The sequence below is a fragment of the Lolium perenne genome, chromosome 7 (genome assembly GCF_019359855.2).
Source record: "Lolium perenne isolate Kyuss_39 chromosome 7, Kyuss_2.0, whole genome shotgun sequence".
NCBI classification, from domain to species: Eukaryota; Viridiplantae; Streptophyta; class Magnoliopsida; order Poales; family Poaceae; genus Lolium; species Lolium perenne.
The window spans coordinates 145,845,310-145,917,398 of record NC_067250.2 but is presented as its reverse complement, the minus strand read 5'-3'; the positions used below and the strand labels follow the sequence as shown (position 1 = coordinate 145,917,398).

The 72,089-nt window shown below is 43.8% G+C and overlaps 2 protein-coding genes and 1 non-coding gene across 3 annotated transcripts; 2 read left to right on the top strand and 1 right to left on the bottom strand.

Moving 5' to 3' along the window:
* The first annotated feature begins 34,916 nt into the window (after positions 1–34,916).
* On the top strand, positions 34,917–39,330 carry LOC127318742 (uncharacterized). Its single transcript, XM_071823147.1, has 9 exons — positions 34,917–35,369; positions 35,453–35,591; positions 35,738–35,859; positions 36,592–36,795; positions 36,883–36,942; positions 37,894–38,032; positions 38,362–38,480; positions 38,614–38,838; positions 38,956–39,330. The coding sequence occupies exons 1-9, from the start codon at positions 34,944–34,946 to the stop codon at positions 39,148–39,150; spliced, it is 1,629 nt and encodes a 542-aa protein (XP_071679248.1). The 5' UTR covers positions 34,917–34,943; the 3' UTR covers positions 39,151–39,330.
* A 523-nt stretch (positions 39,331–39,853) lies between these two features.
* Positions 39,854–39,939, top strand: TRNAY-GUA (transfer RNA tyrosine (anticodon GUA)). Its single transcript is given in 2 exon segments — positions 39,854–39,890; positions 39,904–39,939. It is a non-coding gene; the product is annotated as a tRNA-Tyr (tRNA).
* Positions 39,940–44,264: 4,325 nt separating this feature from the next.
* On the bottom strand, positions 44,265–45,411 carry LOC127318603 (uncharacterized). The gene is made up of 2 exons (XM_051349088.2): positions 44,815–45,411; positions 44,265–44,701 (listed from the first exon to the last, which is right to left on the bottom strand). The coding sequence occupies exons 1-2, from the start codon at positions 45,174–45,176 to the stop codon at positions 44,524–44,526; spliced, it is 540 nt and encodes a 179-aa protein (XP_051205048.1). The 5' UTR covers positions 45,177–45,411; the 3' UTR covers positions 44,265–44,523.
* Between the last annotated feature and the right edge of the window lie 26,678 nt (positions 45,412–72,089).

Sequence of the window (72,089 nt, the reverse complement as noted above, 5' to 3'; positions counted from 1 at the left end):
TGCATGCTCAAACCATTCAACTCATGGTAAATCTCCCTTACTTCAGACAAGACGGACATGCATAGCAACTCACATGATATTCAACAAAGAGTAGTTGATGGCGTCCCCAGGAACATGGTTATCGCACAACAAGCAACTTAATAAGAGATAAAGTGCATAAGTACATATTCAATACCACAATAGTTTTTAGGCTATTTGTCCCATGAGCTATATATTGTGAAGATGAAGAATGGAAATTTTAAAGGTAGCACTCAAGCAATTTACTTTGGAATGGCGGAGAAATACCATGTAGTGGGTAGGTATGGTGGACACAAATGGCATAGTGGTTGGCTCAAGGATTTTGGATGCATGAGAAGTATTCCCTCTCGATACAAGGTTTTAGGCTAGCAAAGTTATTTGAAACAAACACAAGTATGAAGCGGTACAACAATACTCACATAAAAGACATATTGTAAACATTATAAGACTCTACACCGTCTTCCTTGTTGTTCAAACTCTTACTAGAAATTATCTAGACCTTAGAGAGACCAATTATGCAAACCAAATTTTAGCAAGCTCTATGTATTTCTTCATTAATAGGTGCAAAGTATATGATGCAAGAGCTTAAACATGAGCACAACAATTGCCAAGTATCAAATTATCCAAGACATTTTACCAATTACTACATGTAGCATTTCCTGTTTCCAACCATATAACAAATTAACGAAGAAGATTCAACCTTCGCCATGAATACTATGAGTAAAGCCTAAGGACATATTTGTCCATATGCAACAGCGGAGCGTGTCTCTCTACCACACAAAGAATGCTAGGATCCAACTTTATTCAAACAAAACAAAAACAAAAACAAACAGACGCTCCAAGCAAAGTACATAAGATGTGATGGAATAAAAATATAGTTTCACTAGAGGAACCTGATAATGTTGTCGATGAAGAAGGGGATTCCTTGGGAATCCCCAAGCTTAGAAGCTTGAGTCTTCTTGAAATATGCAGGGGTGAACCACCGGGGCATCCCCAAGCTTAGAGCTTTCACTCTCCTTGATCATATTGTATCATCCTCCTCTCTTGATCCTTGAAAACTTCCTCCACACCAAACTCAAAACAACTCATTAGAGGGTTAGTGCACAATTAAAATTCACATGTTCAGAGGTGACATAATCATTCTTAACACTTATGGACATTGCACAAAGCTACTGAAAATTAATGGAATCGAAAAATCCATCAAGCATAGGAAAACAGGCAATGCGAAATAAAAGGCAGAATCTGTCAAAACAGAATAGTTCATAAAGATGAATTTTATTGAGGCACCAGACTTGCTCAAATGAAAATGCTAAAATTGAATGAAAGTTGCGTACATATCTGAGGATCACTCACGTAAATTGGCATAATTTTCTGAGTTACCTACAGAGAATTAGGCCCAAATTCGTGACAGCAAAGAAATCTGTTTCTGCGCAGTAATCCAAATCTAGTATGAACCTTACTATCAAAGACTTTACTTGGCACAACAATGCAACAAAACTAAGATAAGGAGAGGTTGCTACAGTAGTAACAACTTCCAAGACTCAAATATAAAATAAAAGTGCAGTAGTAAAATCATGGGTTGTCTCCCATAAGCGCTTTTCTTTAACGCCTTTCAGCTAGGCGCAGAAAGTGTGTATCAAGTATTATCAAGAGACGAAGCATCAATATCATAATTTGTTCTAATGATAGAATCAAAAGGTAACTTCATTCTCTTTCTAGGGAAGTGTTCCATACCTTTCTTGAGAGGAAATTGATATCTAATATTACCTTCCTTCATATCAATGATAGCACCAACAGTTCGAAGAAAAGGTCTTCCCAATATAATGAGACAAGATGCATTGCATTCAACATCCAAGACAACAAAATCAATGGGGACAAGGTTATTGTTAACGGTAATGCGAACATTATCAACTCTCCCCAAAGGTTTCTTTGTAGAATTATCAGCAAGATTAACATCCAAATAACAATTTTTCAATGGTGGCAAGTCAAGCATATTATAGATTTTCTTAGGCATAACGGAAATACTTGCACCAAGATCACATAAAGCATTACAATCAAAGTCATTGAACTTCATCTTAATAATGAGATCCCAACCATCCTCTAGCTTCCTAGGAATAGAAGCTTCACGTTCTAGTTTCTCTTCTCTAGCTTTTATGAGAGCATTTGTAATATGTTTCGTGAAAGCCAAATTTATAGCACTAGCATTAGGACTCTTAGAAAGTTTTTGTAAGAACTTTATAACTTCAGAGATATGGCAATCATCAAAATCCAAACCATTATAATCTAAAGCAATGGGATCATTGTCCCCAAAGTTGGAAAAAAATTTAGCAGTTTTATCAGAGGCAGTTTCAGCAGTTTTAGCAGTTTCAGGCAGTTTTTCACGCTTTGCATTAGAAGTGGAAACATTGCCAACACCAATTATTTTACCATTGATAGTAGGAGGTGCAGCAACATGTGGAGCATTAGCATTACTAGTGGTGGTAATAGTCCAAACTTTAGCTATTTTATCTTCTTTAGCATTTTCTTCTTTTTCCCACCTAGCACGCAATTTGGCCATCAATCTTATATTCTCATTAATTCTAACTTGGATGTCGTTTGCTGTAGTAACAATATTATTATTATTATTTTCATTAGGCATAACTTTCGGTTTCAAAAGATCAACATCAGCAACAAGACTATCGACTTTAGAAGCAAGTATATCAATTTTCCCAAGCTTTTCTTCAACAGATTTGTTAAAAGCAGTTTGTGTACTAATAAATTCTTTAAGCATAGCTTCAAGTCCAGGGGGTGTGTTCCTATTATTGCTATAAGAATTCCCATAAGAATTACCATAACCGTTACCATTATTATAAGGATATGGCCTATAGTTGTTACTAGAATTGTTCCGGTAAGCATTGTTGTTGAAATTATTATTTTTAATGAAGTTCACATCAACATGTTCTTCTTGAGCAACCAATGAAGCTAACGGAACATTATTAGGATCAACATTAGTCCTACCATTCACAAGCATAGACATAATAGCATCAATCTTATCACTCAAGGAAGAGGTTTCTTCGACAGAATTTACCTTCTTACCTTGTGGAACTCTTTCCGTGTGCCATTCAGAGTAATTAATCATCATATTATCAAGAAGCTTTGTTGCGTCGCCTAGAGTGATGGACATAAAGGTACCTCCAGCAGCTGAATCCAATAGGTTCCGCGAAGAAAAATTCAGTCCTGCATAAAAGGTTTGGATGATCATCCAAGTAGTCAGTCCATGGGTTGGGCAATTTTTAACCAAAGATTTCATTCTTTCCCATGCTTGTGCAACATGCTCATTATCCAATTGTTTAAAATTCATTATGCTACTTCTCAAAGATATAATTTTAGCAGGGGGATAATATCTACCAATAAAAGCATCCTTGCATTTAGTCCATGAATCAATACTATTCTTAGGCAGAGATAGCAACCAATCTTTAGCTCTTCCTCTTAATGAGAAGGGGAACAATTTTAATTTTATAATGTCACCATCTACATCCTTATACTTTTGCATTTCACAAAGTTCAACAAAATTATTGAGATGGGCAGCAACATCATCAGAACTAACACCAGAAAATTGCTCTCGCATAACAAGATTTAGTAAAGCAGGTTTAATTACAAAGAATTCTGCTGTAGTAGCAGGTGGAGCAATAGGTGTGCATAAGAAATTATTATTATGTGTGGTTGTGAAGTCACACAACTTAGTATTTTCAGGAGTACCCATTTTGGCAATAGTAAATAAAGCAAACTAGATAAAGTAAATGCAAGTAACTAATTTTTGTGTGTTTTTGATATAGCAAACAAGATAGTAAATAAAGTAAAACTAGCAACTAATTTTTTTGTATTTTTTTGTGTGCAGCAAACAAGAAAGTAAATAAAATAAAGCAAGACAAAAACAAAGTAAAGAGATTGGAAGTGGAGACTCCCCTTGCAGTGTGTCTTGATCTCCCCGGCAACGGCGCCAGAAAAAGAGCTTGATACGCGTACAGCACGCGTCCGTTGGAAACCCCAAGAGGAAGGTGTGATGCGTACAGCGGCAAGTTTTCCCTCAGTAAGAAACCAAGGTTTATCGAACCAGTAGGAGCCAAGAAGCACGTTGAAGGTTGATGGTGGCGGAGTGTAGTGCGGCGCAACACCAGGGATTCCGGCACCAACGTGGAACCTGCACAACACAACCAAATTACTTTGCCCCAACGTGACAGTGAGGTTGTCAATCTCACCGGCTTGCTGTAACAAAGGATTAGATGTATAGTGTGGATGATGATTGTTTGCAGAAAACAGTAGAACAAGTATTGCAGTAGATTGTATTCGATGTAAAAGAATGGACCGGGGTCCACAGTTCAGTAGAGGCGTCTCTCCGATAAGAATAAGCATGTTGGGTGAACAAATTACAGTTGGGCAATTGACAAATAAAGAGGACATGACCATGCACATACATGATATGATGAGTATAGTGAGATTTAATTGGGCATTACGACAAAGTACATAGACCGCTATCCAGCATGCATCTGTGCCTAAAAAGTCCACCTTCAGGTTATCATCCGAACCCCTTCCAGTATTAAGTTGCAAACAACAGACAATTGCATTAAGTATGGTGCGTAATGTAATCAACAACTACATCCTTAGACATAGCATCGATGTTATATCCCTAGTGGCAACAGCACATCCACAACCTTAGAACTTTCTGTCATTGTCCCAGATTTAATGGAGGCATGAACCCACTATCGAGCATAAATACTCCCTCTTGGAGTTAATAGCAAAAACTTGGCCAGAGCCTCTACTAATAACGGAGAGCATGCAAGATCATAAACAACACATAGGTAATAAATTGATAATCAACATAACATAGCATTCTCTATTCATCGGATCCCAACAAACACAACATGTAGCATTACAGATAGATGATCTTGATCATGTTAGGCAGCTCACAAGATCCAACAATGAAGCACAATTAGGAGAAGACGACCATCTAGCTACTGCTATGGACCCATAGTCCAGGGCCGAACTACTCACTCATCACTCCGGAGGCGACCATGGCGGTGAAGAGTCCTCCGGGAGATGATTCCCCTCTCCGGCAGGGTGCCGGAGGCGATCTCCTGAATCCCCCGAGATGGGATTGGCGGCGGCGTCTCTGGAAGGTTTTCCGTATCGTGGCTCTCGGTACTGGGGGTTTCGCGACGAAGACCTTAAGTAGGCGGAAGGGCAGGCCAGGAGGCGTCACGGGGGCCCCACACAACAAGGCCGCGCGGGCCCCCTGTAGGCCGCGCCGCCCTAGTGTGGCGGTGCCCCGTGGCCCCACTTCGTCTCTCCCTCGGACTTCTGGAAGCTTCGTGGCGAAATAGGCCCCTGGGCGTTGATTTCGTCCAATTCCGAGAATATTTCCTTACTAGGATTTCTGAAACCAAAAACAACAGAGAACAGCAACTGGCTCTTCGGCATCTTGTTAATAGGTTAGTGCCGGAAAATGCATAAATATGACATAAAGTATGCATAAAACATGTAGATATCATCAATAATGTGGCATGGAACATAAGAAATTATCGATACGTCGGAGACGTATCAGCACGCTTCCTGAATTTGACCTTTTTCAACTGTTATCCTTTTTGTTATCTACTTTCTGCTGATGCTTCCGCTGGATAGGGTCTTTTCTGGATACTGCAGCCGAAGATCAGCGTGTTGAAAGTAGGTCCAATGTGCTTCTCAAACTTGCACTGGAACATGGTTCTAACTTTTGGGCTACGCCTGAACGTACCCGAGAAATCGTCAGATTTCAAGACCGCGCAAGTCAAGTCCGCGATTTTCTTGATTTCTGCACAAGGACATTAGCTTTGGTTTATAACACCATGTTTCCTTGCAATTCCCCGCCAGAAACTCTTTCTGCTCTGATGGAAAAATTCCGGGATGCTCCTCGAATCCATGAATTTGTGCGGGCCCAACTGACTGCTGGAACAAGATTTGCCATGATTATGTTGCAGGTCTGTTATCCGACGTTAGACATCACCAAAATTGCCGCCAAATGTCAAGCCAAACTAGCTAGGAGGAGGAGGAACATTGACAAAATCAACGATGTTGTGACCCCTGTAGCCGAAGAGATGATGGATGAATTACTTCGGCTAGATACCGAATTCTTCGTAAGAGGTAGCTATGCTGAACATAGGACTGGTGCTGCAAGCAATGAGGGAGTAAACATAGATGATACAATAGGTGATAACTGAGAGTTTCTTTTTTCTTGTTGAATTTTTCCTGATAGTGAGGATGTATATATTGTAAGCACAATCTATATTGTAAAACAGCTAATACATTTTTTCTTTCATCAAGCCCCCGAGCTTTTTATTGACCAGTGTTTATATCTTTATTGGTTTGAGAGCTATTTTTGCGCCGTGGCAAATAACTATATTTTGCGGAAGTTTATATATATATTGTTATCGCGGGTCATGGGCCCCCGAGCCTATCGATGAAAAAGATGTATATCACCAATATCTTTACTATATTGTAGCACCACGAGTCCGCCTCATTAAAAACCTTTCCGCCCCACTTGGTGCCCTGAAAGGAAAAGAGTGCGTCTGAAAACTCGCGGGCGTTTCAGTACATTGTATGTTTACATAGAGGACTATATTTCGATTTAGGCGTAAAAACGCCTAAGCTGCGCCACGTTCCAAGGATTTGACTCTTCGATCCCTGTCTTCTTGTCCTTTATCCTGTATGCTCCTCCTTCAATTACTTCTGTGATGATGTATGGGCCTATCCATGGCGACTCGAGTTTTTCATGGCTGTTTTGCGTAAGCCGAAGAACTAGGTCGCCTACCTGGAAAGATCGTGGTCGCAAACATCGACTGTGGTAGTTTTTCAGATGATGCTGGTATTTGGTGACCCTTGACAGTACCTCGTCTCAAGCTTCGTCGAGTGCATCAACATCATCTTCCAGTGCTTTTCTCGAGGTTTCTTCGTTAAATTTTGCCACTCTCGGGGAATTGTGTTCTATCTCTATCGGCAAAACTGCCTCAGCTCCATGGACTAGAAAGAACGGAGTTTCTTGTGTCGCTGTATTTGGTGTTGTTCGTATGCTCCACAACACACTCGGCAACACTTATGGCCAAGTATGTCGAGCTTTTTCCAATGGTGTTAACAGGCGCTTCTTGACGCCATTGCAGATGATGTCGTTTGCCTTTTCAACCTGACCATTAGTTTGCGGGTGCGCCACTGAGGCAAATTGTAGTTTGATGCCTACCTCTGCGCAATATGCCTTGAATTCCTTGGATGTGAAGTTACTGCCGTTATCTGTAACGATGCTATGAGGAACTCCAAATCGAAAAATGATACTCTTGATGAATTTGATTGCCGACGCTGTATCTGGCGAATTTATTGGCTTCGCTTCGATCCACTTTGTGAACTTATCGGCAGCTACGAGCATGTACTCGTATCCTCCTGGCCATGCTTTGTGTAATTTTCCCACCATATCAAGACCCCATTGAGCAAAGGGCCATGAAAATGGTATTGGCATCAACTCCGCTGCCGGAGAATGAGGTTTCGCGGCAAACCTTTGACAGGCATCACAAGTACGTACTATGTCCTTTGCATCTTCGATTGCTGTTAGCCAGTAAAATCCTGCTCTGAAGACTTTGGCTGCTATAGCTCGACTACTTGTGTGGTGTCCATATACTCCTTCGTGCACATCTTTTAACAACGATCGACCTTCCTCGGGTGTGACGCACCGCTGCAGGACTCCCGATATAATCCGCTTATAGAGTTCGCCCTTAACCACGGTGAAAGCCTTGGATCGCCGAATAACTCGCCTTGCTTCTACTGGGTCCTCGGGTATTTCTTTCCTTAGGATATATGTGATGTACACCTGCATCCAAGGAACTTCCACTACCATTACTTCATGCGATTCTTCATCATCGCCCGATGTGCTTGCCTCTGATACCGCCAAAGCCCCTGAGTCTTTCTCAACCTTCTCTTTCTTCTTTGTTTGTTTCTTCACTTTAGTTGACCATTCACTTATCTCCTCCCAAAATACGCCAGGTGGTATTGCCAAGCATTGTGATCCGATGTTTGCGAGAACATCGGCTTCATCATTGCTAAGTCTACTGATATGATTCACCTCACACCCGTCGATAAGCTTCTCGAGTTCGTTGTACACCTCCTTGTATGCTATCATACTATCATTGACTGCATCACACTGATTCATCACCTGTTGAGCCACTAGTTGGGAGTCGCCAAAATTTTTTAATCGGGTTGCACCACAGGCTTTCGCCATCTTCATCCCGCGTATCAGTGCCTCGTACTCCGCTTCATTGTTGGACGCATTGGGGAACGTCATCCGCAACACGTACTTCATTTTATCTCCTTGCGGTGAAATCAATATCATGCCTTCTCCAGCTCCTTCTAGCCTTTTGGACCCGCCAAAGTTCATAGTTCAAGTTCTCGATAAGTCTGGGGGTCCCGTATTTTGCAACTCCATCCACTCTGCGATGAAGTCTGGTAAGATTTGCGACTTTATTGCTTTTATTTTTTCATATGTGATGTCCCGATGGGAAAGCTCTATTCCCCAAAGGGAGACACGACCCGTAGCTTCGGGGTTGTTCAATATATTGGACATAGGCGCCTCATTGACCACTATAATCGGATGTGCCGAAAAATAGTGCCGCAATTTTCTTGCGGTTGTGAATACTCCATATGCTAACTTTTGGTATCGCGGGTACCTCTGTTTTGAAGGCGATAAAACTTCACTGATGAAGTATACCGCTCGCTGGACTCCATGGAGTTTTCCTTCTTCCTCTCGTTCCACTACTAGTACTGTGCTGACCACCTGAGGTGTGGCCGCGATATACAACAGGAGAGGCTCCTTTTCCTTGGGCGCCACCAAAATTGGTGGTGTCGAGATTGTGCGTTTGAGATTTTCAAAAGCTCTATCTGCTTCTTCGTTCCACTCGAACTTTTCTCCCTGTTTGTTCAAAGCATAGAACGGTAACGCCTTTTCCCCCAACCTGGCGACGAATCTGCTCAAAGCTGCAACTCGCCCCGTTAGCTGTTGTATTTCTTTGAGTTTTGTTGGCTTCCTCATTGTTACGATGGCCTGAATTTTCTCCGGGTTGGCCTCGATCCCTCTTGCTGACACTAGAAACCCGAGAAGTTCTCCCGCAGGAACACCAAAAGAGCACTTCATCGGGTTCAGCTTGAGGCAGAATTTGTCGAGGTTATCGAAAGTTTCCTTGAGATCGTCGATCAGGGTTGACCCTTTCTTTGTTGTTATCATGAAGTCGTCGATGTATACCTGAACATTTTTGCCAATCTGGGTGGCAAGGCACTTCTGCATCATCCACTGATATGTTGCTCCCGCATTTTTCAGCCCAAAAGGCATTGTTCTATAGAAGAGCACTCCATAGGGTGTTATAAAAGCTATTTTGACCTCATCTTCCTCTTTTAAGCGGATCTGGTTGTAACCAGAATATGCGTCCAAGAAGGAAAGACGTTCACAACCTGCCGTGGAGTCGATAATTTGATCGATCCTTGGGAGGGGAAAGTGATCCTTTGGACAATGTTTATTGAGACACGTGAAGTCGACGCACATGCGAAGGACTTCTGTGTTTTTCTTCGGGACCAACACTGGGTTAGCTACCCACGTGGCCTCTGTGTGCAATTCTTTGATGAACCCAGCTTCTCTGAGTTGATTTATTTCCGATAGCATAGCCTTGCGGTTTGGCTCTGAAAAACGCCGCAAAGGTTGTCTGATTGGCCTGGCCAATGGATCCAAGTTTAGCGGGTGCTCGGCGAGTTCCCTAGGTACTCCTGGCATGTCTGCTAGACACCATGCGAAGATTTCTCAGCGCTCACGGAGAACTCGACGAGCGCGCTTTCCTATGCGAGGTCCATATTTGTGGCGATAGCTGTCGTCTTCTTGGGTTCCGTCAGGTGGATTTGCACTTCTTTCGAATTTTCCATAGTGTCAAAAGTTTGCTCCTTCAATGGCCTCCCTCCGTCACGTAGCACATCGTAATCAGTTGTTAGCTTGGACGCCATGTACTCCGCTTGCATCCCAAAGGTTTCTGACAGTCGATGAAAATTCTTGTCGCACTTATCCGCTAGCGCGAAACTGCCTTTCCAAGGAACCCTAGAGAGCAAGCTTCTTGATGAATACAAGGGGTAATGAGATTTGGCTTGGTAGAACAGTAGAACGGGTCCTCCTCTATCGTTTCCCTAGAGGGATTTGAGTTTGGGTGGAGGAGGAGGGAGATCTGAGGCTTTTGGTGTTTCTAACAATGGAGTATGTGAGAGAGAGCTCAAGAACAGCTTGTAGTGTAGTGCATACTGCTGGCGTGCAGTTGACGTGGGAGTTAGAAATCTCTGTGGTGTACTTTTCCTTCACGTCCCCGGCAACGGCGCCAGAAAATCTGCTTGATACGCGTACATCATGCGTCCGTTGGGAACCCCAAGAGGAAGGTGTGATGCGTACAGCGGTAAGTTTTCCCTCAGTAAGAAACCAAGGTTTATCGAACCAGTAGGAGCCAAGAAGCACGTTGAAGGTTGATGGCGGCGAGATGTAGTGCGGCGCAACACCAGGGATTCCGGCGCCAACGTGGAACCTGCACAACACAACCAAAGTACTTTGCCCCAACGAAACAGTGAGGTTGTCAATCTCACCGGCTTGCTGTAACAAAGGATTAGATGTATAGTGTGGATGATGATTGTTTGCAGAAAACAGTAGAACAAGTATTGCAGTAGATTGTATTCAATGTAAAAGAATGGACCGGGGTCCACAGTTCACTAGTGGTGTCTCTCCGATAAGAATAAGAATGTTGGGTGAACAAATTACAGTTGGGCAATTGACAAATAGAGAGGGCATGACAATGCACATACATGATATGATGAGTATAGTGAGATTTAATTGGGCATTACGACAAAGTACATAGACCGCTATCCAGCATGCATCTATGCCTAAAAAGTCCACCTTCAGGTTATCATCCGAACCCCTTCCAGTATTAAGTTGCAAACAACAGACAATTGCATTAAGTATGGTGCGTAATGTAATCAATAACTACATCCTCGGACATAGCATCGATGTTTTATCCCTAATGGCAACAGCACATCCACAACCTTAGAACTTTCTGTCACTGTCCCAGATTTAATGGAGGCATGAACCCACTATCGAGCATAAATACTCCCTCTTGGAGTTACTAGCAAAAACTTGGCCAGAGCCTCTACTAATAACGGAGAGCATGCAAGATCATAAACAACACATAGATATAAATTGATAATCAACATAACATAGTATTCTCTATCCATCGGATCCCAACAAACACAACACATAGCATTATAGATAGATGATCTTGATCATGTTGGGCAGCTCACAAGACCCGACAATGAAGCACAATTAGGAGAAGACGACCATCTAGCTACTGCTATGGACCCATAGTCCACGGGTGAACTACTCACTCATCACTCCGGAGGCGACCATGGCGGTGAAGAGTCCTCCGGGAGATGATTCCCCTCTCCGGCAGGGTGCCGGAGGCGATCTCCTGAATCCCCCGAGATGGGATTGGCGGCGGCGGCGTCTCTGGAAGGTTTTCCGTATCGTGGCTCTCGGTACTGGGGGTTTCGCGATGAAGGCTATAAGTAGGCGGAGGAGATAGGTCAAGGGGCCACACGAGGGCCCCACACAATAGGCCGGCGAGGCCAGGGCTTGGGCCGCGCCGCCTTAGTGTGTCGGCGCCCCGTGGCCCCACTTCGTGACTCCTTCGGTCTTCTGGAAGCTTCGTGTGAAAATAGGCCCCTGGGCGTTGATTTCGTCCAATTCCGAGAATATTTCCTTACTAGGATTTCTGAAACCAAAAACAGCAAAAAACAGCAACTGGCTCTTCGGCATCTCGTTAATAGGTTAGTGCCGGAAAATGCATAAATATGACATAAAGTATGCATAAAACATGTAGATATCATCAATAATGTGGCATAGAACATAAGAAATTATCGATACGTCGGAGACGTATCAGCATCCCCAAGCTTAGTTCCTGCTCGTCCCGAGCAGGTAAACGATAACAAAGATAATTTCTGGAGTGACATGCCATCATAACCTTGATCATACTATTGTAAGCACATGTAATGAATGCAGCGATCAAAGCAATGGTAAATGACATGAGTAAACAAATGAATCATATAGCAAAGACTTTTCATGAATAGTACTTTCAAGACAAGCATCAATAAGTCTTGCATAAGAGTTAACTCATAAAGCAATAATTCAAAGTAAAGGTATTGAAGCAACACAAAGGAAGATTAAGTTTCAGCGGTTGCTTTCAACTTATAACATGTATATCTCAGGGATATTGTCAATGTAAAGTAATATAACAAGTGCAATATGCAAGTATGTAGGAATCAATGCACAGTTCACACAAGTGTTTGCTTCTTGAGGTGGAGAGAGATAGGTGAACTGACTCAACATAAAAGTAAAAGAATGGCCCTTCGCAGAGGGAAGCATTGATTGCTATATTTGTGCTAGAGCTTTGATTTTGAAAACAAGAAACAATTTTGTCAACGGTAGTAATAAATCATATGTGTTATGTAAATTATATCCTACAAGTTGCAAGCCTCATGCATAGTATACTAATAGTGCCCGCACCTTGTCCTAATTAGCTCGGATTACCTGGATTATCATCGCAATACATATGTTTTAACCAAGTGTCACAAAGGGGTACCTCTATGCCGCCTGTACAAAGGTCTAAGGAGAAAGCTCGCATTGGATTTCTCGCTATTGATTATTCTCAACTTAGATATCCATACCGGGACAACATAGACAACAGATAATGGACTCCTCTTTAATGCTTAAGCATTTAACAACAATTAATTTTCTCATATGAGATTGAGGATATTTGTCCAAAACTGAAACTTCCACCATGGATCATGGCTTTAGTTAGCGGCCCAATGTTCTTCTCTAACATTATGCATGCTCTAACCATTCTAGTGGTAAATCTCCCTTACTTCAGACAAGACGGACATGCATAGCAACTCACATGATATTCAACAAAGTGTAGTTGATGGCGTCCCTAGGAACATGGTTATCGCACAACAAGCAACTTAATAAGAGATAAAGTGCATAAGTACATATTCAATACCACAATAGTTTTTAGGCTATTTGTCCCATGAGCTATATATTGCAAAGGTAAAGAATGGAAATTTTAAAGGTAGCACTCAAGCAATTTACTTTGGAATGGCGGAGAAATACCATGTAGTAGGTAGGTATGGTGGACACAAATGGCATAGCGGTTGGCTCAAGGATTTTGGATGCATGAGAAGTATTCCCTCTTGATACAAGGTTTAGGCTAGCAAGGTTATTTGAAACAAACACAAGGATGAAGCGGTGCAGCAAAACACACATAAAAGATATATTGTAAACATTATAAGACTCTATGATACATCTCCGACGTATCGATAATTTCTTATGTTCCATGCCACATTATTGATGTTATCTACATGTTTTATGCACACTTTATGTCATATTCGTGCATTTTCTGGAACTAACCTATTAACAAGATGCCGAAGTGCCGATTCTTGTTTTTCTCGCTGTTTTTGGTTTCAGAAATCCTAGTAAAGAAATATTCTCGGAATTGGACGAAATCAACGCCCAGGGTCCTATTTTGCCACGAAGCTTCCCGGAAGACCGAAGAGGAGACGAAGTGGGGCCACGAGGTGGCCAAACTATAGGCGGCGCGGCCCAAGCCCCGGCCGCGCCGACCTATAGTGTGGGCCTCGTGTGGCCCTGACCTGCCCTTCCGCCTACAAATAGCCTTCGTCGCGAAACCCCCAGTACCGAGAGCCACGATACGGAAAACCTTCCAGAGACGCCGCCGCCGCCAATCCCATCTCGGGGGATTCAGGAGATCACCTCCGGCACCCTGCTGGAGAGGGGAATCATCTCCCGGAGGACTCTACGCCGCCATGGTCGCCTCCGGAGTGATGTGTGAGTAGTCTACCCCTGGACTATGGGTCCATAGCAGTAGCTAGATGGTTGTCTTCTCCCCATTGTGCTTAATTGTCGGGTCTTGTGAGCTGCCGAACATGATCAAGATCATCTATCTGTAATTCTATATGTTGCGTTTGCTAGGATCCGATGAATAGAGAATACTATGTTATGTTGATTATCAATTCATGTCTATGTGTTGTTTATGATCTTGCATGCTCTCCGTTATTAGTAGATGCTCTGGCCAAGTTGATGCTAGTAACTCCAAGAGGGAGTATTTATGCTCGATAGTGGGTTCATGTCTCCGTGAATCTGGAGGAGTGACAAGAACCTCTAAGATTATGGATGTGATGTTGCCACTAGGGATAAAACATTGGTGCTATGTTCGAGGATGTAGTTACTGATTACATTACGCGCAATACTTAATGCAATTGTTTGTTGTTACCAACTTAATACTGGAGGGGGTTCGGATGATAACCTGAAGGTGGACTTTTTAGGCATAGATGCATGCTGGATAGCGGTCTATGTACTTTGTCGTAATGCCCAATTAAATCTCACTATACTCATCATAATATGTATGTGCATGGTCATGCCCTCTTTATTTGTCAATTGCCCAACTGTAATTTGTTCACCCAACATGCTGTTTATCTTATGGGAGAGACACCTCTAGTGAACTGTGGACCCCGGTCCAATTCTCTATACTGAAATACAATCTACTGCAATACTGTTCTACTGTTTTCTGCAAACAATCATCATCCACACTATACATCTAATCCTTTGTTACAGCAAGCCAGTGAGATTGACAACCTCGCTGTTACGTTGGGGCAAAGTACTTGGTTTGTGTTGTGCAGGTTCCACGTTGGCGCCGGAATCCCTGGTGTTGCGCCGCACTACATCTCGCCGCCATCAACCTTCAACGTGCTTCTTGGCTCCTACTGGTTCGATAAACCTTAGTTTCATACTGAGGGAAAACTTGCCGCTGTACGCATCACACCTTCCTCTTGGGGTTCCCAACGGACGTGTGCTGTACACGCCATCAAGCAATTTTTCTGGCGCCGTTGCCGGGGAGATCAAGACACGCTGCAAGGGGAGTCTCCACATCCCAATCTCTTTACTTTGTTTTTGTCTTGCTTAGTTTTATTTACTACTTTGTTTGCTGCACTAAATCAAAATACAAAAAAATTAGTTGCTAGTTTTACTTTATTTGCTATCTTGTTTGCTATATCAAAAACACAAAAAAATTAGTTACTTGCATTTACTTTATCTAGTTTGCTTAATTTACTACTGCTAAAATGAGTAATCCTGAAGTTGAAGTTCGTACGTTTAAGCAACGAGGGGGAGAATGTTTAAGAGATGCTTGGTATAGAATTAGTGATGCCCATAATAGGTGCATTAAGAAACACTCCACCACTATCCTACTCAGGAATTTTTATGTTGGTATCTCTAGCTGGAATAGGTATGTTCTTGATAGTCTCGCGAAAGGTAACTTCCTAAGTACTCCTGCATTAGAAGCTAGCTGCATTATTGAGATCCTATTTAGAATACCCCCTGTTGATGAAGTTAAAACTGAAATCTCTCTTGAAGATGTTATGAAAAAATTGGAAACCATAGAGAAAAATTTTCCAAGTATTGAAACTAAACTGGAAATGTTACTTGATAAAACTGATGAACTCGATAAATCCTTAGGAGGAATTGATGAAAGAATTAGTGTCCTAGGAACTTGTGCTGTCCATGATGATCAAATCAATAGGATTGACGAACTTGAAAAAGCTATGGGGACCTTGGGTTCAACATTTTCTTCTCTTAAATATAAGGAGAAAGCTTATGTGGGTAAGGAGCAAAAGTTTATGTATGTCTCTAAAGTGCCTAAACCAAAGAAGTATTATTATAGGCCTAAAATTGACAAAGCCCTTAGTACCACTACGGATGGGGGAGCTCATGATAATGCACCACCCTTTGATAATACTTGATACACATTTTCTGCGCCTAGCTGAAAGGCGTTAAAGAAAAGCGCTTATGGGAGACAACCCATGTTTTACTACAGTACTTGGTTTTTATTTTGTGTCTTGGAAGTTGTTTACTACTGTAGCAACCTCTCCTTATCTTAGTTTAGTGTTTTGTTGTGCCAAGTAAAGTCGTTGATAGAAAAGTTCATACTAGATTTGGATTACTGCGCAGAAACAGATTTCTTTGCTGTCACGAATCTGGGCAAAATTCTCTGTAGGTAACTCAGAAAATTATGCCAATTTACGTGAGTGATCCTCAGATATGTACGCAACTTTCATTAAATTTGAGAATTTTGATTTGAGCAAGTCTGGTGCCTCGATAAAATTCGTCAATACGAACTGTTCTGTTTTGACAGATTCTGCCTTTTATTTCGCATTGACTGTTTTGTTATGTTCGATGGATTTTTCGATTCCATTGACTTTCAGTAGCTTTGTGCAATGTCCAGAAGTGTTAAGAATGATTATGTCACCTCTGAACATGTATATTTTGATTGTGCACTAACCCTCTAATGAGTTGTTCTAAGTTTGGTGTGGAGGAAGTTTTCAAGGATCAAGAGAGGGAGATGATACAACATGATCAAGGAGAGTGAAAGCTCTAAGCTTGGGGATGCCCCGGTGGTTCACCCCTGCATATATCAAGAAGACTCAAGCGTCTAAGCTTGGGGATGCCCAAGGCATCCCCTTCTTCATCGACAACATTATCAGGTTCCTCCCCTGAAACTATATTTTTATTCCATCACATCTTATGTGCTTTTCTTGGAGCGTCGGTTTGTTTTTGTTTTTGTTTTGTTTGAATAAAATGGATCCTAGCATTCACTTTGTGGTAGAGAGACACGCTCTGCTGTAGCATATGGACAAGTATGTCCTTAGGCTTTACTCATAGTACTCATGGCAAAGTTTCTTCTTCGTTAAATTGTTATATGGTTGGAATTGGAAAATGATACATGTAGTAATTTGCTATAATGTCTTGGATAATGTGATATTTGGCAATTGTTGTGCTCATGTTTAAGCTGTTGCATCATATACTTTGCACCTATTAATGAAGAAATACATAGAGCATGCTAAAATTTGGTTTGCATATTTGGTCTCTCTAAGGTCTAGATAATTTCTAGTATTGAGTTTGAACAACAAGGAAGACGGTGTAGAGTCTTATAATGTTTTCAATATGTCTTTTATGTGAGTTTTGCTGCACCGCTTCATCCTTGTGTTTGTTTCAAATAACCTTGCTAGCCTAAACCTTGTATCGAGAGGGAATACTTCTCATGCATCCAAAATACTTGAGCCAACCACTATGCCATTTGTGTCCACCATACCTACCTACTATATGGTATTTCTCCGCCATTCCAAAGTAAATTGCTTGAGTGCTACCTTTAAATTTCCATTCTCCACCTTTACAATATATAGCTCATGGGACAAATAGCTTAAAACTATTGTGGTATTGAATATGTACTTATGCACTTTATCTCTTATTAAGTTGCTTGTTGTGCGATAACCATGTTCACTGGGGACGCCATCAACTACTCTTTGTTGAATATCATGTGAGTTGCTATGCATGTTCGTCTTGTCTGAAGTAAGGGCGATCTACCACCTTATGGTTAGAGCATGCATATTGTTAGAGAAGAACATTGGGCCGCTAACTAAAGCCATGATCCATGGTGGAAGTTTCAGTTTTGGACAATATCCTCAATTTCAAATGAGAAAATTAATTGTTGTTACATGCTTATGCATAAAAGAGGAGTCCATTATCTGTTGTCTATGTTGTCCCGGTATGGATGTCTAAGTTGAGAATAATCAATAGCGAGAAATCCGATGCGAGCTTTCTCCTTAGACCTTTGTACAGGCGGCATAGAGGTACCCCTTTGTGACACTTGGTTAAAACATGTGCATTGCGATGATCCCGGTAGTCCAAGCTAATTAGGACAAGGTGCGGGCACTATTAGTATACTATGCATGAGGCTTGCAACTTGTAAGATATAATTTACATAACACATATGCTTTATTACTACCGTTGACAAAATTGTTTCTTATTTTCAAAATCAAAGCTCTAGCACAAATATAGCAATCGATGCTTTTCCTCTTCGAAGGACCACTCTTTTACTTTTATTGTTGAGTCAGTTCACCTATTTCTCTCCATCTCAAGAAGCAAACACTTGTGTGAACTGTGCATTGATTCCTACATACTTGCATATTGCACTTATTATATTACTCTATGTTGACAATATCCATGATATATACATGTTACAAGTTGAAAGCAACCGCTGAAACTTAATCTTCCTTTGTGTTGCTTCAATGCTTTTACTATGAATTATTGCTTTATGAGTTAACTCTTATGCAAGACTTATTGATGCTTGTCTTGAAGTACTATTCATGAAAAGTCTTTGCTATATGATTCACTTGTTTACTCATGTCATATACATTGTTTTGATCGCTGCATTCACTACATATGCTTTACAAATAGTATGATCAAGATTATGATGGCATGTCACTCCAGAAATTATCTTTGTTTATCGTTTACCTGCTCGGGACGAGCAGGAACTAAGCTTGGGGATGCTGATACGTCTCCGACGTATCGATAATTTCTTATGTTCCATGCCACATTATTGATGTTATCTACATGTTTTATGCACACTTTATGTCATATTCGTGCATTTTCTGGAACTAACCTATTAACAAGATGCCGAAGTGCCGATTCTTTGTTTCTGCTGTTTTTGGTTTCAGAAATCCTAGTAAAGAAATATTCTCGGAATTGGACGAAATCAATGCCCAGGGTCCTATTTTGCCACGAAGCTTCCAGAAGACCGAAGAGGAGACGAAGTGGGGCCACGAGGTGGCCAAACTATAGGGCGGCGCGGCCCAAGCCCTGGTCGCGCCGACCTATAGTGTGGGCCCCTCGTGTGGCCCCCTGACCTGCCCTTCCGCCTACAAATAGCCTTCGTCGCGAAACCCCCAGTACCGAGAGCCACGATACGGAAAACCTTCCAGAGACGCCGCCGCCGCCAATCCCATCTCGGGGATTCAGAGATCGCCTCCGGCACCCTGCCGGAGAGGGGAATCATCTCCCGGAGGACTCTACGCCGCCATGGTCGCCTCCGGAGTGATGTGTGAGTAGTCTACCCCTGGACTATGGGTCCATAGCAGTAGCTAGATGGTTGTCTTCTCCCCATTGTGCTTAATTGTCGGGTCTTGTGAGCTGCCGAACATGATCAAGATCATCTATCTGTAATTCTATATGTTGCGTTTGTTGGGATCCGATGAATAGAGAATACTATGTTATGTTGATTATCAATTCATGTCTATGTGTTGTTTATGATCTTGCATGCTCTCCGTTATTAGTAGATGCTCTGGCCAAGTTGATGCTAGTAACTCCAAGAGGGAGTATTTATGCTCGATAGTGGGTTCATGTCTCCGTGAATCTGGAGGAGTGACAAGAACCTCTAAGATTATGGATGTGCTGTTGCCACTAGGGATAAAACATTGGTGCTATGTTCGAGGATGTAGTTACTGATTACATTACGCGCAATACTTAATGCAATTGTCTGTTGTTAGCAACTTAATACTGGAGGGGGTTCGGATGATAACCTGAAGGTGGACGTTTTAGGCATAGATGCATGCTGGATAGCGGTCTATGTACTTTGTCGTAATGCCCAATTAAATCTCACTATACTCATCATAATATGTATGTGCATGGTAATGCCCTCTTTATTTGTCAATTGCCCAACTATAATTTGTTCACCCAACATGCTGTCTATCTTATGGGAGAGACACCTCTAGTGAACTGTGGACCCCGGTCCAATTCTCTATACTGAAATACAATCTACTGCAATACTGTTCTACTGTTTTCTGCAAACAATCATCATCCACACTATACATCTAATCCTTTGTTACAGCAAGCCGGTGAGATTGACAACCTCGCTGTTACGTTGGGGCAAAGTACTTGGTTTGTGTTGTGCAGGTTCCACGTTGGCGCCGGAATCCCTGGTGTTGCGCCGCACTACATCTCGCCGCCATCAACCTTCAACGTGCTTCTTGGCTCCTACTGGTTCGATAAACCTTGGTTTCATACTGAGGGAAAACTTGCCGCTGTACGCATCACACCTTCCTCTTGGGGTTCCCAACGGACGTGTGCTGTACACGCCATCACTCTACACCGTCTTCCTTGTTGTTCAACCCAATACTAGAAATTATCTAGACCTTAGAGAGACCAATTATGCAAACCAAATTTTAGCAAGCTCTATGTATTTCTTCATTAATGGGTGCAAAGTATATGATGCAAGAGCTTAAACATGAGCACAACAATTGCCAAGTATCAAATTATTCAAGACATTTTACCAATTACTATATGTAGCATTTCCCGTTTCCAACCATATAACAATTTAACGAAGAAGATTCAACCTTCGCCATGAACATTATGAGTAAAGCCTAAGGACATATTTGTCCATATGCAACAGCGGAGCGTGTCTCTCTCCCACACAATGAATGCTAGGATCCATTTTATTCAAACAAAACAAAAAACAAACCGACGCTCCAAGAAAAGTACATAAGATGTGATGGACTAAAAATATAGTTTCACTAGAGGAACCTGATAATGTTGTCGATGAAGAAGGGGATGCCTTGGGCATCCCCAAGCTTAGACGCTTGAGTCTTCTTGAAATATGCAGGGGTGAACCACCGGGGCATCCCCAAGCTTAGAGCTTTCACTCTCCTTGATCATATTGTATCATCCTCCTCTCTTGATCCTTGAAAACTTCCTCCACACCAAACTCAAAACAACTCATTAGAGGGTTAGTGGACAATTAAAATTTACATGTTCAGAGGTGACATAATCATTCTTAACACTTCTGGACATTGCACAAAGTTATTGAAAGTTAATGGAATAGAAAAATCCATCAAGCATAGCAAAACAGGCAACGCGAAATAAAAGGCAGAATCTGTCAAAACAGAACAGTTCGTAAAGACGAATTTCTAAGAGGCACCAGACTTGCTCAAATGAAAATGCTCAAATTGAATGAAAGTTGCGTACATATCTGAGGATAACGCACGTAAATTGACATAATTTTCTGAGTTACCTACAGAGAATTAGGCCCAAATTCGTGACAGCAAAGAAATCTGTTTCTGCGCAGTAATCCAAATCTAGTATGAACCTTACTATCAACAACTTTACTTGGCACAACAATGCACAAAACTAAGATAAGGAGAGGTTGCTACAGTAGTAACAACTTCCAAGACTCAAATATAAAATAAAAGTACTGTAGTAAAATCATGGGTTGTCTCCCATAAGCGCTTTTCTTTTACGCCTTTCAGCTAGGCGCAGAAAGTGTGTATCAAGTATTATCAAGAGACGAAGTATCAACATCATAATTTGTTATAATAATAGAATCAAAAGGTAACTTCATTCTCTTTCTAGGGAAGTGTTCCATACCTTTCTTGAGAGGAAATTGATATTTAATATTACCTTCCTTCATATCAATGATAGCACCAACAGTTCGAAGAAAAGGTCTTCCCAATATAATGGGGCAAGATGCATTGCATTCAATATCCAAGACAACAAAATCAACGGGGACAAGGTTATTGTTAAAGGTTATGCGAACATTATCAACTCTCCCCAAAGGTTTCTTTGTAGAGTTATCAGCAAGATTAACATCCAAATAACAATTTTTCAATGGTGGCAAGTCAAGCATATTATAGATTTTCTTAGGCATAACGGAAATACTTACACCAAGATCACATAAAGCATTACAATCAAAGTCATTGACCTTCATCTTAATTATGGGCTCCCAACCATCCTCTAGCTTCCTAGGAATAGAAGTTTCGCGTTCTAGTTTCTCTTCTCTAGCTTTTATGAGAGCATTTGTAATATGTTTCGTGAAAGCCAAGTTTATAGCACTAGCATTAGGACTCTTAGCAAGTTTTTGTAAGAACTTTATAACTTCAGAGATGTGGCAATCATCAAAATCTAAACCATTATAATCTAAAGCAATGGGATCATTGTCCCCAATGTTGGAAAAAATTTCAGCAGTTTTATCACAAGCAGTTTCAGCAGTTTTAGCAGTTTCAGGCAGTTTTTCGTGCTATGCATTAGAAGTGGAAATATTGCCAACACCAATTCTTTTACCATTATTAGTAGGAGGTGCAGCAACATGTGAAGCATTAGCATTGCTAGTGGTGGTAATAGTCCAAACTTTAGCTATATTATCTTCTTTAGCATTTTCTTCTTTTTCCCACCTAGCACGCAATTCGGCCATCAATCTTATATTCTCATTAATTCTAACTTGGATGGCATTTGCTGTAGTAGCAATTTTATTATTATGATTTTCATTAGGCATAACTTTCGATTTCAAAAGATCAACATCAGCAGCAAGACTATCGACTTTAGAAGCAAGTATATCAATTTTCCCAAGCTTTTCTTCAACAGATTTGTTAAAAGCAGTTTGTGTACTAATAAATTCTTTAAGCATAGCTTCAAGTCCAGGGGGTGTGTTCCTATTATTGTTGTAAGAATTCCCATAAGAATTACCATAGCTGTTACCATTATTATAAGGATATGGCCTATAGTTATTACTAGAATTGTTCCGGTAAGCATTGTTGTTGAAATTATTATTTTTAATGAAGTTTACATCAACATGTTCTTCTTGAGCAACCAATGAAGATAATGGAACATTATTAGGATCAACATTAGTCCTACCATTCACAAGCATAGACATAATAGCATCAATCTTATCACTCAAGGAAGAGGTTTCTTCGACAGAATTTACCTTCTTACCTTGTGGAGCTCTTTCCGTGTGCCATTCAGAGTAATTAATCATCATATTATCAAGAAGCTTCGTTGCTTCGCCTAGAGTGATGGACATAAAGGTACCTCCAGCAGCTGAATCCAATAGGTTCCGCGAAGAAAAATTCAGTCCTGCATAAAAGGTTTGGATGATCATCCAAGTAGTCAGTCCATGGGTTGGGCAATTTTTAACCAAAGATTTCATTCTTTCCCAAGCTTGTGCAACATGCTCATTATCCAATTGTTTAAAATTCATTATGCTACTCCTCAAAGATATAATTTTAGCAGGGGGATAATATCTACCAATAAAAGCATCCTTGCATTTAGTCCATGAATCAATACTATTCTTAGGCAGAGATAGCAACCAATCTTTAGCTCTTCCTCTTAATGAGAAAGGAAACAATTTTAATTTTATAATGTCACCATCTACATCTTTATACTTTTGCATTTCACATAATTCAACAAAATTATTGAGATGGGCAGCAGCATCATCAGAACTAACACCAGAAAATTGCTCTCGCATAACAAGATTCAGTAAAGCAGGTTTAATTTCAAAGAATTCTGCTGTAGTAGCAGGTGGAGCAATAGGTGTGCATAAGAAATCATTATTATTTGTGGTTGTTAAGTCACACAACTTAGTATTTTCAGGAGTACCCATTTTAGCAATAGTAAATAAAACAAACTAGATAAAGTAAATGCAAGTAACTAATTTTTTTGTGTTTTTGATATAGGGTGCAAAACAGTAAATAAAGTAAAGCTAGCAACTAATTTTTTTGTATTTTGATATAATGCAGCAAACAAAGTAGTAAATAAAATAAAGCAAGACAAAATCAAAGTAAAGAGATTGGATGTGGAGACTCCCCTTGCAGCGTGTCTTGATCTCCCCGGCAACGGCGCCAGAAAATCTTTTGGTGGCGTGCAGTTGACGTGGGAGTTAGAAATCTCTGTGGTGTAATTTTCCTTCACGTCCCCGGCAACCGCGCCAGAAAATCTGCTTGATACGCGTACATCACGCGTCCGTTGGGAACCCCAAGAGGAAGATGTGATGCGTACAGCGGCAAGTTCTCCCTCAGTAAGAAACCAAGGTTTATCGAACCAGTAGGAGCCAAGAAGCACGTTGAAGGTTGATGGCGGCGAGATGTAGTGCGGCGCAACACCAGGGATTCCGGCGCCAACGTGGAACCTGCACAACACAACCAAAGTACTTTGCCCCAACGAAACAATGAGGTTGTCAATCTCACCGGCTTGCTGTAACAAAGGATTAGATGTATAGTGTGGATGATGATTATTTGCAGAAAACAGTAGAACAAGTATTGCAGTAGATTGTATTCGATGTAAAAGAATGGATCGGGGTCCACAGTTCACTAGTGGTGTCTCTCCGATAAGAATAAGCATGTTGGGTGAACAAATTACAGTTGGGCAATTGACAAATAGAGAAGGCATGACAATGCACATACATGATATGATGAGTATAGTGAGATTTAATTGGGCATTACGACAAAGTACATAGACCGCTATCCAGCATGCATCTATGCCTAAAAAGTCCACCTTCAGGTTATCATCCGAACCCCTTCCAGTATTAAGTTGCAAACAACAGACAATTGCATTAAATATGGTGCGTAATGTAATCAATAACTACATCCTCGGACATAGCATCGATGTTTTATCCCTAGTGGCAACAGCACATCCACAACCTTGGAACTTTCTGTCACTGTCCCAGATTTAATGAAGGCATGAACCCACTATCGAGCATAAATACTCCCTCTTGGAGTTACTAGCAAAAACTTGGCCAGAGCCTCTACTAATAACGGAGAGCATGCAAGATCATAAACAACACATAGATATAAATTGATAATCAACATAACATAGTATTCTCTATCCATCGGATCCCAACAAACACAACATATAGCATTACAGATAGATGATCTTGATCATGTTAGGCAGCTCACAAGACCCGACAATGAAGCAAAATTTGGAGAAGATGACCATCTAGCTACTGCTATGGACCCATAGTCCAGGGGTGAACTACTCACTCATCACTCCGGAGGCGACCATGGCGGTGAAGAGTCCTCCGGGAGATGATTCCCCTCTCCGGCAGGGTGCCGGAGGCGATCTCCTGAATCCCCCGAGATGGGATTGGCGGCGGCGTCTCTGGAAGGTTTTCCGTATCGTGGCTCTCGGTACTGGGGGTTTCGCGACGAAGGCTATAAGTAGGCGGAGGAGATAGGTCAGGGGGACACACGAGGGCCCCACACAACAGGCCGGCGCGGCCAGGGCTTGGGCCGCGCCGCCTTAGTGTGTCGGCGCCCCGTGGCCCCACTTCATGACTCCTTCGGTCTTCTGGAAGCTTCGTGTGAAAATAGGCCCCTGGGCGTTGATTTCGTCCAATTCCGAGAATATTTCCTTACTAGGATTTCTGAAACCAAAAACAGCAGAAAACAAAGAATGGCTCTTCGGCATCTCGTTAATAGGTTAGTGCCGGAAAATGCATAAATATGACATAAAGTATGCATAAAACATGTAGATATCATCAATAATGTGGCATGGAACATAAGAAATTATCGATACGTCGGGGACGTATCACATACCCCTTCAGAAGTAGAAGAAGGGTTATATATAGTGTCACTTGAAATATGGCCGTTGTTGACTTGCCACATCAGCATTTTGTTCAAGGCACCCGGTCAACCGGACCTGGGGCCGGGCCGTCCGGCGCAGGGCCCGGTCGGACCGGGCCAGGGACCGGGCCAGCCGGTCCAGACCGGAGTGTGGGCTGGATCCTGATCGGGCGACTTCCTTGGCATACTGGACATCGTCCGGCTGGCACAGGCGAGGGGGCCGGTTGGCGCTGGGGCGCCAAGTCCTGCACCCAATCCGACCGGGCCTGGGACCTGACCGACCGGTCCAAACCGGGTCTGGGACTGGATCTTGACCGGACCACCTCTCCGGGCTCACTGGACATCGTCCGGTTGGCACCGGTCCTGGGGCCGGTCTGCGCCGGGCTGGCCGGTGCCAGGGCCGGTCTGACCGGCCCCTCACCGGCCGAGGCTGAAACACCCTTGTTGCTTTTTCATTGAAGTGGTGGGTCTCCCATTGCCTTCTTGTTCCATTGATACACCATTATACCTCTTTGGTTAATACCTGGGAATCATCTTGTAGACATGTATTAGTCCAAATACTCTAGCACGGTGTCATAGTTACCAAAAAAATGGATAAGGGTAAAATACCCTTACATATTGTTAGTTCCATTTTTGTGAATTACCATGCTAGAGTAATGTTTGTCTTTCCACAACAAATGGCTAGAGTACCTTGGTGGTTAATGCACATGCAGGACTAGGATAGTTGGCATGGTTCTAACGAAGGACCAGGTAAGGAATGGTCATTTTATTTCAAAGGAACGTCTAAATATTGGTATTCGGTATACATCTTTTCCATTTCAAAGATTTTTGCATGATTCCTATCAAAAAAAATTGTAATTTTCTTTGTTTAGTTTGATTGGCTCCATATTGTGTCCATTTATATATTGTCTTGTTGTCTAACTTATGCCTATGAGAAGATTAGCAGATAGTAACATCATGTTGGTCTAACTTGTGATATTTTTTACTTTTTGCTAAATCAGTTCTTTTAGCTTTGTGTAGACTACTAAGTGATCAAATACTAAATCAGAATAACCAGAGCTCTATAACCAAGGAAATGTTTTGCTTTGCGCATACATGATTTTCTCTATCCCAGACCAGTTTAAAAGACTTGGTCATGTTTGCACACATCTTTGTGACTGCCATTATGTCCTAATATGTAGGGATTTATGTATTTGGTCCTCACGGTGATGGGAAGTTTTGTATTTTATTGTTAAATGAGTATTTGTATCATAAAACAAATTCACTTGGCGGTGTGAATTCCATCAACATGGCGCATTTAATATACCAATATGTAATTTTGTGCATTTTTTGTTCTCCTTGGATGGATGTGAAATGTGGCTATTGTAGATAGATTTGTTACCCCGCTTGGTTGCTTTTCAGGTTGGATTTGTTGATCGTTGCCTATCCAGGTACTTTGAATCATCTAGATCTTTTTGTTAGGTTTCCACTTTGGTGTGCAGTTTGATTTGTATAACACAAGGAGACCAAGGAAAGAGCGAGAAAGAGATCCTTGTGAGCCAAGGATATGGGAAGTGAGTAGAACTGGAGCAAAAATGAAATGAAGACTATGTGGCCTCATCCTATATATGTTTGTCATGTACATGGAGTAACATTGTGTATGCTAGAAGAATAAATGGCTTTTCCCAATTTATGTGCCAAAATTTGTAGGCTTTCATTATGAATTTGGTTGATTAGTAACATACGCCAACTTGAACACATGTTTTGTTATTGATTTGTCTCATGATGTGTAAGCTAGCTATATTTTGGTGTTATCAACTATCAGTAGTTTCTTCTTTTCTTCTTGCTAGTTGGATAGGCAGTTATTGACATATACGCTGCCTTTTTAACCTTTGGGCAGGACGATTTCTCACACTATTTTTTCTGGGAAACTGTGTTAGTACTATTCATTGAACAAAATAAGTTCAATCACGTCATTGATTATCTCTCATTCGGATGATCTACACACATGCTGGGCTAGCACCATATGGTTGCACGAGTGGTGAAGGTGTTATTTGCAATGGTGGCTCAACCAAAAGGGAATTTTTTCCGCCACTGCACTTCTGATATCACGAGTTCTATCAAGTGACGCCATTGATGGACAACAAAGCGCCCACGAGTGTAAGAATTGGTCACGTTGAGTTAGAACACAATACAGGCGGCGAGGCGAAGCTCGCTATTTATCTAGTTTCAAAGGATTTGGTTCCATAGGAAATATTCCTACGTTGGTTGATTGATTCAAAGGATGTCGTGATTGAAATCTTATAGGAATTTTTCCTAATGATTCACCTCACTTTTGAAGGAAAATTTCCATCCACTCCAGCCTCACTTTAGAATTTATTCGTTTCTCATATTAATCAAACATGTACTTGATCCAAATTCATTTAGTTCTCTAATCATGTAGGATTCAAGAGAACATGCCGCTATTTTTGATAACACTGCAAATCAAAGAGGCTCTAAAGGTGAATCTTCACCTTTATGTGTGTACATCTACAATTCTCGTGAAAAATAGTACTTGACCCTCTTACCTATTGCAACTTTAGGTTTGAGCTAGGAAGAATGGAAGAAATGGAGGAGATCAAGGATGCATGAGAGGTCAAGCCATCTAAGGGAGAAGCTTGGAAGCGGATGAAGGAGGATCTAAACGAGAAGATGGAAAATAAGCTTCCTCCAAGGCCTGGAGCCTCCAGCCCCATCACCCAAAGACTAGAGACTCTGGATCAGCCCGTCGCACAGAGATTAGTCTCTGGATCCCATTTGAGGGCGCCCATAAGTCGGATCGCCAAGTCCAAACTCCACCAAATCGACGTATCTTCATCACATCGAAAGATCGGACACCTTTGCTCCATCAGAACGATCGAGAAAGAAGTCAAAAGACTCATGGTCTACCATATTTGTTAGGTGATGCACCCGCTCGCAAACAACATTCTTGAAAGGACAACAACAAACACGACACGGGTATGTTTCACGAGTGTCAACTAGGCATGCTCCAAGGACTCCGCCGCGGGATACAAAAGAATATGATTCCTTTGATGCATACTCTGTCTATCATCAAGTTCACACGGCCAATTAAGTCGAATAAAAAACAAAATTTCTCACTCCCGTCAGCAAAATCTTCTTCTAGTCGCATACCCTTTGGCTTGAGGAAAGCCGGTGCCACTTTCCATTGCTTGGTAACTCTCATACTAAAGTCCTGGGTTGGGAGAGATGTTTAGGTGCATGTTGATGACGCCATCATCAACAACTATGTGGCCTCCATGCATCTCGATAAAACCTTTGCAATCCTCAAGAATTATGATGTGAAGCTCAACCGTGATAAATGTGCCTTTGGAGCTCGAGGCGAGAATCCCTTGGTGTTGTGGGGAGGAATGAAAGACAATTCCTAAGCTATGTAAACAAGGCCATTTAATTATTCTTGTCTTATGTCAAACTTAATGTAAGTTTGACCAAGGCTTTTGAAGAATACATGAACGTATAGAATACCAAATTAGTATCAACAAATAAATCATGATATTTTTCATAAAATATTATTTGGATATTATGGATATCTATATTTTTTTAAATAAACTTGGTCAAACTTAAACATGCTTGACTTCAAGACACGATTAAGTGTCGGTGTATAAGGAGGCTGTTAGCATAGAAGTGGACAAGTGTGGAGGAAGGGGAAGGCTTCGCCGGCACCAAAGCAAAGGCTCTCTAGTTTCTTGTGAGGCTTGAGTCGAGATGGCACCAAGGGTTTTACCACCGATTGATATCCAATGTGAGCTGCATACAGGTTGAGGTCCCGATCTTACAATTGAAACAAAGATACAAATGAAAACGTACACAAAAGGAAACACAAGGAAAATGCAAAGTAAAAGGTAAATAACTATAATAGAGATGAATAGGAAGCACTCAATTACAAGTACACTTGTACAAGCGTTTGGTTTCCACAAGCCAAACGACTCACTCTTGATGAAAACTGAAATCTCTTATTGGCCGGTTAACCAATCCACTTGAATTCCAGATGAAATATTGGCTATAAGAGTGAATTTCGTCATGAAAGAGTGTTGGATTTCACTATGGAAAAAAGGAGCAAAGGAGCAAAGGATGTAAGTTCTAATTTATGTCTAGTCCTAGTGGTAAGTTTGTGGGCCAAGAAAGAGATACATGGGCCTTTCCTAAATATGCGTATAAGCAGCTGGCTGGGAGATTCAGTCACCCCTAGGCTATTGGTATTCTTAAGAGGGTGGGCTACGGGTCTTCCTGACATGGGACTCTGGGTTCTCCTCAAGGCCTCTTTCGAATGTTGCCGACTGGACAAGAAGCTTTCCATGGGATAGGATTATTTCCCCCTTCTTCGCTCTCAAGGCGCTACAGTAGCCCAGCTGCTTTGAGAGTCCGCCGCTTGTCTTCCCCTCTGCCGGCCCGACCCCGATTCTTCTCCGACGGCGATGCCGAGCGGAGCGGAGGAAGGAGAGGCGCCTGGCCAGATGTATATAGTAGTCTAGGTCTCCAAGTTCTGTCTGCTACCCTTGTGGAGTATTGGAGTAGGCGGCGGGGTCTTCTTGGCCAGATCCGGCCCATCCAAGTCTTCTTCTTCGTTGCTGTGCTTCTCTGGTGGCAGGAGGAGCGGCAGGCGGCGAAGGGACGGCGTGGCATCTCCAGAAATAAGGCCACTCTCTTCTCCCCCGGTCATCTGATCTGGCTGTGTCGGAGCAGCAACCAGACGATGGAGCCTCTGCTTCTGGAAGCTCGTCCATGGTGGGCGGTTGAAGGAAGGAGAAGATCCAGGGATGGCTTCATTAATAAGCTCTCCTGGGTTCACCAATGCCGCCATCATCAACGCCCGTCTCCCCGAGTCCGTGGCAGGCCCTTCGGGATTGACGGCGGGCCGATCTCCCCGTCGTGGCTTTGGTATGGCCCTGCCACTTCTTCAACCTTGCCTCCTCTTCTTCTCTCCCGAGATCTAGGCGTCATGGTGGCGTCAGGCAAAGGAAGATGCGGAGTGGTGGTGCTGAGGAGGTGGCGCCGGAGTTCTTCAGAAGCAACCTTCTTGAGCAACACATCGACGGCATCTCTGCCGCTCGTCATCCACGCCGGTGAAGTCCGGCTATTCTTCAACTTCCATCGGAGGCCCTTCTTGAGGTCTGCGGTCGCGTCCATCGCCGGCTTTGAATCAAGTGGTGTAGTCCCCGCTTTGGAGTCCGACGGCGACATTGCTGATCTCTAGCTCATCGGAGGGGAAAGAGAAGGACCCGACTGCGTTTGTATAATCTTTAATGGGGTCTTTTCTGCAAATACCAGGGGCCTATGTAAAATTTTCTCATTTTATGGGGTCCTTTGTAAAAATTGTACACCCACCGACTGGAATAAATGAAGCTTCTTCGCCCTTCGGGGCGCTCCGTGTTCAAAAAAAAAAGAATGTTGCGCGACTACACGTGCGAAGTATGCACGCCAATGCGATCGCTAGGTCAATCTCCTGTAGGTTACTAATCTTGCCGATGCGCGATCAGCCTCACTACGAACGTCTTAATTCCTACCTAAAATCTAGAACAAATAAGAACTAATAATGCAATCAAAAGATTGCAGATGAAAGATGAAAGGTGATATTTTGAATAGTGGTGTGGATCTAGACGTTGGCCTCAAATCGAAACACACAAGTTACAACAATGGCTAACTTTTAATCTAATCAAAATCTTAATCTAAAGTGACGCCTATGGGGTTTAAGGATGAGAGGAAGAGTTTTTTGTCAGCCAAGGATTTAGTGGTCTGAAAAGCGAACCGAGGTACCAAAAATCACTATGATGGTGAGTGTCAAACTCATCAGCGAGGTATGAAAATGGTATAGCCTCTAGATTTTATCGAAAATTCTGAACAGTCCTTTGGAGAGCGTGCAAGCACAAAAAAATATCGCTATAACAGCGCATGGACAAAAATGATCCCCAAAGTCTAAAGTTAGTGTACACTAGAAAAAACCGTAGGCGGTTCCATACTCTTGGCATGCGACCGAAGTTTTGTCTGAAAGAATAAACTTACAACACGAAACAGATGGCAGAGAGCAAAAGTAACAAAGGAAAGAAGAAAACCCTAATTCTACTTGGAACCGTGTCACGACAAATGACCAACAAAGGGTTTTGGCAGCGGTGGGCGCGCTAGGGTTTTGGGAGGGTGTAGTGGAAGTATATCGTGGCAGAAGCATATGGTGGGTGTATGCAATGCATGTAGTACACGAGTTTCAGCGATGCTAACTATTAATCTGGGCATGCAATGGTGGGTGTATGCAATGCATGGAGTACACGAGTGTATGCAATGCAATGCATGGAGTACACGAGTTATATCGTGGCAGAACTAGTGATGCATTTGAAAGGTGGGACTCCGAATAGCTATCTTGATCTGGGCATTAGCTTGAAATCGAAGTACACTAGTTTCAGCGATGCTAACTATTAATCTAATTAAAATTAGAGTCTAAAGATGCCTCTGTGAGGTATTTAAAGAGGAGAGGAAGTCTTTTCGGTCAACCAAAGGTTTGGTGTCCGAAATCCACCCTAGATTGTTTTTCCTTCTTAGGCACAAACTGTGAAAACTGACTATTTTAATTGTAGCGAAAATGACATGGCTGTCGCCCAAAAATAAAGGTGACATAGCATCATATCAAGATATGGACAAAATTATGAAGTATAAGTTTGAATATTTTGTCCAGGTCTTAATTCATTATTATGGTGGTTTCAAAGTTTTGAAATTTTTACTTGTAGCATCACCTTCAATCCTCGCATGTTTGCAGTCATTTTTATACCCGATCATGCTCTAATTCTTGTCATCATAATTCTTAAGAGTAACAAACATATATGATTTAGGGAACATCATATTCTCATGTATGTGAGGAATAGTTCTAAGACACGAAAATATATGATAATTAAGTCGTTTAGCACGAGCTCAAATAAGAGGTCACTGCAGGTGTAGTGGGTGTATCATTAGATGGATGTCTTCATCACGTTTTGCTCCTTTCGGTGGATAGCTTGCATAGTTTTTCGGTCACATGGACGAGGTGGTGTTGCATTACTTCATATTCCATGCTGGTGGGAACAATGCTAAGAGGTTGGCATTTTTCGGAGAAGGAAGACAAGGATTTCTTCAGTTGTAGCTAGAAGTTCCGGACCGATCTTTGATGAGTGTGGGTCCTTGTTCACGGAAAGGCGAACAATCTTCAACTCCCTTTCTAGACGAGGCTTAAACCCTTCATCGGATCAATCAAGAATTCTTCTGTGTTGGAGATGATGTGAATGCTCTTGGTGACCAAGAGTTGTGTTTAACCATAATGTTGCTTTCTATTAGTGTTGTTTAAATGATGTCCGAATGTTGATGAAACGAGAGGAAATGTGAGAGTTATGACTTTCTTAAGACAAGGGCGTAATCGTATTTTTACATATGTTACTCGCAATTAGTGTATTGTTGGCATGAAAAGCAAAGATTGTGAGTCCTATTTTTCTCGGCTGTGAATCTAGGATGTGTTCGTTTTTGGGACAAGGTGGAATGGAATGGAATGGATCATTCCATTCCATCCCATCCCATTCCATTTCATCCATCCTCATGTTCGGTTGATTTGAGAAAGCATAGAATGGAACCAAGTGTAATTAATCTAAACATGCAAATAATTAGCCTTATTTAAAGGGATTAGCAATAATTGGCCTAATGGCTTCGTCTCCACCATGGCCTGGATGAGGGGGACCTCGCCGGCCGCCGCGCCGCTGGCCCCCGCTGGCCTGGCCACGAGCATGGAGGGCCGCGCCGTCTCCTCCCCGTCTGCGCCTGCCTCGGTCACCGCCGTCATGCGCCATGCTCCGTCCGCCATCCGCCTCATTCCGGCCGGCCGCCGCGCTTCCGTCCGTCGCGCGCTAGCTCGGCGCGGCCGCGCTGCTCCGTCCGCCGGCGCTGCTCGCCTGGCGCAGCCGGGCTGCTCCGTCCGCCTCGGGCCAGTCGAGGGGAGAGAGGGGAGGCCGCCTCAGCTCCATGCTCGTCCGCCATCCGCCTCGTTCCGGTAGAGGGGAGAGAGGGGAGGTCGAGGGGAGGGAGGGGAGGTCGAGGGGAGGGAGGGGAGGTCGCGGACAAGAAGGGATTAGCACGATAACAGAGCCCGTTCCACTTCGTTCGACCGAATCGTCCGGACGGGCTCGTTCCGGATCTACAGCGAATATTCGCTTTTGAGGAACGCGTCGGTTCCGTTCCATCCAGAAACGAACGCAGGAATCGTCCTAAGAAACGACTTGATTTCATTCCGTTTCATCCGGTTCTGAAACCGAACAGACCCCTAGACAACTTGTTCGTGGACGGATGATGACTACCAAATGCCAGGAAGATAAGAGCATCTCCACTCGTCCCCCCGAACAGGCCCCCGGCGAGCGTTTTTTCCATCCGGACGGCGTAATTCGGCCCAGTCGCGCCCCCGGTTCCTCGTTTTCGTCCGGATTTGGGCCTAAATCCATCCGGCGATCCCACGACATCCCCGGCCCCCCGGGGAGCGCTCGGGGACTCCGGACGAAACGAAAGCGCGCGTGGCCCCAACTTGTCGGCGACAATGGCCTCCGATCTACGGCAAAACCCTCGTCTTCCCGATCTACGGCAAAACCCTCGTCTTCCCGATCTACGGCAATACCCTCGTCGAACGAAAGCTTTGAACTCTCAAGTGGTGCAACATAGATAGATTATATATATATTTCGAATATAATTCGAATAAACATAAAAATTACATATAAAAACTTTAAAACTAAACTACTTCTTCTTCTTCTTAGAAGGCCCCGCCTCATCGTCGTCGCGGCGACGCTTCCGGCTCGCCACCTCCTCGTCGGAGGAAGTTGAGTCCTCGTCGTCGTCCTCATCAGCTTCTTCGTCCTCCTCCTCCTGCTCCTCCTCCTGCTCCTGCTCCTCCTCCTCTTCCTCGGCCTCTTCCTCGGCCTGCTCCTCGGCCTGCTCCACGGCCTCTTCGTCCTCCTCCTCGTCGTCCCACTCGTCCTCGCTGGCCGGCGGGGGGGAATCGTCGCTGCTGGACGATGCAGCTGGATCCCACCAATGGCGCCATCCAGGCGGCTTCCCCTCGCTGTCGGTGTCCGATGGCCAAGAGATATCGCTCATGGTTGACGGAGGATGGTGACGAGAGAACAGATGAATGGCGTCGCCCGTCGAAAACCGTATATGTAGGTCTCTCGACGACAGAGAGCGCCGGTTGCTCTTCCGCGGAGTTCGTGCTCCATTACGGCGGTTCTCGCATCGAGGCCACTTCGACCGTTCCCGACGAGTCGTTCCGGCTCTCCAGTCCACTTCGCGACGGTTCAATGCGTCGAGGAAACTCCGACGATTGCCCTTCCCGGTGACTGCGCCGTCGCTATGCACGCGGTGGGTGCGCGTCCATGGGCTCGCGGCTGGAAAAATGGGCCTCCCCAGGCCAAAAACTACATCCATCCAGCGCTAAATTTCGCCGGATTTGGGCGTGGGGAGCCCAAACGAGTGGGGATGCTCTAATACCGTCCCTGTGCCCTTGTTCCAAGTTCCAACAGCTCGCTGTTTATCCCAATCCAATGGCTCGTGCTCTGTCTCGCCTGCTCTTCCTATGGCGCCCTCCCGCACATCTCCTCCGCCGCCGCCCACTAAACCCTAGCACGAAACCCCTAAGCACGCGCGCGAAAGCTCTCGCCTCCGGTCACTCCCTCATCCTCCCCGGTGATGACCGCTCGCCTCCATCCTTTCCCTCTCGGCGCGCCGCCCACCTGCCGCCGCCGGACTACGGATGCGGCGGATCTTCGGGGACGATCGCCGCCATCGTGACCTCCCTCGGCGGAGGTCCCGCGGCCGTCGGAATTGTCCGGCTATCCGGCACTGACGCCGTTGCCGTCGTCGCTCGCGTATTCCGGCCGGCCAGGAAAGAGCCGGAGCTCTGGAAGCCTCGCAGCCACTTCGTGGAGTACGGTTTCGCGTTGGACGGAGATGGCAGCGTCATCGATGAGGTAATGCGACTTTGCTGCTCGCTGCCGCTCTGTGCAATACACTAAGTGTTGTGAGTTCCCATTTTGTTTTTTCGATTTTGAAGGTACTGGTGGTGCCTATGCTGGCTCCAAGATCCTACACCCGGGAGGATGTGGTGGAGCTCCAGTGCCATGGGAATGATCTGTGCTTGCGGCGTGTGCTGAGGGCCTGCTTGGAAGCTGGTGCCAGGCTCGCCGACCCTGGTTAGTTGCATACTCACTCGCTTCCTAGTGTTGTCGGCTACGGCCTGACAAGAATCTTTTTGTTCCAAGACTGGTGAAGCTACCTTGTGATTCAGGTGTCTATCTTGAACAAACTACTGGCTCAGTGCTTATTTTCGTTTTGTCAGGTGAATTCACTCTCCGTGCATTCCTAAATGGGAGATTGGACTTGGCTCAAGCAGAGAACGTCTCCAGGCTTATTTCAGCCAAGTCTGCAGCTGCAGCAGACTCTGCCTTGGCTGGCATCCAGGCATGTCACAGGATTATGCTGTGGATAACTTAATTTGTGTTAGCCTGTTAGGTAGGCCTTGAGAATGGATATGTGGTTGACCATGTCAGATAGGTTTTTTGTGCTTTATATTGTAAATACAGAAGCTAAAATGTATCCGATTAAGGAGAAATGTTTCCGATTCACCAAACCAATTATTATCTCTTTCTGAAGGAATAAATAAAAAGAATAAGCAAAAATGAAGAATGGGTTTAATTGATTAAATTAAAAAAGTTAATCAAATAACTTCGTTACCTAGTTATTACCTAAATAAGGATATTTATTAAAAAAAAGGTTGCATTTTTTTACTTTCTATTAATTTTGATATTTCTTTAAAACAAAGATGAAACAGCTCTCTGCAATAGCTTGTTTATGTAGGGTAGAAACCAGGGGCTGGCCAGGGGGTGCCCCTGTTACACGGCGCCCTCCAAAACATGGAAAAGACTATAGTAGTTAGGATATGCGAATGATTGGTAAAATATAGACCTAAAGACTTCTGTTCCGATTACTGGAATGTGGAGAAGAAATTTGCATCTATTCAAGACTTGCTTTCTTTTTTCTTGTGCATCCTATTGAAAAATTCCTGGCTCCGCCACTAGAAACCCTTTTGCATTCCGAAGTTTAACATTGCCTGCTCCAAGGAATCCCAATGTAAAGCCTCTTTGAATAATAAATAGGTTCTCCAATCTGAAGTATACTCATGCTCTACTGTAGGGAGGCTTCTCTACTCTAGTGAAGTCATTGAGATCAAGGTGCATTGAATTGCTCACTGAAATTGAGGCTCGTTTAGATTTTGAAGACGAGATGCCTCCATTGGACCCTATGGTGCTGCTGAACAAAATTAACAGCATGAGGCAAGAGGTTCAGGATGCTCTGGATACTGCAAATTATGATAAGCTCTTACAATCTGGTCTACAGGTACGCTATTCTTTGCATGATATTGAACAGTTAAAGACAACATAATGATTAATGAAGAATGAAAAATGCATTTTATAATTGGCGCAGATAGCAATAATTGGTCGCCCAAATGTTGGAAAGTCAAGCCTCCTGAATGCATGGAGTAAGGTATGCTCTTTGGATATTTATTTTAATCTTATGTTTTATGTGTTACCATGCTTGTTAATCTTCTTTGTTTTCTTGTTTCATGTGTAAGTTTCATGAAAATTGATGTTATTGTTATGGGCGCAAGGGTAATTTGGCATGGGTTCATTAAGTGGCGCACAAGGCAGCATAACCACAGCTCTCTTAAAAATAGATTAGTTAGGATTGTTTTCCGAAGAGATAAACTAATTATTATTAGGTAAGTATGTTCCTCTTTCAAATATATTTGGTTCTGAGCTACCTAGATTAATTAAGCAAGAAAACTGAAGTGATGCCTTCCACGATGTCTTCTCCTGCTAGAGTGAGTGCCCCTCTGTCTATCCACAAACCTAGATCCATAAAACTTTTATAATAACTTTCTGCTGTGAATGTAATTAAACCACCAGGTAGATGCTTAATGCAATATTTTTATTTGTATGGGGATTTTGTTCTTGATTCTGAACACAAAAATTTGCTTTTATTTTAGAATGGACTACACGAGAGATTGGCTGCTGCTCTTTTGGTCGTCAACCCTTCCATCCTCTCTTGAGCAGGGCCGTCGCCTCCCTTTCCACTTTCCCCCATGTGCGGCCTTAAATCCTTCCTATGCCGCCCTTAAATCCGACTCCCCTCCTGCTCTGCGACATTCACCAGGGCCCATAAAGCCTCCATGTAAATGATCATTACTCGTTGGACACCCCATGCGTCGTTGGTTTAGACCCCCCCCCCCTCGCTCCTTCCGTGTTCTGCTTCCTTTCTTCCCTTCTTCTCCACTGCACCTTGTTTCTGATGTGTGATGCCTTCTTCCTGCTTCGCTGGCAGGCGTCGCATGCTAAGTCTATACATGGAGCGTTCCCGTATAATTCCGATAGTTTGATTTATCTTGTGTTGCATCCATAATAAGTTGATATTGGAACTTAATTTTTTAGCTTGCAGAGTGAAAGAGCTATTGTTACTGAAATAGCTGGAACTACAAGGGATGTAGTAGAAGCAAATGTCACGATTCATGGCATCCCTGTTACCCTTCTAGACACTGCTGGTATAAGACAAACTGATGACATCGTGGAAAAAATTGGTGAGCTTTTATTATTATCAGTAATATATATTCCCTCCATCCCAAAATAAGTGAGTCAATTTTTTCTTGATACAGATGTATCTACACACTAAAATGCATCTAGATACATCCGTGTCTAGACAAAGTTGAGTCAATTATTTTGGGACGGAAGGTAATTAATTCAAATGACAAAGATAAGTGAATCTCAAAGTATGAAGTTACATTTGATCTAGGGGTGATGTAGCCCATCAGGGGCAGCAACATATTTCGCAAAATATATTATTGTATAGTGAATAATGGTAGTGGCATTGTTAGTCTTGATGCTTGTCTTCTATTCTGCCCTTAACCAGGTGTAGAACGATCAGAGGCTGCCGCACTGGGAGCTGATATGGTTATTATGACAATAAGTGCAGTTGATGGGTGGACTGAAGATGACACTAAACTTATTGAACATGTTATGCTTGATAAGGTACTGTCAGTTTCATTATCTCACCAATTCAGCCTGATGGCTGGTAATTTTGCATGCCTTGTTCAGTATTGATTGCCAGACATAAATAAATCAGATGCTAACTATTCTATTCCTTATCCTTTTTGATGATCAGAAATCCCCAGGTTCTGCCATTCCAATGGTTCTTGTTATCAACAAGGTAGACTGCTCACCATTTGTTGCAGGAGAACAGTTTGAGAAATTCAGTGGAATTTTCAGAAAACATGTACACACATGTGCAGTCACTGGTAAAGGCATCTCTGAGTTAGAGAAGGCTGTAATAGAGATTAGAGGTCTTGAGCCCATACCTTCCGGGGGACGACGGTGGACTGTAAACCAGGTAAATATTTCCATGTGCCATCAGTAGAAACCCTAGTAGTTCTGCTCTGTGAGAATTGCTGTTTCAATTGTTTCATGAAAGATTGTTGACTGTTTTCCAATTCCATTTGTTGTCCAGAGACAACTGGAACAGCTCATGAGGACTCAAGAAGCTTTCACAAGACTAGAGTCGTCGATCAGTGAGCAGTTGCCATTGGATTTTTGGACTATAGACTTGAGGGAAGCTGCATTGGCTCTGGCAACAATCAGTGGAGAGGACATATCTGAAGAAGTTCTGAGTAACATATTCAGCAAATTTTGCATTGGAAAATGATACGCCCTGTAGAACCATGCTGGTCCTTAGTAATTGGCTCCTTGGGTTATATTGAGCAGGGCAGTAACATAGAATGATCTGAACAAGTCCCCAGCAGCTGTGGCAGTCACAGAACAGAGCAATGAAATTGGAACTATTTTGTGGATGGGGTCAAATATTTTGAGCTTGAGACTTACTTAAGTTGTCACTGTTCTCCAAATTATCTGTGTTATGAACTATTCCAAATTTGTACGCCTAGTATGTGATGTGTTCAGGTCCTGTTTAACTTTATAATAGAAAGAACAATAAATCAGATGAATGTAAATACAATAACTCATTTTTTGGTGATACTGATGGCTGCATGCCGCAACTCCATGAACAGATGAAAAGAAAGGGTTTCTCTAATCACAGCTCATAATAAACGTTTGACACTCGAAGCATAAAAACACCTGGCAAATTTAGTACTTCCAAGATTATTTCTTAAACAAGCATGTATAACTGGCACATCAACTCCCTTTAAAAAAAACTGGCACATCAACTACCCAAATTGTGAATTGCACGTCAGTTGGTAGAGGAGTTTGCGTGACCATGGCCGCACTTTTACGACCCTACTTAGAGCGTGTGTCGTCAAAAATACTATTGCTTCGTCGATTTGACGTATATGCAGAAGTTGTGAAAACAACATGTACGAATAAGAAACCTAAGTTACCAAACAAAACAAAACCCGACCTTAGCTCAGTTGGTAGAGCGGAGGACTGTAGTCGTTGCAGATAAATCCTTAGGTCACTGGTTCGAATCCGGTAGGTCGGATATTGTTTTTCTATTTTTCCTTTGCGAACCTGAATACCCTCTATTCCATTCTATAGTGGCTATTGTTTTTTAGCACAGAAATTAGGGCAAGAGTATTTTTTACACAAGATCCCTAGAGCTGAACGATTTGAGATCAACGTAAAATTTGAAAAATCCATATCTTCCTAACTTTAACAATTTTGGGAGCTGAACGATTTGAAAGCTGAATGGGGAGGGGGTAATTGAAAAAAAGCTATGCTACAACCTTATATTCAAATGCCAAAAATCTATAGGCACTATAGAAAGGAACGGAGGGAATTACGCATTTCGAGAAAAAAATTAACTACAAAATTGATCAAAAAAATGTAAGATATATGCTACAAAAATTATATCATTGGATTCATATTCAAAAGAAGTTTCCATTGGTATAATTTTTGTAATATATATCTTATATTTTATTGACCAAATTGTTAGTTAAAGTTTTTTTCTCGAAAAGCGTAATTTCCCTATAATCCGGTTTGGAGGGAGTATATTTTTGTGTCATTATTAAATCAAAACGCATCAATGCAGCTAGTAACTTGGAATGATCGTTACTTAGCCGTAAAGACGTTTTTGTGCAGAATTATCCTTAAATACACACACTACTAAAACATAACAAATGGAGTAACAGATTTTGAAAAAACCAAGAAATTATCATCCATGAGTTTTAGCGTTTAGGCGATCACACAAGTTCAGGGCGTAGCAAATACATGATCCAGATCACTTGGAAGACGATGATGAGGTTCTTTAGGCTACTGCCTTCACCATGACGTGCGATCTAGGGAGCTTCATGAACTCCAACCTTGGGAGGTACATAGAAGGCGATCTATTGCGCTAAGAACCGGGAGTAAGCTACTAATTATGCAAGTTCAATATACATGTCTTGACATAATTGCTCACCAAGTCCTAGCTACTTTAAAATATACAACGAACATCGTCATTGTCATGCATGCATAACCACAAGCACTACACTTGGACAGGAAGGTCGTAAGCCATAGCTTCCAGTATGGTCCTCAGTCATCTAAACAAAACCGTTGCCATTAGCTCTGTTGTTGAAGAGGTGGCTGAGAGCCACCATCTTTGCCTCGGGATGGACATATTGGAGGCACCCATGACGGAGGAGTAGAGGCTAGAGTGCACATCGGGAGGGGAAGCATTGGTGATGGTCATCGCCACCGCTTTTGCGGCCTCGGTCATGTGGCTAACGCCCTCATCAACGAAGACCGACATCTTCCTCTTTCCTAGTAGCATGAGCAAAATATGCACTTCCAGGACGCGGAGAGGGAGGTGGATGGTAGTGGTTGTCAACGACTAAGGTATCATACTCCTCCGTGCCATGCTCGTCAGGGGAAGGTGTACCTAGAGGCTCACTGGATCCCATGGCATATTTGTTGGTGACTAGGCTAAAGGTGAAGATCTGTTGCATGTAGCCGACCGTAGTTGGTAATTGGCTTGTTCAGGAACTCAACGTCCTTTGGGTGAGCCTAATACAACGAGATATACAGTTGGTTAGTCGGGGCAGGGTAGAAGACATGGTTAGTTGTGAAAGTTTACGAACACAATCAGGTTAGTACCAAGACATGGCCTATGCAGTGCTCGTCCTCTAGGAGGATGCTATGAGTGTCCTCATCCCATCCGGTACTGCGGAGGTCTCTCAGCTTCGTGACATGGATCCACCTGGTTCTCCACTTACGCAGGTGGTTGTAGACCTGCTGTGAGGACACCTCCTATTGGAAGTAATCAAATATCTTCTTGGCAACATTATTCAGATGCGCCTCCTTGAACCCCTTGTTTGTCCTGTCGTCACTCTTGATGATCTCGCACATCTTGTTCACGACGAAGATGGAGAGGTAAGGTGGCCACTTCATAGTTGAATTCGCCAACTTTATCCCACTAGTATTATGGGATTTACCAGCCTTGATCGCCTTCACCCTGGCGATCATGAAAGCAACAACCATGTCTTGCTCGTCAACAAGTACATAACGCATGTCGTTTGTCGGGTAAATTTCTCCCTCCTGCGGGTACGTGAGTGCTAGCAGTGGGTTCTCTTGGATCTCCTGAACAAATGGCGACAAGTCTTGGGTATCCATGAGGGCATGTTCGAAGTCATCGCGGGTGTGCACCTAGCTAGGTAGGGGTCAGTTAGAATTGGAAGAACCTAAAAACACTAGATATGGGCAATATTATATGTAAATCTACCACACCGGCATGTACAATACCAAGGTTTTGACTAGATGTACCACAAAGAGGCTTACAAATATGACCTACAATAGCAAGATTTCGTGCAGATCTGCATAAACTAGACATACACAGTTGCAAGCTTGAATGAGAGCAAGGGCTAGCAAAATAGCTAAATCTTCATATACTGAGCAAGATTGAGTAAGCCACAAATATACCCACTACTCTACTCAGATTGGGCAAATGTTTGCTCCAGTTTTTTTAAAAAAAACATCACACCCTGCTTGGTTACGAACGTCGGATAATAAGTAGTTAGGAGGTCTTATAAGTTATCTGCTTCTGAGAGAAGGTTTGCAAAGTCTCAAATAGGACGGAGAAAATTTCACCCGAAATTTTTCAGATACTTCCACATCCAATGCCATTTTGTCTGTGTTAAATTGGCCAAGCGTACTGATTAGCCGGAGGCCATTGTTTTCTCCGTCTCGTGAAGACTTGAACTGAAGCGGCGCTTTGTTCGAGAGTTATTGCTACTAGTATAAACTGAACTGTAGTGAACGGCAATCTGAAGAGGGCAACGGGCAAGTGTACATAAATGAGAGTAAGGTGAATTCTCTTGTTTTCTTGTTTTCTTTCTTTTCTCTTTTCCATTTTGTTGGGAACTCATGAGAACGATCTTCTGGTTTGCAAGAATCTGGTCTGAACTCTCAAATAATAATGCCTACATCATGTTCAGGTTGACTAGTCTCCCTTCAATAATGCACTCTTTGCTCTCTAACGTCAAAAAGAAAATGCTCTACTTCAAATAGGCTCATTTTCCATTTTATTTTTATGAGATAGCGAGAATGAAAGAATGATTTTTTGAGATCCCAAGAGCGACGAATAGGAGAGGCTCCAAGTGTAGGGCGACAAGTGGGCGGTGAAGGATGCTCGTCAGTTGCACGCGATTTGGACGCGAGGGCATCTCTTCTGCAAGGACCACCGCCCACTAGTGACACCACCAGATAGTGACAAGGTGTGCTTTTCCTCGTAGTACGTATTGTGCTATCCCGGTGAGTCGCAAGCAAGCCTCACGAAGCAAATAACGCCCCACCCAGGGAAAATATGGTTGGTTCTTTTTGTTGCAAATGAGTGTGTTTTAATGATGTGGTTGTATTTGCCATCTATTTATTTTTTGGTCATGTTAGGATGTTGAGGCCGAAAGGGACCTAACAGATCTGAACGGCGTGCCTATACGTTTGACGCAAAATTTGGTAGGCGTATGAGGTGACTTCATCAATTTTAAGATCCGCTGGATCAATTTTATTGAACTATGTGCGTGTGTTAATAGAGGTGTGAGTGTTTTTATGTATTTGTGAGTGTCATCTATACTATGTTTTGCAAAAAGAAAAAAACTTATCAATGTTGTACCTCTTGTGTTCATCATATTCCTGCATATAATTCATCAGCCATATCCCATGTGCATGCTTTTTTGTTGATCGATGAACCCCACTTCCTTGTGTATAATTCATCAGCGCAGGCTTGCGTTTCCATTTCCCATAACATTTCACGATTATAATTCTGAAGCAACGTTTTCAAATCAATTGTAGCGACAGCTGTGCCCATGTGACTATGTGAGCAACCACCCATATAACTCTAGTATATATGCATTATTGCCAAGATTATTAGACACGTATAATGACTTGCATGCATCGATATCCACGGACGCGCACTTGCTATGTAGCATGACATATCGATTTTTCTTCGATTCCGATAGAGAAAGATTCTCCCAGTTGGTGCTAGTGGTGACACAATGCAACGCATGATTCCTGTGCGCCAAGAGAACATATATAATGGAGTGATCAGTAATAGTTATGTTAAAGCGACTGGGATTTTTTTTGTGTCCCACATCAAACCACCACTAGAAATGCAACTACAGAAATGTGTTCATTTGTGACAATATTTGCACGTATATAACAAATGCAGATATATGGGTACTAATTTTGAGACCTAAATATGTTCATTCGTGATCTATTCTAAAATGTGTACTATACTAAGTTTCAAAGTTTGTAGCTTACCCCGAAAAACCCAATTGAGGGCGTGGAATGAGTGGCCTAGAAGTTGGATTCAGATATGCCTCGGTTCAAACATGGTTCTCAAAAACTAGTACTCCCTAAATCCGTGACAAGTATTTAGGGCCCGATGATTTCATAAAGCATAAGGCCGGCGTAATCAAAATGCAGGGTTGAGCGAGTGCCCATGCCCTCAGATCACATATTCACATTACAACTGCTCATCCGGCAGATTATATATGGGCGTACAACTTACGCAACCCATCACCCGTTGGCATGCGCAGACAGGTTGACGAGATATACGACTGATTCCAGCTATAACAGCTAGCCCATCCTCGTCTCAGGCGGCGGCGAGCGTTCCTTCAGCGGAGGGCTTGTCTGAGCTGGCGCTCGCCAGCGCCACCGTGTCCGCCATGACCGGCGTCGGCTTCGAGGTGGCGAGCGCGCACTTGTCCTTCCACTCCTCGTGCGTTATGTGCTGCTCCCTGCACTCCAGGCTGCAGAACGCGGTGTCCCCCCTGCGCACGCGTGACAAGAAGAAACAGATCAGTCCTTCGTACGCGCAGGAAGCCATGGCGCGTGGGAATTTGAGAGAACAAATCGAAGGGGGAGGAAATCTCTGCGGGCGCACCTGTACATGAAGGTGTCACGGCCGGGTCCGAGGCGGCGGTTGCAGAGGCCGCAGGCGCGGAGGAACGCGGCGGTTTCGACGGCCGAGAAGTCGGCGGAGTTCCGCCGGTGGGCCACCAGCGCCGGCGCCGCGCGGGCACGGTACGCTGCCAGCCAGTCCGCCCTCTTAGCGGCCGCGCCGCCGACCCACCCGTAGGCTACCTCCTCCGCAGCCTCCTCGAGCACCTGCAGCTCCGACTCCTCGTCAGCCTCCTCGGCCACGTCCGCCAGCACGTCCGGCGGAGCGAACTCGGTCATGCTCGTGGTCCTCCTCATCGGGTGACGCGAAGGCACCGTGCTCCCCTGGCTCTTCGTTCCCATCATCGTCTCTTTCTCTGTATATACCCTGTATATGACTATATACTTGGGCTGTTAGGCACTTGGCAAGTTACGGTGGCCGGCCAAAGAAGAACTACGTATCTAGCTAGCTACCGCGATTTGGTGTATGAATATAGAGTTGGGAGGAAACGGGGCAGAGGAGAAGGAAGGTGTCGACATGGCCATGGTTGCGGAGAGGAGGAAAAGAGATCTGGTTGGTGCAGGGAGGGGAGAGGAGCGGAGGGAGATAAAAGGAGGGTGAGGCGGGAATCAAAGCAGTTGAAAGGGATCTCCCAGCGTATCGGAACCACGTCAGCTACCACTGATTACATGACGGTTTTCTAGAAACTGGTTATTCCCAGGGCCGACCCATAGGCGCACTTCTACAGTTTTCATTCAGGTACCATCGGAGCTCTGGTACCCTGCCCGGCCTAGGTACACTGTTGGGAGGTTTTGGCCTAGGGTTTTGTGGGTTTTGCCCTCTGTTCTACTGCATGAGCTCAGGGGTACTCGTTGGCTTTGTGATGGCGAAAGAGCGGCTGTTGTCCTCTGGGACGGATGATGTTGCTGCCATGATGAAAAAGCTGAGGCCTAAGGAGGAGGACATGGATAATGTGGTCTTTCAGGAGGAAGCGAGACAATCTAAGGGCATGAGCAATGGTGGCATACACAATTAGCTGCTCCATGTAAAAAAGTTGTAAGAAGCAACATGGTGAATTTTATCTCTCCAATGAAAATTACAACTTTAGTCAGAAAAAAGAGAGAAGAGACCCCACAAATATGACACTATGTATCTCTTTCTCTCTCCAAAAATCATGCTTTTAAGGTTTAAGATCCCACTTGTTAAAGAGGAGGCTGCCTCCTCATCCGAACCTACTTTGGACCACCCGAACCTAGCTAAAGGTGTGAAGCAACACCTCTAGGGCAGTGCATTGGGCATGCCCTAAGGAGGCGACTGTTGGTTGGCAGTTGTGAGGGTCCATATGGAGACATAATTCAGCCACTTTTTGTTCTTCAAAAACATGTGCTCCACCTAGAATCTAGCAAAACAGTGGAGGGTTTAGCAAGGATGCTAGAATTTGATCGTAGCTTTGGTGTGGCTAGTAGTGGCCGGCTTATGTATTTTTATTTTGAAGAATGATATTGATATTGAAATAAAGAATTTTTTCAAGGTGCCACATTGACTCGTGGGTTACTGAAGCTGGAAGAGATCAGTAGAAGCTAACATGTATCTATGGTGAGGCTACTCGACATCTGCGGTACAAAACCTGGGACACAATTGGTGGGGGGGGGGGGATCTTAAGGGATGAATTGAAGTATGCTGCCATGATTATGTACTGAGGATTTCAACGAAATCCTTTGGAACATGAACAGTTTTGACCGAACGAGAGAGATAGTGCCAGATAGAAGGGTCTCGAGAGGTTATTGATGTTTGCCATCTTGCTGATCTCATGTATTCATTTTGGACTAGACTTGGGAGAAGAAAGTATCAGGTGGCGAATATTGTAGGGTGCGCCTAGATCACTCCTTGGGCACTGCAAGTTGGTCCGAGATGTTTCCCTTTTCCAGCTATCAGGCATCTGAAAGCAGTTAAGTCTGATCATAGCCCCATACTTCTTATGATGAGTTACAAGATGATGCTCCTAGATATATTAGCAAAAGTCTGGTACCCACTAGGGCTTCGTGGTTTTTGCTCTCTGTTCTACTCGACGAGCTTGAGGGGACTCTTTGGCTTTGTAATGGTGAAAGAGTCGTCGGCGTTGTCCTCTAGGACGGATGATATTGTTGGGAATCGCCCACGGATCAATCACATTAAACTAGACGAACACACGCACAAAGAATTATCGCCAAAGGCACGTATCGTGCCTTGTCTTTTTCCTGCTTATTTCTCAACTCTTAACTCTGCGGTATAATCTCACGATTACAAAGACCAGGCATAGCCATGTATATATACACGGTCAGCCAACCGACCCAACGTCTGAAACCTTCACGACTACGACTAAACCGACTCAAGCTATTCCTAAACCTACATGGACACCTAATCCAACGTGAACTAAGACTCTATGTATACTACACGAGCTGGTACCAATCGTACTTGGCAAGTACTAGTACCAAACGGACTCTCTAAAAAAGACTAAGAATATTACAAGGAAATAACCGAATCTTCTTTTGATTATTCCTAACAATCTCCCCCTAATCAAAACTCCTAATCTCCTCGTACTCCTTCTGGTCTTGACTCCTTGCAGATTCGCGGCTTGTCGACTCAACTCCAACGCATGATCCGGACTACCAGCCCACACGGTCGCATCTTCGCGTGCAACGTGCAAGACTGGACGCACCATCAGTCTTCACGTCGTTACTAATTTAACTGGTCACTGTCCCACTACACGCCAAGTTTGATCTCCTCACCGAGACACGCAGATGGCCACCTCGCCACCTTGTCTTCGCTCACGACGATCCTTGCTCCCGGGCAACTCCTCGAACGTGACGCGCTTCAACTGCAACGGATCCTCATAGAAACAAGCACTTGGACACACCGATGACTCACATACTCAACGCCGACTCGACATGCCAACTTGCACGCCCATGACTCCTTGACTCTTCGGACTCCTCGAAAGACGACCTTTCACAGAAACCCGCGGATGGCGATCTTGACGAGACTCCCGGTACCACACCTCGGCACCACCTCTCCCATCAACGATCATCCACCTCCACCGCCTTGCCAACGACAACACCCTGCCGCCCCTTCCGTGTCGCTCCACCGAGCGACGATCGCCCGCCCCGAGGCACTAGTACGGGTCGCCTCCCCGGGGCAAGCGTAGCTTCAAATCTTCAACCTCGCTCTGATACCAATTGTTGGGAATCGCCCACGGATCAATCACATCAAACTAGACGAACACACGCATAAAGAATTATCGCCAAAGGCACGTATCGTGCCTTGTCTTTTTCCTGTTTATTTATTGTTGGGAATCGCCCACGGATCAATCACATCAAACTAGACGAACACACGCACAAAGAATTATCGCCAAAGGCACGTATCGTGTCTCACGATTACAAAGACCAGGCATAGCCATGTATATATACACGGTCAGCCAACCGACCCAACGTCTGAAACCTTCACGACTACTACTAAACCGACTCAAGCTATTCCTAAACCTACATGGACACCTAATCCAACGTGAACTAAGACTCTATGTATACTACACGAGCTGGTACCAATCGTACTTGGCAAGTACTAGTACCAAACGGACTCTCTAAAAAAGACTAAGAATATTACAAGGAAATAACCAAATCTTCTTTTGATTATTCCTAACAGATATTTCTTCCATGATAAAGCTGGGGCCTAAGGAGGAAGACATGGATGACGTGGTCTTTTAGGAAGAAGTGAGACTATCTGAGGAGGCGACTTGTTGGTTGGCAGCTTCGAGGACCCATATGGAGACTTAATTCAACAACTTTTGATTCTTTAACAACATGTGCTCCACCTAGGATCTAGTGAAAGAATGGACGATTTAGCAAGCATGCTAGGATTTGATCGTAGCTTGGTGTGGCTATTAGTGGACGGCTTATGTATTTTTTTGGAAGAATGATACTGAAATTGAAATAAAGAATTTTTCAAGGTGCCATATTGACTCGTGGGTTATGGAAGAGATCAGTGGAGGCTAACTTATTTCTATGGTGAGGCTAGTCGACATCTACGGCACAAAAACTAGGACATGATGGGGGTATTAAGGGGTGAATTAAAGTATGATGTTGATGCCCACAAGGATAGGAGATTGCTAAAATCTTCGATGGGAAGTATTACCCAAATTTATAGTTCGACTCAAAGGGAAGAGATAATATCAATAAGACTTTAGCAATTGAGACGTCACTCTCAACCACACCTGTATATCAATAAACTCACAAAGCAAGTGGTGATTTTATGGCAGTTGATTTAAAGCAATAGAACAAGTAGTAAACAGTAGCAGCAAATTTCCAGTTTTCACCGGAAGTAGTGATGTGTAACTTTCAAAAGTCTAAAGGCATAGGCATGAGGTCATATCAGGGTGTTGCATGAATGATATTGCTCATATAATGTAATCCTAATAACTTAGCATTTATCTCTAATTCAGTTGTGTGTAGGTGCGTGATCCTAATATAGTTATGCATACTAACCAAGAGAATTTGCATAACATCTTTTGTCCTGCCTGCCCATTTCACCGGGGCCAACTTAGAACTACAGGGAATTAAGGTCTATCCTTTCGAATAGCCCGGAACAAAGCATTAACACTTCATGAACACACAATATCCTAAAACTATCGCATATTTCCATTGTTTTCCCTAACTATCACTTTAGGGTTCGTAGGTTCAACACAATAATAGGAAATATAGTTCAGTATTGAAATCATGTCACTTGGACCCTAGCAACAAGCATTAAACATAGCAAAGGTGTACCAACACTCATACAAGAATATCCTCAAGACAAATACCTCAAATCTCGATACATATGGATGATTACATGATCAATCTCATCCAATCCCCATCCACCTCATATGCCTACATATAACTACTCACATATAATGATGGGGAGTGAGCACATGGTTGTTGGTGTGGTGGCAATGATGGTGAAGAAGACCTCAAAATCCCCCACTCCGGCGTGAAGAGCAGGACCAATCTGACCCCTTAAATGAAGATTGTGGATGTGGCGTCACTCTGTTTCGCGAAAAGCTCCATGCTTCTGGATACATGTTTTTCACGTATATATGGGGGTACGCAAAAGGGGAGGCCGAGGCGATGCTCCAATCCCAAAAGGGCATGGGTGGTGCACCCAGTAGAGGGGGCGCGCCACCTATACTCATTTGGGCTTCGTGGCCCCTCTCGTGTGTTTCCAAAGCTCTAGGCCCCTTTGTTTTGGTGAAGAACTTCCGTGGTATTTTTTTCTCTATTTTATTTCCTGTGAAAATAGACAGAAAAATACTTTTGCTAAAAACAACATCAGATTCAGCAGTTTTACCCAAGTATGGTGAGATTCTAGAGTAGATCGTCGAGCAAAGTACTTGGAAAAGTAGATACACTTGAGATGTATCAACTGTCATGGTTATGTATTGGGATTTCAACGAAATCCTCTGGAATATGAACAATTTTGACTAGACTAGAGAGATAGTGCCCAGATAGAAGGGTTTCGAGAGGCTATTGATGTTTACGAGCTTGCTGATCTTGGGTATTCGGTTTGGGCTAGACTTGGGAGAAGAAGGTATCAGGTGGCAGATATTGTAGGGTGCGCCTGGATCGCTCCTTAGCTACCGCGAGTTGGTCTGAGATGTTTCCCTTTGTAGTTGTGAAGCATATGAAAGCAGTTAAGTCTGATCATAGCCCCATACTTCTTATGATTGAGTTACAAGATTATGCTCCTAGATATACTAGCAAAACCTTTCTAGTATGAATGCATGAGGGAGACTCGCGAGGGATTTAAGGATATGTTGGTGGAGGTGTGGTAGTCTTCGGTGCGGTGAACCTTAGTCCATGAGTTAACACAAAATCTTTCATGTGTTTCTCACACGATTAATGCATGGGGCAAGGCCACTATTGGTTCGGTTAGGCATGACATGCGACTTTTCAGCAAAAGATTAGTGGCATGCGGGCTGAACCGACCATGGCGGGACCAACCGGTGATAAAAGAGCTATTGAACATAGGCTGATTGACCTTTTCTATAGGGGAAGAGATTATGTGGAAGCAATGATCATTGTAATTCAAGGGCTGAGTGAAGGGATGAGTGAATGCGAGTGCACACTTAAGCAAGAATAATAAATCACAATGCTTGTTAGATTTGATGGAACACGTTAGATGATGATGAGTTGGAAAGCATGACTAACCAATTGTATTCAAACCTTTATGCATCGGAAGGAACAATTAGCATGGAGGACGTACTATCCCACATACCGACAAAATCTGATGCCTCAATGAATGCCAAGCTAAATGAATCTTATAGCAAGGAAGAATTGTGGATTGCTTTGTTTCAGATGTTTCCAACAAAAGCGCCAGGTCCAGATCCGGTGCATTTCTTTCAACGGCATTAGAATATAAGTGCGATGAGGTGATGGATATTTTACTAATAGAGCTTAAAGGGGATGAATCTCTGGAGGAGAACAATGAAACTCCAAAGGTCCTTGAAGAAATTTCAAACAAAATAAGACATTTCGAGTTCATGGAGGTTTTAACGATCACTGCTACGGGTGTGTCGACCGTACCATGTGACGGTAGCAACGCCGTGAAGAAACCAGAAAACTTTGTTGGAGACCAGTGTCATTAACGACCAATGGTACCCACCCTTACCGTGAGACTGTACCGAAGGGACAGGAAAACCAACATGTAAGCATAAGGTATAAGGAGCACCGGTACGGGGGTACCCACCCATACCACATGCTCGTGCCATCTCACAGATACACGCTACTCCGGCGAACCAGAACATAACGAGTCACGTCCGCAGCCACTCAAAATGCACTAGATAGGTAACCCTAGATCACAAAAACTTAATTCTCTTATTTCTTACTCCTCCAACTCTCAAAAAAAAACATTGAGGATCTGTTTACTTTCTTGATTTCGGATCAATTCCTTTTGCATCAACGATCTATGGTATGCTTCTCCTTTGATCCTCCAATTACTTTTTGCAATTCTTTGCCCAATACCTCTATATTTCTAATGTTAGTTCATGGATGGGAATGAACCATTTTTTGTTGAGCATGTGAAAGAACATCTCTCATATTATGTTTTGTGTGTTTGATGTCAATGTATGTGATACTGTAATGTTTGTTTAAGTGCTACAGGGATTATATAGATACATATATATGTGTGATGGATGTTGTAAGTCATGTCAAAAAGAAGCTGTAACAGGATCACCAGGCCGGATAATCCGGGCCGGATATTTCCAAAATATTCGACCCCCAGTTTTCGGCTAAGGACTTGAGGATTTGTGGCTCAGTACACCCTGGACATGGGCCGGAGATTTGCCCGGACATTTGCCCGGATTTGCCACAAGGCCGGATATTCCGGGCCGGATATTTCCAAAATATCCGGCCCCCTCGAAATCGGCTAAGGACCTAAGGAAAAGCAGCTCTGGACAGGGGCCGGACATTTAACCGGATATTTGGCCGGATTTTCCCCGGAGTCGGATTTTCCGGGGGGGGGGGGGGGGGGGATTATCCGGCCCTAACTTAGGTCGGATTATACGGCCCCACGGAAGCTCCAACGGCTGGAAATTGGAAGGGGGTATTTATACCCCCCTTCTTCTACCTTGCTCCTTGCTCAATCATTGCACAAAAATCTGCCAAGCTTCACCTCCATTAGAGCCACCTCAAGAACACAAGATTTGCAAGATCTCCTTCCTCCCCCAACCAAAGCTCTTGATCTTTGGAGATTCGAAGGAGAAGACACCGATCTACATCCTCACCGAAGCGATTTACATTTCCCCCTCATTTGTTTGAGGGCCCCCTTGCTAGTGTTCCTCTTTGGATCCCTAGTTGTTTTGTGTTGATGTATTGTTGTTGATTGTTGTGTTGTTACAGATTTGGGAGCCTCCAATTCGGTTGTGGATGTGTGCCCCAAGAACTTTGTAAAGGCCCGGTTTCTGCCTCGAGGAAATCCCTTAGTGGAAGTGGGCTAGGCCTTCGTGGCGTTGCTCACAGGAGATCTGAGTGAAGCCTTCGTGGCTGTTGGTTTGGCTTGCGTAGCAACCACACTCCTCCAAACGTAGACGTACCTTCTTGCAAAGGAAGGGAACTACGGGAATCATCTCCGTGTCATCGCGTGCTCCACTCTCTGTTACCTCTATCCTATTCTATCTCCTATATATTGCGTAGCTATATCTTGCTTAGTTGGTAACCTTGTCATATAGGTAAATTCACTTAGTTGCATATCTAGAGAATTTACCTTTGTGTCAAGCCTAAATTGAAAAATAACTAAAAATTGGTTAGCACCTATTCACCCCCCCCCCCCCTCTAGGTGCGGCATACGATCCTTTCAATTGGTATCAGAGCCTCGGCTCTTATTTCAGGCTTAACCGCCTAAGAGTATGCCAGACGATGGGCCTGCGGAAGGGGCCGCTAAGATGGTCTCCATGGATGACATCAATTCGTTGAGGTCCTCCATGGAAGCTCAAATGGAAAGCATGAGAAAAATGATTTCCGAGCTTTTGACTCTGGTCCCTCCCATGGCTCCCGCCGTAGAGGTAAAGGACACGGGTGCGTTAGAAGAGGGAGGTGCTTCGGCATTACCCTCCTCTACCAAACCCGTGGATGGTGATAACTCAACTACTATCAAATCTCCCATTGCATCTCCTAGGGGAACTAGTGGAGGTGAGAGCTACAATCGAGTGGCTCCGCCTTTCCTATCTCCCGATATCCCGGTTCCCCACCCTCATGTAAACATCCGGGGCGACCCACCTAAGTTTAATGTTAAAGATTATGATACATGGCAATTTGAGTTTCGCTCTCATGTTTGCAGTGCCTCAAATGAACTTTGGAGAATCATCGTGGAAGGCTTCAAGCCATACAACCCCGACAAGTTGACTAGAAGAGAAGCGGTTGATAGTCAACTCAACAACACCGCCTTGTACATGATCCAAACTAGTGTGGGGACACAAGAATTGTCTCGTGTTCGGAATTTCACCACCGCCAAGGAAGCTTGGGATGGGTTGGCCGCTAGTTGCATTGGAAGTGATAGCATGAGAAGGAACAAGTACCAGTATCTTCGGAATCAAGCCGAAGGATTCATGAGGCTACCGGATGAAGATCATGAAGCCATGTATGGAAGGCTTCTCACCGTTGCCGATGCGTTCCGGAATGTGGGTACCACCCACATCAATGACTCTTGGACCAAGGAGAAGTACATCGAGTGTATGATGTCGTTTGAACCCATTGATGTCAAGACTCTTGTTGGGAGAAAATGCTATTCCTCTCTCACGTCTCAACAAGCCGTGCATGAGATGCAAGCCCTAAAGGTGCTCGAGCAAAACTCCCGTGGTTCTCGCAATCGTGCCATTGGAATGTCAAAAGGGAATAATCTTGCCTTGATGGTCAACTCCGTAGAAGAAGTGTACCCTCAAGAACAATATAGGGCATCTTGGAGCATGTCCTATCCGGAAGATTTGAAATGCCACTACCATGATCACATGGCATTCCATGCAGAGACCTTTTGGGTTGATCCTTCCAAGGCCAAGGAAGACAACATCAAGAGAAACAACAAAAGTGGATTCACTAGCTTTGGTCCAAAAACAAGATCGTGCTACAACTGTGATGACAAGCGCCATTTCATCGCCGAATGCCCCTGTGAGAATAGGGAGAATCATAATGGAAGGCTCATTCCCAAGGACAAGAGCAAAGACTCAAAGAGCAAATATTCAAAAACCCCCAACAAGAAATTCTACAACAACAAGACCAAGAAGGGCAAGAGGCCCTCAAGAGTTGTGCTAGTGACTAGAGAAGAATATTCTTCTGATGAAGTTGAAAGTTCTAGTGATGATGAAGAAGAAGAAAGCTCAAAGGAAGTGGCCGCCATTGTCACTACCAACATTCCCTCTTCATCTCTCTTTGAATCCCCCAATGAGAATCCTCATATCAAGAATGCACATTGCTTCATGGCAAGGTCCACCTTGGACACATCTATTGTGCTATCAACTCAAGAAGAATATACCTCCGGAGATGATGAAGTTGATGATGAAGAAGATGCAACCTCTAATGGATTGGTCGCTCTTGCCTCCCTCTTCACTAAATCTTCATCACCAAGTGAATCCCTCAATGAGGTCATTCATGTGGAGGAAGAAAGTTGCCTCATGGCTAAATCCTCCGAGGTATCATCTCCTAGCCCCTCTATGCCTAACATATGAAGTGATCTAGGAGTTGATCATGCTAGTCTAAAGGTGAAACAAGAAATGCTAGAGTTTGATGAATTCATTCTTAACTTACAAGGTAACACTAAAAAGCATGTTTCAAATGTCATGGTTCGTATAGCTCAACTAAGTGATACTCTTGAGAAAAAATGTCAAATAGAGAGAGAAGACTCTCTTGAAATACATGCTCTTAAAAATGCTCTTGAGGAAAGTCAAGAAACCATAGCTTCTCTTGAAGAGAGGCTAGAAACTATTAAAGAGCCTCAAGAGAAAATTAACAAGCTCACTAAAGCTAGAGATCTTGCTAGGGCTAAGACTAAAGTGCTTAAAAAGGAAAAGGCCCAATTTGGTGTTGATCATGAGAAACTTGTGAAGGATCTAGATGAACTAGACAAAGCTCACAAAGCTTTGAAGAGTGAATACACTCTCCTATCCAAGTCTTATGAGCAACTTCAAATTAGGCTTGCTTCATATGATGTGCCTAGTTCCTCTACTCCCTCATGTGATCATGCAAATATTATTGAGGAAAATGCTAGGTTGAAGGATGAACTTGCTAAGGCCTCCTCTCCCCAAAGTAAACTTTCTTTGGATGATCTTTTGAGTAAGCAAAGATCAAACAATGGGAAGGAGGGCCTTGGTTATAATGCCAAGGCAAAGAAGGCAAACAAGCAAAATGCCAAGCCCGCACAAGAGAAGAAGAAAGTCATCACTAATGGTGAAGCTCCTAAGGGCAAAACCATTAATGATGATGATGCGGGAAATGCTAACCCTCACTATGTTTTATTTAAGGATTATTATGGTGATGTTTATGCTAAATATGTTGGCCCATATGATGGTTATGTTGCTTGGTCTATTTGGGTCCCAAAGACCCTCGTTGCTAACAAAAGAGGACCCATTGAGAAATGGGTACCTAAATCCAAGAATTGATCTCATGTAGGACTATGTCACGTGAGGTTCAAAATGGGTACTTGATAGTGGATGTACAAGTCATATGACCGGCGGCAAGAACCTCGTCAAGGAGTTGAGGCCCAATATAAATAATATCACCGTCTCCTTTGGCGATAATTCTACATCCGAAGTATTGGGTTTTGGCAAGGTTGTGGTTGCACACAACATTACTCTTGTGGATGTCATGCTTGTCAAAACCCTTGGTTACAATTTTCTTTCCATTTCCGCCCTTGGCAAGATGGGTTTCGCCGTCTTTATTGATAATGATATTGTGGTCCTCTTGTGGAGCAAGACTCTAAAAGTCGCTTTCGTTGGGTATCGCGAACATAATTTGTATGTGGTGGACTTTTCGGGGACCACCACTTCAAATGCGATGTGCCTATTCGGAAAGGCGGATGTGGGTTGGTTGTGGCATCGCCGCTTGGCCCATGTCAATATGAGAACTTTGCAAAGTCTTCACAAGGGACTAATGGAAAATGTGTCTTTTGCCAAAGATCGTGTTTGTAGGGCTTGTGTTGAAGGCAAAATGCATGACTCTCCGCATCCAAGTAAGACTATCATCTCTTCCAAGAGGATCTTGGAGCTCCTTCATGTGGATCTCTTTGGTCCCGTTACTCATGCAAGTCTTGGTGCAAAGAAACATTGCTTGGTGATTGTTGATGACTACTCAAGATACACTTGGGTCTACTTTCTCAAGACGAAAGATGAGACTCAACAAATATTCATTGACTTTGCTACCGAGGTGCAACGCCAACACAACCTCCTCATTATGGCAATAAGAAGTGACAACGGCTCCGAGTTCAAGAACTTTACACTCAATGATTTTCTTAGTGATGAGGGGATTCGTCATCAATATTCCGCTGCTTACACCCCTCAACAAAATGGTGTTGCGGAGAGGAAGAACCGGACTCTTATGGATATGGCAAGATCTATGATGGCGGAGTATAAATCCCGCTATAATTTTTGGGCCGAAGCTATCTCCACCGCTTGCCACTCTTCTAACCGGCTCTATCTCCGCAAGGGCTTGAACAAGACTCCATATGAAATACTCACCGGGAACAAGCCTAATATCTCATACTTCAAGGTGTTCGGGTGTAAGTGTTTCTACAAAATCAAAGGAGTTCGTTTATCTAAATTTGCTCCTAAAGCTTTGGAGGGTATATTTGTTGGTTACGGTGCCGAATCTCACACTTATAGAGTCTTTGATGTATCCTCCGGGATTATCATCGAATCTTGTAGTGTGAGGTTTGAAGAAAATGATGGCTCCCAAGTGGGGCAAGTTGATGTGTGTGCAGGTGATGAAATACCTCAAGATGCCATAGTAAGAATGGGTGTGGGATTTTTTCGCCCCGTTGAGGGACACGGTGTGGCGTCTCGGGAAGGACTATGCTCTACCACGGTGGAGCCCTCATCTTCTCAACATCAACAAACCCCATCTAGTGAAGCTAATGATGCACCAACCCAAGAACAAGAACAAAGCCCTCCCTCTTGTGTGCAAGATCAAGGACAAGATTGATACGTCTCCAACGTATCTATAATTTCTGATGTTCCATGCTTGTTTTATGACAATACCTACATGTTTTATTCACACTTTATATCGTTTTGATGCGTTTTCCGGAACTAACCTATTAACGAGATGCCGAAGTGCCAGTTCCTGTTTTCTGCTGTTTTTGGTTTCAGAAATCCTAGTAAGGAAATATTCTCGGAATTGGACGAAATCAACGCCCAGTATCTTATTTTTCCACGAAGCTTCCAGAACACCGGAGAGAGACCAGAGGGGAGCCAGGGGGCCCCACACGCCAGGGCGGCACGGCCAAGGGGTGGGGCGCGCCCCCCTAGTGTGTGGCCCCACCAGGGCCCCTCCGAGGCTACCCTTCCGCCTACTTAAGGACTCTGTCGTGAAAACCCTAAAGGAATAAGCCACGGTACGAGAAACCTTCCAGAGCCGCCGCCATCGCGAAGCCAAGATTCGGGGGACAGAAGTCTCTGTTCGGCACGCTGCCGGGACGGGGAAGTGCCCCCGGAAGGCATCTCCATCGACACCACCGCCATCTTCATCACCGCTGCTATCTCCCATGATGAGGAGGGAGTAGTTCTCCCTCGAGGCTAAGGGCTGTACCGGTAGCTATGTGGTTCATCTCTCTCTCCCATGTGATCTTTATGTGATCATGAGCTTTGTGATCTAGTTGAATATCATCTATGTGCTACTCTAGTGATGTTATTAAAGTAGTCTATTCCTCCTTCATGATGTAATGGTGACAGTGTGTGCATCATGTAGTACTTGGCGTAGGGTATGATTGTAATCTCTTGTAGATTATGGAGTTAACTATTACTATGATAGTATTGATGTGATCTATTCCCCCTTTCATAGTGTAATGGTGACAGTGTGTGCGCTATGTTAGTTCTCGGTCTAAATTGCAATGATCTATTATGCACTCTAAGGTTATTTAAATATGAACATCGAATGTTGTGGAGCTTGTTAACTCCGGCATTGAGGTGCTCTTGTAGCCCTACACAATGAATGGTGTTTGTCATCCAACAAGAGAGTGTAGAGAAAGTAGTATTTGTTTATTCAGTTATGTGATCAATGTTGAGAGTGTCCACTAGTGAAAGTATGATCCCTAGGCCTTGTTTCCGAATAAGTTACACCACAGAGAATTGCTTCCCACGCCAGCAAGCTACTTTCTGGCACCGCTTGTTTACTGTTTTACTGCATCTTTACTTCCTGCAATATTACCACCATCTATATCACTTGCATTTTACTATCTCTTCGCCGAACTAGTGCACCTATACATCTGACAAGTGTATTAGGTGTGTTGGGGACACAAGAGACTTCTTGTATCGTAATTGCAGGGTTGCTTGAGAGGGATATCTTTGACCTCTTCCTCCCTGAGTTCGATAAACCTTGGGTGATCCACTTAAGGGAAACTTGCTGCTGTTCTACAAACCTCTGCTCTTGGAGGCCCAACACTGTCTACAGGAATAGAAGCATGTGTAGACATCAAGCTATTTTCTGGCGCCGTTGCCGGGGAGGTAAGGTAAAAGGCACTCATACTCCGGTCCCAGGTAACTAAGTTATTTTCTGGTGCCGTTGTGAGTGCTCGAAGCTATTTCCTTTAGATCCTGCAATTGCATCTTTTTGTTTCTTGTTCACTAGTTAGGCATAATGGAAAATAACAATGAGCTTTTTATTCTATTTCCTGAGTTAAGACATGGATGGTTTGATGCGAAAATTAAAAAACCTATGGAACCTTATTTGCATGCTAGTAGCAATGATATTAGTATGAACGCTTTGAACACCATTGTTGCTAATGATATGGAAAATTCTAAGCTTGGGGAAGCTGGTTTTGATGAGCATGACATTTTTAGTCCCCCAAGCATTGAGGAGAAAATTTTCTTTGATGATACTTTGCCTCCTATTTATGATGATTATAATGATAGTGGTCTTTTGGTGCCGCCTACTATGGAGAGTAAATTTTATTATGATTATACTATGCCTCCTACACTTGATGAGAATAATAATGATAGCTACTTTGTTGAATTTGCTCCCACTACAACTAATAAAATTGATTATGCTTATGTGGAGAGTAATAATTTTATGCATGTAGCCCATGATAAGAATGTTTCATGTGATAGTTATATTGTTGAATTTGTTTATGATGCTACTGAAAGTTATTATGAGAGAGGGAAACATGGTTATATGCATCTTAATAATATTAAGTTTCCCCTCTTTATGTTGAGAATCTTGAAGTTGCGCTTGTGTTGCCTTCCTACGCTTGTTGCATTGTGCTTACATGACTTGTTTATTTACAAGATTCATATGCATAGGAAGTGGGTTAGGCTTAAATGTGTTTTGAATTTGCTTCTTGATGCTCTCTTTTACTTCAACTCTTATTTCATGCGAGTGCATCATTAAAATTACTGAGCCCATCTTAATGGCTATAAAGAAAGAACTTCTTGGGAGATAACCCATGTCTTTATTTTGCTACTGTTTTGTTGTGTCTTGGAAGGTGTTACTACTGTAGCAACCTCTCCTTATCTTTATTTTATTGCATTGTTGTGCCAAGTAAAGTCTTTGATAGTAATGTTGATACTAGATTTGGATTTCTGCGCAGAAATAGATTTCTTGTTGTCACAAATTTGGGCAGGGTTCTCTGTAGGTAACTCAGAAAAATCTGCCAATTTACGTGCGTGATCCTCAGATATGTACGCAACTTTCATTCAATTTAAGCTTTTTCATCTGAGCAAGTTAAGTGCCCCAGAAAAATTTGTCTTTACGGACTGTTCTGTTTTGACAGATTCTACCTTTTATTTCGCATTGCCTCTTTTGCTATGTTGAATGGATTTCTTTGTTCCATTAACTTCCAGTAGCTTTGGGCAATGTCCAGAAGTGTTAAGAATGATTGTGTTACCTCTGAACATGTGAATTTTTGATTATGCACTAACCCTCTAATGAGTTTGTTTCGAGTTTGGTGTGGAGGAAGTTTTCAAGGGTCAAGAGAGGAGGATGATATACTATGATCAAGAAGAGTGAAAAGTCTAAGCTTGGGGATGCCCCCATGGTTCATCCCTGCATATTTCAAGAAGACTCAAGCGTCTAAGCTTGGGGATGCCCAAGGCATCCCCTTCTTCATCGACAACTTATCAGGTCACCTCTAGTGAAACTATATTTTTATTCCGTCACATCTTATGTACTTTACTTGGAGCATCTGTGTGTTTTTATTTTCATTTTGTTATTTTCATTCTCTGAATAAATTCATGCTTATGTGGGAGAGAGACACGCTCCGCTGTTGCATATGAACACTGGTGTTCTTAGTTCTATCTTTAATGTTCATGGTGAAGGTTGAAACTGCTTCGTTCATTGATATATGGTTGGAAACAGAAAATGCTGCATGTGGTAATTGGTATAATGTCTTGAATAAATTGATACTTGGCAATTGTTGTGCTCATATACATCATGTTTAAGCTCTTGCATCATGTACTTTGTACCTATTAATGAAGAACTACATAGAGCTTGTTAAAATTTGGTTTGCATGATTGGTCTCTAGAGTCTAGATATTTTCTGGTTAAGGTGTTTGAACAACAAGGAGACGATGTAAAGTCTTATAATGCTTACAATATGTTCATATGTGAGTCTTGCTGCACCGTTTTATACTTGAGTTTGCTTCAAACAACCTTGCTAGCCAAAGCCTTGTACTGAGAGGGAATACTTCTCGTGCATCCAAATCCTTGAGCCAAAACATATGCCATTTGTGTCCACCATATCTACCTACTATGTGGTATTTTCTGCCATTCCAAGTAAATACTTCATGTGCTACCTTTAAATAATTCAAAAGCTATTATCTCTTATTTGTGTCAATGTTTTATAGCTCATGAGGAAGTATGTGGTGTTTATCTTTCAACCTTGTCATTTACTTCTGACAGACTTTCACCAATGGACTAGTGGCATATCCGCTTATCCAATAATTTTGCAAAAAGAGCTGGCAATGGGGTGCCCAGCCCCAATTAATTAACTTGCATTAATAATTCTCTTCACATGCTTTGCCCTGATCTATCAGTAAGCAACTTAATTTTGCAAATAGACACTCCTCCATGGTATGTGAATGTTGGAAGGCACCCGAGGAATCGGTTAGTCATGGCTTGTGTAAGCAAAAGTTTGGGAGGAGTGTCATCAATAATGAAACTAAAATACATGTGTAAACAAAAGAGAAGAGGGATGATCTACCTTGCTGGTAGAGATAACGTCCTTCATGGGAGCCGCTCTTGAAAGTCTGGTTGATAAGGTAGTTAGAGTACCCGCTACCATTCGTTGACAACAACAAACACCTCTCAAAACTTTACTTTTATGCTCTCTATATGATTTCAAAACTTAAAAAGCTCTAGCACATGATTTAATCCATGCTTCCCTCTGCGAAGGGCCTTTCTTTTACTTTATGTTGAGTCAGTTTACCTACTTCTTTCTATCTTAGAAGCAAACACTTGTGTAAACTGTGTGCATTGATTCTTACATGTTTACCTATTGCACTTGTTATATTACTTTGTGTTGACAATTATCCATGAGATAAACATGTTGAAGTTGAAAGCAACTGCTGAAACTTATATCTTCCTTTGTGTTGTTTCAAAGCTTTCTACTAAGAATTTATTGCTTTATGAGTAACTCTTATGCAAGTCTTATTGATGCTTGTCTTGAAAGTATTATTCATGAAAAGTCTTTGCTATATGATTCATTTGTTTACTCATTGTCTTCATCATTGCTTCGAATCGCTGCATTCATCTCATATGCTTTACAATAGTATGATCAAGATTATGTAAGTACCATGTCACTCCAGAAATTATTCTTTTTATCGTTTACCTACTCGAGGACGAGTAGGAACTAAGCTTGGGGATGCTGATACGTCTCCAACGTATCTATAATTTCTGATGTTCCATGCTTGTTTTATGACAATACCTACATGTTTTGTTCACACTTTATATCGTTTTGATGCGTTTTCCGGAACTAACCTATTAACGAGATGCCGAAGTGCCAGTTCCTGTTTTCTGCTGTTTTTGGTTTCAGAAATCCTAGTAAGGAAATATTCTCGGAATTGGACGAAATCAACGCCCAGTATCTTATTTTTCCACGAAGCTTCCAGAACACCGGAGAGAGACCAGAGGGGAGCCAGGGGGCCTCACACGCCAGGGCGGCGCGGCCAAGGGGTGGGGCGCGCCCCCCTAGTGTGTGGCCCCACCAGGGCCCCTCCGAGGCTGCCCTTCCGCCTACTTAAGGACTCCGTCGCGAAAACCCTAAAGGAATAAGCCACGGTACGAGAAACCTTCTAGAGCCGCCGCCATCGCGAAGCCAAGATTCGGGGGACAGAAGTCTCTGTTCCGGCACGCTGCCGGGACGGGGAAGTGCCCCCGGAAGGCATCTCCATCGACACCACCGCCATCTTCATCACCGCTGCTGTCTCCCATGATGAGGAGGGAGTAGTTCTCCCTCGAGGCTAAGGGCTGTACCGGTAGCTATGTGGTTCATCTCTCTCTCCCATGTGATCTTTATGTGATCATGAGCTTTGTGATCTAGTTGAATATCATCTATGTGCTACTCTAGTGATGTTATTAAAGTAGTCTATTCCTCCTTCATGATGTAATGGTGACAGTGCGTGCATCATGTAGTACTTGGCGTAGGGTATGATTGTAATCTCTTGTAGATTATGGAGTTAACTATTACTATGATAGTATTGATGTGATCTATTCCCCCTTTCATAGTGTAATGGTGACAGTTTGTGCGCTATGTTAGTTCTCGGTCTAAATTGCAATGATCTATTATGCACTCTAAGGTTATTTAAATTTGAACATCGAATGTTGTGGAGCTTGTTAACTCCGGCATTGAGGTGCTCTTGTAGCCCTACACAATGAATGGTGTTTGTCATCCAACAAGAGAGTGTAGAGAAAGTAGTATTTGTTTATTCAGTTATGTGATCAATGTTGAGAGTGTCCACTAGTGAAACTATGATCCCTAGGCCTTGTTTCCGAATAAGTTACACCACAGAGAATTGCTTCCCACGCCAGCAAGCTATTTTCTGGCACCGCTTGTTTACTGTTTTACTACATCTTTACTTCCTGCAATATTACCACCATCTATATCACTTGCATTTTACTATCTCTTCGCCGAACTAGTGCACCTATACATCTGACAAGTGTATTAGGTGTGTTGGGGACACAAGAGAATTCTTGTATCGTAATTGCAGGGTTGCTTGAGAGGGATATCTTTGACCTCTTCCTCCCTGAGTTCGATAAACCTTGGGTGATCCACTTAAGGGAAACTTGCTGCTGTTCTACAAACCTCTGCTCTTGGAGGCCCAACACTGTCTACAGGAATAGAAGCGTGCGTAGACATCAAAGATCAATCACGGATTCATGATGGATCCGATGAATATCCATTCAATATTCTCCTCTCAACGGATAATGTCCATGATCAAGCACATGAGGATGAGCAATCTCAAGAAATTGACGAAGCTCAAGTTGAAGGTTAAGACGGGGACCCAAATGATCAAGTTGATCAAGTGAAACCTCCAAGGCCAATACGAACCAAGGAAGAGATCGAGGCCCGTCGTCTAGCAAGAAGAGAAAGGAACCTTGAAATTCGCGAACACACTCATGACAAGGTCCTTGGTGATTTAAGGGCAAGTGTTACCACAAGAAGGCAATTGGCTAACTTTAGCAATCATCATGCTTATATCTCCTTAGTGGAACCCAAGAAAGTATTTGAAGCCCTTGAAGATTCGGATTGGTTGGAAGCTATGCACGAGGAACTCAACAACTTCAAGCGGAACAAAGTATGGACCTTAGTAGAGAAGCCAAAGGAGTGTCGCAATGTTATAGGCACTAAATGGATATTCAAGAACAAGCAAGATGAGTTTGGAAATGTTGTGAGAAACAAGGCAAGATTGGTGGCTCAAGGTTTCTCTCAAGTTGAAGGAATTGACTTTGGAGAAACTTATGCTCCCGTGGCTCGCCTTGAGTCCATCCGTATCCTTCTTGCTTATGCATCGCATCATAACTTTAAGTTACAACAAATGGATGTGAAAAGTGCATTTCTTAATGGTCATTTGCATGAAGAGGCTTATGTTAAGCAACCCCCGGGGTTTGAGGATCTCAACTTTCCTAACCATGTCTACAAGCTTGATAAAGCACTTTATGGTCTCAAACAAGCTCCTAGAGCTTGGTACGAGCACCTTAAAGAATTGTTGGTAGACTGTGGGTTTGATGTTGGGCTAATCGATCCCACTCTTTTTACTAAGAGGGTCAATGTGGAGCTTTTCGTTTTCCAATTATATGTTGATGATATTATCTTTGGCTCTACTAACAAAGCTTTCAATGATGAATTCTCAAAGCTTATGACCGATAGGTTTGAGATGTATATGATGGGAGAGATGAAGTTCTTCCTTGGTTTTGAGATCAAGCAATTAAGGGAAGGAACCTTCATCAACCAAGCAAAATATCTCCAAGACATGCTCAAGAGGTTCAAGATGACCGAGTTGAAGGGTGTAGCCACTCCTATGGTTACTAAATGTCATCTTGCACTTGATCCCGATGGTAAAGAGGTGGATCAAAAGGTATATCGCTCCATGATTGGATCCTTGCTTTACCTTTGTGCATCTAGACCGGACATAGTGTTGAGTGTTGGTGTGCGTGCAAGGTATCAAGCTTCTCCTAAGGAGAGCCACATGATGGCTCTCAAAAGAATCTTTCGGTATTTGGTTGATACCCCAAGATATGGTATTTGGTACCCCAAAGGCTCAAGTTTTATTCTCAATGGATACACCAATGCGGATTGGGTGGGAGACAAGGATGATAGGAAATCAACTTCCGGGGCTTGCCAATTCCTTGGTAGGTCCTTGGTGTGTTGGTCTTATAAGAAGCAAAATTGTATATCTCTCTCCACCGCCGAAGCCGAATATGTTGCCGCCGCAAGTGGATGCACTCAATTGTTATGGATGAGGCAAACTTTAAAGGAATACGGTGTCATTTGTGACAAAGTGCCTCTATTATGTGACAATGAAAGTGCCATCAAGATTGCCTATAATCCGGTGCAACATTCAAGAACGTAGCATATTGAGATCCGGAATCATTTCATTAGGGATCATGTTGCCCGTGGTGATATTGAGCTTATCTATGTTCCTACCAAAGATCAACTTGCCGATATATTCACGAAGCCTCTTGATGAAGCAAGATTCTCTTATTTGAGGAATGAGCTAAATATCATTGATTCAAGGAGTATAGCTTGACCATCTTGCAAACACACCTTTGTCTCAAAACTTTATTTGGTTTAGATGTGGGCATGGAAATAGGGGGAGTGCGGTTTAAATTATTGAGCTATCCCTCCCCCCATAATGCCAACATTAAGAAATCATTCTCTTAATATCATATATTGATATGTGAGCTTCAATGATGAGTAGTGGCTTGGACCCAAGATATATCTTCGCGGTGCCATGCCATATCACTCATATATGGTGGCCTAGGCCACCGCACTCTTCTTTGTGAAGAGTTGGAGTTATTTGGATCTTATCGCCGTTTTATTTGACAACTCCTTGTTCTTATGGGAAATCACTCTAGTTTGGCCTTATTTGCTCATATCTTGCAAACTTGAGTGATCATGTACCATTAACAGTTTGTGCCTTCTAAACCTAAGCCTACTCTCATCTATAAGCCATTTCCTTCTTGCTCATATGTCTTGTTTTGGTAAAAACTTGGAGTTTGAGGATTTTCGGTCGGATGATCTAGGTTGCCCCATCTTATTGGTAAGTATGCTTCTTATATGTGACGTGATACATTATTGCATCACATATGGGTTTATGCAAATAACCAACAAAAGATGGGCAGGATTCCCGGTGTTCTGGAATTTTCCAGAAAACCGGATAATCCGGCCCCTTGGCAACCCGGAAAATCCGGCCCGGCCGGATTATCCGCCCCAACTTAGGGCCGGATTATCGATGGGTTATGAGGGGAGGCCGCGGGGTGAACGGTTCCAGAACCTATTCCCCCACGCGCCTCTCTCTCTCTCTGCCCTCAACTCGCTAGAGCTCCTCCTCCTCGCCGGAGCCGCCCCGTCCGCCCCCTTCCGGAGTTTTTGGGTGGATCGGGTGCTCCTCCTCCCTAGCTCTCATCTCCTCCAAGCGGCTTCTCCAATGGATGGGGGTATGGCTCACAATCCCTAACCCTAGGTGTTGTGATTTGTATGTGCTATTTTCTTGGTGGATTTGGTGTCTAGTTGTTCCAAATCATGTGTAGTATTCTCCTCTTGCATGCTATAAGGCCGATCTGGTCGTAGACAAGTTTTTGATTGCAAGGTCTGCTAGATTCGCAGGGCCGGATTATCCGGCCCCCGCGAAGACCGGATTATCCGGTCAGGCCGGATTATCCGCCCCCCGGGGACACCGGATTATCCGGCCTGGAGCTTCATCGCCGCTGCAGTTTTGATTCAATCTATCTTGTCTAGACTTGTACCGACTTATAGTATGCTTCTAGAGTACATTACTGTATCATACATGACTTATGAGCATTATCTTCTCTTTGCTATCCATCTTTGCTGTTCACAGGTAGTGGTTCTCGGGGTCGGAGACGCCCAAGGCGTGACCGGTCGAGTGATGAGTTTGCACCGAATGCTCCCCGCAAGTCCACCTCTTCAAGACAAAAGAACAAGGAACAGAGGCAGAACTACAAGACAATGGACATTGTCACTTATGCAGCACTCCGTATGAAGAACTGGTATGAAGACCTCCCAAGGGATGAAGAGACAGAGGGCAGGAAATTCTGGTGCATGGAGCAGGAGTTCATCTATAAGGATATTTATGAGCCCATGAAGAAACTGCGACCCATGCAAGCTATCAATGTGGATCTTCTGGCAGTCAACAATCATTTTGAGGATGCCATCTGGGTGACTGGCAGGTTGGGCTTGCAGGATCTGATGAAGATTCAATGTGACTATAGTCCAGAGTTGGTTAAGCAATTCTTTGCTACTTTGGCCATCAGGAAAGATACTGAGCACACTATGGAATGGATGACTGGCTCCACTCACTGTGAGGCAACCTTGCGCCGGTTTGCCTCTATTCTTGGACTTCCTGAAGAAGGAGGCCGTCACCTCCATGGTCCTCGGAAGACGGATAAGAATGTGCTGTTTGATCTCTATAACTCTTCTGGAGCAGTTGGTACTACCACGGGGCTGCTTCCCATGTACGGTCAGTTGCTCCGTTTCTTTCGAGCCACCATTGCTCCAAGTGGTGGAAACAATTGACGTGGGCATAACCCTTCGGATAAACAATGTTGCTCTACCCTACACAGCCCAACTGAAGGCCCATGAAGGTACCCGATGGCAAGATGGGCCACTAAGACGGTGCAGCGGAAGGTTTCTTGAAGTACAAGGCACGAAAGGAGCCGAACAAGGAAAGTTTAGAAACAGATCTACTGTAAACCTAATCATACTCGATTAGACCTCTCGAGACCTGGCCACCTATATAAAGGCCAGGAGAGGGGCTATCGAGGGGACACAATCAATCTTAGCAATACTAGCCAGCAGAAGCTTAGAACTAGGTTACCTAGCAACTAGCATCTCGACGAGATCACAGCCGAACTATTCGGCACCCCATTGTAACCTGTTTTCATCATAATCAAGAACAGACAGGCAGGACGTAAGGGTTTTACCTCATCGAGGGCCCCGAACCTGGGTAAATCGCTCTCCCCGCTTGTCTGTGTACCGATGTCTCGTGTCAGCTTGCAGGATTCCATCCACCCTAAGCCCCTATCGGAGGGCATTGCCGAGGAGCACCCTCGACAATTGGCGCCGTCTGTGGGGACCCTGTTGGCACAAGGCAAGGCATCGGTAGATCCGATCATGGCATCAGCAACTTCATCGGCACCATCGTTGCCCATCCTGGGAAGCCCGATTCGATTCGGCTCCTACGAGTTTACTCCACACAGCGATTCCTCCCGCTCGAACTTTTCAGATCTACAAGGGAACATGGTGATGACCTTCGGCAGCGTCCACTACAACGTCAATGCAGAAGGAATCCTACGATTGCTGGAATCCCCCGCCTCTGGATCGACGAGTTCTAGCGCACCATCATCACCCGATCTGTCGGCTGGACTGACAGGATCGACGTGCTCACCCGCGCCTTCGACTCCCCGCTCAGTGTCCTCCATGTCGGTAGGGTCTGACGACCCCACATCTTCGGAATTAACCTCGTACTACTGCCTGAACTGCGACACCAGGCACGGGCTGGGATCGAGCGACACGCCGTTCATCTGCAACGCCCAGTATTCATCGGGAGAGGACAGTATCGACAGCACCATCCAGGGAATCACCCGAAGACCGGCACACCATCAGGTTTATGTCGCCAATAACACGGGAAATACAAGGCGTAGAGGTGACGAGGATCATACCCCTCGTTCCAGTAGAAGGGCGAGTTTTGAGAACAGCGCCAGCAACCGTGACAGCGATTACACCATCGCGGATGAGGAGTGGGCAGCAGCAAGGGCAGCAGTACTCAACAACACGCCGCTCCCTGCGGGGACTTCGGTTGGAACCCTCAATGCTTACCGCTCCATACTAGAGAAGAACCGGGAGCACCTGTCAAAAGAGCAAGCCTCCCTCGAGAGACGCTTATCTGCAGCAGATCGATCCAGCGAACGACGAAGGGGCTCACAAAGGAGTGCCTCCCGAAACACTCAGGGAGCAGGCAAGCACCGGTCAAGGATGTCCAGGCTTTCGGAAGATGACGCCAGAGAGATAACATCGAATCTAACTAAATCCTTTATGACTACGGATACTGCGGGCATGCCACGGCCGAAAACCGTTGCAGGAGCAACGGCCAACCTCGCCACTTACCTCATCAACCAGCGCCCCGAAGGATCTATGACTCAAGCTCACCGAGGTGCCCTCGAAAGTCTCGCGATATTGGGGAACAACCTAGTCCCACAAAAGGAAAGGACTATGGTCCAAGGTAGTGGGTCAAAACATCATGCGAGAGACGCTTGGGACGAGATCACCCAGAGCAGGATCGACAAAGCAAGACGACGACGTGCCACTAGGAAAGACGACGACAGCGATTCTTCGGATGAAGACCAAGAGTACGACGGCGAACTCAGGGGAGCCGATTGTCTAAGTTACAAGATACGCGAGGCAATGCCGCCCAAAAAATTTAAGCCTACCCCTACCGACGCTGCCAAGTACGATGGACAGCAAGAGCCAAGATCCTGGATAGATGACTACCTGCAGACAATGATCCTGCACAAAGGAAACCAGATAGCGGCAATGCAATGCTTACAGCTTTACTTGAAGGATTCAGCACGGGCCTGGCTACGGGGGCTGCCGAAAGGTTCTGTCAAATCATGGGACGACCTAGTAGACGCCTTCGTTGCCAACTTCCAAGCAACATATAAGAGGCCCGTCGGGATCGAAGAGCTACGAAATTGCCGGCAGAAGCAGAAGGAATCGATGCGTTCATACATCGGGAGATTCACAAAGCTCATGAACGCTGCCGAAGACGTATCTATCGACAGAGCAATCGACGCTTTCAGTGACGGCGTTCAGCGGGAAAGTTACATAGAAGAACTCGGGCGCAAAAAGCCAAAAACCATAACCAAGCTAATGGAAATCGCCAACAGCTGGGCTGATGGTGAGGATAACGTACGAAGGCCACGGCAACGTAGTGATGACGAAGACGATGACCAGCCGAAGCACGATTCGGGTGGCCGAAGGGATCGTCACAAGAGAAGAAAAAATCGCAACTATGATGACAACAATCTGGTAGCCGCAAGGTATTCCGATCGGCAGGACGAGCGAGACGACAGGCACGATGGTAACCAGAATAACTCTGGAAACCGTGGTAATTATAAACCACGACAGCAGAGGACTCCCGAACTACCTTACGCTGAATAGGTCAACGCCCCCTGTTACCTACATTCGTATATCGATTCCAAGGACGGCAAAACAAAGTCGATTCACCTGCTCAGGGACTGCCGGCAGTTCCTTGACATGCACAAACTCATCCAGCAGTCAGGCCAGCAACAGCTACCACCACCACCCCCACCTCCACCGCAGCATCAAGTCCAGCAAGCTCAACCCCATCAACCCAACGAGGCATTTCCACCACCACGTGGGCAGATGAGCATGATCCACAGGACAGGTGTTTCGAAAAGGGAGATGAAGAAGCTCACCCGAGAGATCAACTTGGCAGAAAGCATCATGGCAAATATCCCTGAATACGTCGACTGGTCTTCTTAGAACATTACGTTTAGTCGAGCAGATCACCCGATGACCATACCAAAACCAGGACACGCCGCCTTGGTAGTCGAAGCACAGATTGGGGGGTTCAAGATGAGCAAAGTCTTCATGGATGGCGGAAGCGGGCTAAACCTGATATTCGTCGACACAATCAGGAGTATGGGGATCACCATGAGCATGCTGGAAGAAACAGACACTTGCTTCCACGGGATCCTTCCAACTGCACCGGGCCACTCTCTTGGCAAAGTCTACCTGAATGTTATCTTTGGTAGAGCCGATAATTTCAGGAAGGAAAAAATCGAGTTTGAAGTGGTGAACTGGGAATCACAGTATCACGCTATACTCGGGAGACCAGCATATGCCAAGTTCATGGCTGTGCCACATTACGCATACCTCAAGCTGAAAATGCCTAGGAACAATGGGACAAACATCACAGTCTATGGAAGTTTTTCACGCTCGGATAATTGTGATCGCGACTTTCAGAGGATTGCTGCAAAGTTCGGGCCACAGCGAGAAATCGTCGGCCCTCCATCCAAGCTATCCTTACGAGAGATCAAGGAAGAAGAAGACGGTAGGGAAACCAAGAAGAAGCCATCAGCTCTCGCCCTTAAAGCTTCGGCAGCAGAAGCTTCGGCAGCAGAAGCCTCGGCAGCAAAAGGTTCGGCAGTTGATGGCACAGAAGGCTTAGGAGAAAGCAAGACAATGGCAACCACCGCTCAAACACTTGATGAAACCAGCAACGCTGCAGCAATCACTAACGCGGAGAAGAAGCCAGAAGAAGAGAAGAACCCCTTCCTTGACTAAGCAGCTTACCAGCCTTTATTTTCTTTTTTCCTTCGTTATAAACAGGGCCTTCCAATTTTCGCCCTCTAGCATCGTGCTTACCTTTATTAATAAAAACTCAAGCTTTGATTCTTTGCTAAGCACTGCAGTAACTACAAAACTTCTAAAGCCTCATCACTATGTAAAAATAGTACGTGGCAGAAGATCGTGCTCCAAAAAGCCTCTACGAGTGCTAAAACGACGTTGACCTTTCCCTCTGCTATAGATGCCTCTACGAGTGCCGAAAATAGCAAGAGTGTGGAAATACACATAAACAATAACCCACGTTCGATATTTTACTTATGGAAATATCAAAGAACAACGGGCTCATCGGCAGAATCACTACACCCGAAATATTCGGGAGTGCCTGTCGAAATTTAAAAACGGTTGAAAGCAAAGTTGCGCATACAATAGGTTTAGCAAGACCTGCAACACGAGCTGATCACTCACATGATTTGCCAGCCAACCAATATACATACATCTAAAACGAGCAACTAAGATTCGCTCAAAACTTGCCAACGG

Coding starts and splice junctions, on each gene's coding strand:
- LOC127318742 (XM_071823147.1), top strand. CDS start 34,944: ATGGCTCGTGCTCTGTCTCGCCTGCTCTTCCTATGGCGCCCTCCCGCA. Junction 35,592..35,737: donor TGCCAGGCTCGCCGACCCTG/GTTAGTTGCATA, acceptor TCGTTTTGTCAG/GTGAATTCACTCTCCGTGCA. Junction 38,839..38,955: donor GACGGTGGACTGTAAACCAG/GTAAATATTTCC, acceptor TTTGTTGTCCAG/AGACAACTGGAACAGCTCAT.
- LOC127318603 (XM_051349088.2), bottom strand. CDS start 45,176: ATGATGGGAACGAAGAGCCAGGGGAGCACGGTGCCTTCGCGTCACCCG. Junction 44,702..44,814: donor CGTGACACCTTCATGTACAG/GTGCGCCCGCAG, acceptor ACGCGTGCGCAG/GGGGGACACCGCGTTCTGCA.